The sequence below is a fragment of the Nycticebus coucang genome, chromosome 12 (genome assembly GCF_027406575.1).
Source record: "Nycticebus coucang isolate mNycCou1 chromosome 12, mNycCou1.pri, whole genome shotgun sequence".
In the NCBI taxonomy this organism is placed as follows: domain Eukaryota; kingdom Metazoa; phylum Chordata; class Mammalia; order Primates; family Lorisidae; genus Nycticebus; species Nycticebus coucang.
Window position 1 is genome coordinate 51,070,135 of NC_069791.1, and position 71,243 is coordinate 51,141,377.

The 71,243-nt window shown below is 42.8% G+C and overlaps 2 protein-coding genes across 8 annotated transcripts; one reads left to right on the top strand and one right to left on the bottom strand.

Annotated features, from left to right (window-relative positions):
- The first annotated feature begins 7,479 nt into the window (after positions 1–7,479).
- Positions 7,480–18,543, top strand: M6PR (mannose-6-phosphate receptor, cation dependent). Of its 5 annotated transcripts, none has more exons than XM_053554637.1 (9): positions 7,480–7,869; positions 8,292–8,542; positions 11,610–11,789; positions 13,128–13,294; positions 14,521–14,630; positions 14,898–15,028; positions 16,447–16,573; positions 16,953–17,071; positions 18,214–18,543. In XM_053554637.1, exons 2-9 carry the CDS (start codon positions 8,538–8,540, stop codon positions 18,248–18,250), a joined length of 876 nt encoding a protein of 291 aa, XP_053410612.1. In that variant the 5' UTR covers positions 7,480–7,869; positions 8,292–8,537; the 3' UTR covers positions 18,251–18,543. The 5 variants fall into 5 exon arrangements, with proteins under 5 accessions (XP_053410612.1, XP_053410613.1, XP_053410615.1 ...); XM_053554638.1 differs by having other exon boundaries at positions 11,628–11,789; XM_053554640.1 differs by lacking the exon at positions 8,292–8,542 and having other exon boundaries at positions 11,628–11,789.
- Positions 17,428–43,499, bottom strand: PHC1 (polyhomeotic homolog 1). 3 transcript variants are annotated; one of them, XM_053554635.1, is made up of 15 exons: positions 43,120–43,499; positions 40,000–40,157; positions 37,884–37,994; positions 36,107–36,187; positions 35,077–35,229; positions 34,342–34,497; positions 27,085–27,577; positions 24,810–25,609; positions 24,119–24,266; positions 23,654–23,859; positions 22,966–23,080; positions 21,690–21,798; positions 21,228–21,378; positions 20,552–20,783; positions 17,428–19,611 (listed from the first exon to the last, which is right to left on the bottom strand). In XM_053554635.1, the coding sequence occupies exons 2-15, from the start codon at positions 40,111–40,113 to the stop codon at positions 19,457–19,459; spliced, it is 3,024 nt and encodes a 1,007-aa protein (XP_053410610.1). In that variant the 5' UTR covers positions 40,114–40,157; positions 43,120–43,499; the 3' UTR covers positions 17,428–19,456. The 3 variants fall into 3 exon arrangements, with proteins under 3 accessions (XP_053410610.1, XP_053410609.1, XP_053410608.1); XM_053554634.1 differs by lacking the exon at positions 43,120–43,499 and adding an exon at positions 41,832–42,793; XM_053554633.1 differs by lacking the exon at positions 43,120–43,499 and adding an exon at positions 41,832–41,840 and having other exon boundaries at positions 34,342–34,473.
- Positions 43,500–71,243: the final 27,744 nt, after the last annotated feature.

Below are 71,243 nucleotides of genomic sequence, written 5' to 3' on the forward strand. Positions count from 1 at the left end.
TGCCTGGGCAACATAGTAAGACCTTGTCTGTACAAAAAGTAGAAAAATTAGCCAAGCATGGTGGCACATGCTACTTGGAGGGCTGAGGCAGGAGGATCACCTCAGCCCAGGAAATCACAATTATAGTGAGCTATGATGCAGCCACTGCACTCAAACCTGGGCACCAGAGCAAGACTGTGTCTTAAAAAATAAAATTACATTATGTTTAAATTTTAAAAATCTACACTAATATATGCAAGAACATAATATATATAGACAGAGAGACAGAGTCTCACTCTATCACCCTTGGTAGAGTGCCATGGTGTCATCATACCTCACAGCAACCTCAAACTCTTGGGCTCAAGCAATCTTCTTGCCTCAGCCTCCCCAATAGCTGGGACTACAGGCACCTGACACAACATCCAGCTCAGTTTTCTATTTTAGTAGAGATGGCGTCTCACTCTTATTCAGGCAAGTCTCGAACTCTCCTGAGTCAAGCAATCCAGTCATTTTGGCCTCCCAGAATTCTAGGATTACAGGCATGAGCTGCCAGGCCCACCCAGCCTAAGAACACAATTTCACCAATTTTACGTTGAATATATTGAGTGAAAGAAACCAAACATACAAAATCTGTATAGTATATGATCCAATTCATAGAAAGTTTTAGAACAGCAAAAGTAATCTATATTAAGATATTCAGAGCAAGGCTTGTAGCTCATGCCTATAATCCCGGCCTTCTCAGAGGCCAAAGCAGGTGTATTGCCCGAGCTCAGGAGTTTCAGACGGGACTGAGCAAGAGCGAGACCGGGTTTCTAAAAATTAGTCGGGTATAGTGGCGGGCACCTGTAGTACCAGCTATTCAGGAGACTGAGGCAAGAGGACTGACTGAGCCTAAGAGACTGAGGTTGCTGTGAGTTATGATGCCACGGCACTCTACTGAGGGCAACAAAAATGAGACTCTTTCTCAAAAAAAAAAAAAAAAAATTCAGAGCTTGGCTCAGTGGTTAGGGCATCAGCCACATATACCAGGACTGGTGGGTTTGAACCCGGCCAGGACCTGCTAACAACAACGACAACTACAACAAAAAAGTAGCTAGGCGTTGTTGCAGGAGCCTGTAGTCCCAGCTACTTGGGAGGCTGAGGCAAGAGAATCACTTAAGCCCAGAAGTTTGAGGTTGCTGTGAGCTGTGAGGCCACAGCACTCTACTGAGGGTGACATAGTAAGACTGTTTCAAAATATATATATATATATATTTTTTTTTTTTTCAGAACAATAGTTGCAACCAGGGCTAGGAAAAATTACTAGAAAAGAACATAAGAAATTTTTCTTGGGTGATGAAAATCATCTAAATCTTGACTACAAGGTGGTCACAACTGATTCCTTTGTCAAAATTAATTGAATTGTATCCTTAGAAACTGTACATTTCACGTCAGTAAGATTGGCCCAGATCATAAAGTCCCATCTGCAGATGCTGACATGGATGTGGAGAGAAGGGAACACTTCCACACTGCTGGTGGGGTTGCAAACTAATACAACCTTTATGGAAAGAAGTATGGAGAATTCTTTAAGAACTAAAAGTTGACCTTCCATTTGATCCTGCAATTCCATTACTAGGTATCTACCAAGAAGAACAAAAATCATTTTATCATAAAAACATTTGCAATAGAATGTTTATTGCAGCTCAATTTACAATTGCCAAGTCATGGAAGCAACCCAAATGCCCATCAACCCATGAATGGATTAACAAACTGTGGTAAGGCGGTGCCTGTGGCTCAGTCGGTAAGGCACCGGCCCCATATACTGAGGGTGGCGGGTTCAAACCCGGCCCCGACTGAACTGCAACCAAAAAATAGCTGGGCATTGTGGAGGGCGCCTGTAGTCCCAGCTACTCAGGAGGCTGAGACAAGAGAATCGCTTAAGCCCAGGAGTTGGAGGTTGCTGTGAGCTATGTGATGCCATGGCACTCTACCGAGAGCCATAAAGTGAGACTCTGTCTCTACCAAAAAAAAAAAAAAACTGTGGTATATGTATATCATGGAGTACTATTCAGCCATAAGAAAAGATGGCGACTTTACATCTTTTATGTTTACCTGGATGGAGTTGAAACACATTCTTCTTAGTAAAGTATCTCAAGAATGGAAAAAAACTCTAAAATACTCAATACTAATATGAAAATAATACATAAACAATTACATGCCCACAGGAATAATAAAACACAAACATAGTCTAGCAAGGGAGGGGAGAGGAGAGAGAGAGAAACAGGGAGGGTGGAGGGCAATTGGTGGTAGCAGTGAGGGTAACTGGCAGGATTTCACCTAAGGTGCACAACATGAGAGTATTCAGCACACCCCCTGGTTGTGTGAAGGGCTCTTCTACAACTTGAACTTTACCTTGGAAGTGAGAACAATGTAACCTAAAAATTTGTGCCCTCATATTAATTTGAAATTTAAAAAGATTAAAATAAAAGAAACTATATATTTCATGATTTATAAAATTTACCTCAATAAGAAAAAACAACTTTAAACAAATATTGAACTCTAATTAGTAGGCTTACTTTATACAATGGTTCGGTTTATCAATTATAAAACTACTTCCTGTGTTTTCTTATGTATGAACAAATGTATAAATATATTGAATGTATTTTCACTCTTGAAAATGTATATACTGGCTTGGCGCCTGTGGCTCAAGTGGCTAAGGCGCCAGCCACATACACCTGAGCTGGCGGGTTCAAATCCAGCCGGGGCCCGCCAAACAACAATGATGGCTGCAACCAAAAAAAACAAAGGTCGGTGTTGTGGCAGGCACCTGTAGTCCCAGCTACTTGGGAGGCTGAGGCAAGAGAATTGCTTGAGCCCAGGAGCTAGAGGTTGCTGTGAGCTGTGATGCCACAGCACTCTACCCAGGGTGACAGCTTGAGGCTCTTTCTCAAAAAAAAAAAAAAAAGAAAAGAAAATGTATATACCTTGTCTAGCTCTGTCTGCTGAGAGGGACTAAGGCAATGACACACAGTAGCAATCAAACATGGTCTTCCAATACCAATCTCTGCTAAAAGAAACCCTTGGAAAAATGACTGATTCTAGGGTAAAAAAAGTGCAAGATTTTTTTTAATTTCTATTTTCTGTAATTTTTATTGTATATAAGTGTAAAATATGATGCTTTGATACATATTATACACACACACACACAAAGTAAAGTGAGTACCACTGGGGCGGCGCCTGTGGCTCAGTGGGTAGGGTGCCAACCTCATATATAGAGGGTAGCAGATTCGAAACCAGCCCAGGCCAAATTGCAACAACAAAAAATAGCTGGGCGTTGTGGCAGGCACCTGTAGTCCCAGCTACTTTGGGAGGCTGAGGCAAGAGAATCCCCTAAGCCCAGGAGTTGGAGGTTGCTATGAGCTGTGATGCCACAGTGCTCTACCAAAGGTGATAGAGTGAGACTCAGTCCCTTAAAAAAAAAAAAAAATGAGTACCACAATCAAATTCAAGCATATTAACATATCCAATCGTCTCATGTAGTCATCATTCTTTTCTTTATTTATTTATTTATTTTTATTTTTTGGTGGTAAGAGTACCTAAAATCCATTCTCTTGGCAAATTACCAGTATATGATACAATATTATTTACTATAGTTTTCATGTTGTTCATACTAGACTTATTCATCCTACATAACCACAACTTTGTACACTTTAACCTGTATCTTCTCATTTCCCCTACTTTGCCCCTGGTACTCTTCCATTTCTATGTGGGTTTTTTTTAAGATTTCCTCATTCAACTGAGATCATGCAGTAATTATCCTTCTGTGTGGTTATTTCACTTAGAATAATGTTCTTTAGCTTCATCCATGTTGAAAATATAAGACAAACACAGAATACCTTATGTGTCAGAAAGTAAAGAATTCTTCACAAAAGTATGTGGACATGTCAAAAGGATAAAGAAACTACCATTAAAAAGATCCCAACTAGGGTGGCGCCTGTGGCTCAGTGAGTGGAGCGCCAGCTCCATATACCGAGGGTGGCGGGTTGGAACCCAGCCAAGGCCAAACTGCAACAAAAAAAATAGCCAGGCATTGTGGCAGGCAACTGTAGTCCCAACTACTCAGGAGGCTGAGGCAGGACAATCGCCTACGCCCAAGACCTGGAGGTTGCTGTGAGCTGTGACGCCACAGCACTATACTGAGGGCAACAAAGTGAGACTCTGTCTCTATAGAAAAAGGTCCCAACTGGTTGTTTGACAGTGGCCCACATTCTCCAGCAATTTCTCTGCCTCATCATTGGGGTGAGTTGTGTGTTCCTGTGGCCGGAACCACACCCTCTCCTTAGTCTGAATCTCTAACCTTGTGGTTGGGGAAAGGAGCATTTTCTTTAAGTTAAGCACTTCCTTATTAAATCCTCTTCAGCCCTAGAGGTAATAGCTGCTTTTTGTAGTTGCTGCTTCTATGTAAGAGAATCTTCTTTGACTCCTTTTAATATCTGATCATCTTTTACTAGAAAATAATTCTTTAAATTTTTCCTGTAAAAATCAATTGTTTGGTCTTCTGATTAGACACTGATACCAGAACATACCATTTTTCTTGTATTCCTGTCAAAAAAATAATGCACAACTAACTACTATGTAATTGTGAGACAATGTCAGAACAAACCCAAAACAAGATAGATTCTACATAATATGTGGTTTATACTCATCAGAATTTCCGAAGTCACAGAAGATAAATGACAACTAATGGCAATATGTAACTATGAGCCTCGCGCAGTGGGCAAAAAAAAAAATGTTCTGCTTTGGCTCCTTTGCTTGGAAAGTGGGAAGTAATTATGATATAAAGATTTATTAGGATATTGATGAAATTCTTAATGTGAACTATGGACTATATAATAATATTGTTATATAGTTTTAATAATTATACCGTGTTAATGTAAGAGAATTCCCTTTATTCCTAGGAAATACACACTTATGTATTTAGCGGTAATGGGAAATTTACTCTCAAATTGCTCAAAATAAACTAATGCTGCAGTGGGAATGAATCTAGGTAGAGTGTGCACAAGAGTTCTTTGTACTACTGCATCTTTTCTATAAATGTTACTAAAATTGCAAGTTACTAAAAGCAAAAAATACATTGAGTCCTTGAAATATATTAAACATGATCATTTGGAAAGACATCAATAAAAATTCAAAACTGAAATTTGGTTCAAAATAACAAATTGAATACATTCATAACAGGACTGAGAATCTGCCAAATAAATTTCAAAAGATCCCTAATCAGATCAGAAACTGTGAACAGGTAAGATGTGTTTGATAGTGAAACCACAGCAAGATCTGTTACCACAAAGCTCACACACAAGAAAGGTATACAGAGGTTATTGTGGGGGCATGTGCTTGTTAACGATAAGGCTTAAAAAAAAAGGCAAGCCAGAAATGAAAAAGGAACTGCTTTCAACTTTTGCCCTAGCAAGAATCTTGAGCTCAGTACTCAGGAGTTCTAACATAGAGAGCACTCAAAATGAGCACTGAGGCCTGAGAAATAGGAAAGTGACCCAGGTTGTTTCCAACTGATTGTAAAGAAACTAACCCCTGCTTCCACTTTCACAGAACACAGTTATTCAATCTATTTAATTGTCCATCCGGCCCATTCCTCACTTTCAACATGCATACTTCCTTCCCTCAAGCCCAATACTACTCTAGGCAATGAACAAAAGGCAAGATTTCTGAAATCAAACTTGTATTCACCAATAAATGAACATCAATTCTAGAATGGAAACTCACTGTAACTGGGATGGATTTTTATCCTTCTCAGCTGTATCCCCAAGACCTACAAAACTGGCGTATAGTAATTGCTTAATAAATATTTGTTAACTGAAAAAAGGGAGTCAGTGGAAATAAATTCAATGCCCAACATTAGTGGCACTGGTTAAGTAGCAAACCATAAACCTAAATATTATGCAACTACCAAATAGTTTATTTGTAAAGGTGATGATACAGAGAAATATTGGTATGTTAATTTTTTTTTTTTTTTAGACAGTCTCACTTTGTCCCCCTGGGTAGAGTGCAGAGGTGTCATAGCTCACAGCAATCTCAAATTCTTGGACTCAAAAGATCCTCTTGCCTCTGCCTCCCCAGTAGCTGGGAATATAGGCGCTGGCCACAATGCCCAGCTAGTTTTGTTCAGGCTGGTCTTGAATTCCTGAGCACAGGCAATCCACCAGCCTCAGCCTCCCAGAGGGCTAGGATCACAGGTGTGAGCCACCATGCTCAGCCTGGTATATTAAATGTTTGAAAAAGGGGGGGGGGTGGGATTTATGTTCATGAAGGAAATGCACAACCTCCTGCTGAGTTTATACATGACTTTCCCTCTGTGTTACCACAAATTACTTTTATCACAGGCAGAAAATCATCTTGTAACGAATTAATCTTTTTTCTGAAGGAAATATCCAATACCCAACCCAAACATAATTAGTACCTGGCCTGAATTGAACGTATCAATTAATGCACAAACTCAGAATGACATGCAGTCAGCATAGTGTGGTGCTTTGAGAGCATGGATTCTGGAGACTAAATTTGAATACCAGCTCTATAATTTAATAGCTGTGGATCCCCAAGTAAATTAATCTCTGCTTTAATTCACTCATCTGTAAAACTGGGACAAGATACTTCCTCACAAGGTTTGCATAAAAATAAAGTGAATTTATACTCGTCTAAAGCACTTTAAAAAGTGCCAAGCACCACGGAGATACCTAGTGATTAGTTTTTATTATTAGATTCAAAACACTCTACCTAGCTCTAACGAGGAATAAAAATTCAGTCCCCATCCGCGCAGAGGGACACACAGATAAAAGCAACATAGGAGAGTCAAAGCTGAATGAAAATAAACTAAAGCCAGGTACAAGTAATTAGCGGGCATTCAGAGGGAATGATTAAACTGAAGCGAGTTAATTCAGGAAGTTACAGGAGCAATAGTATTCGAACAGAGTTCCAAGAACGAGTAGGACTTTTGACAGTGGCTAATAAGACCTAAGGAAACCACAAACGACCTTACCAAAGACACAAAGATAAAAATTGTGTTGCTACTTCCCCGGTACATCAGAAATGCTGACAGGGTGGAGGTAGCAGATGTAGAAAGGAGATGGAGAAGAAACCTCTGGGGAACAGAGGTGGTTGCTGAGCACGTTTATCAAACAAAACGGCACCAGATGGGAAGGAATGATAAGACAATAGTAACGACAGCAAAAATTCACCCCGAGTAATACTGAACAAATGTAGTTAAGAAAGCCACAACGCACACGATTCCTTGGCTTCACCAGCACACGGTAGAACAGCGCCTCTCGCAGGCGGCGAACGATCTGCAGCAGGGCGGAAGACAGCCGCTTTCCGTAACTTCCGCTTCCGCCGCCCGCCCTCTTGCTCTCTCTTTAATCGGACCTACCAGAGAGCTGGCCTGGCGCGTGACCCCGCGTTGCCGGGACGCCCGAAAGGGAAAGCCCCGGAAGCTGAGCACCTGGGCCGCTTTAGTAGAAAGGCGACCAGAGAAGGCAAAACTAAACTGACAGTCTCAACATAGTGATTGGATTTGCGGGAACAAGGGCGCAGATAAAGTTCCTGAGATACTGGCCAATCGGCGTTCAAGACTGTCTGGGAGACCGGGAAGGGGACGAAAGGGTTCTCTGGTCACATGCCGAGTGGTCTAGTGGGAGGAGCAGTTGCCCAGCGGCCTCTCGGTGCTTCCTGTTTCCGGTTCCCGGAGTGGAGCACAGCGAGGCGCCGGGGGAGGGCTGGCCGCTGATTACGAGCTCTGGGACCGGGGTCTGCGGCTGGCCCATCGCTGGCCCGGTCTCCCAGCCCCAGACAGATACCCCCGGGGGGATTCTGAGCTTTGGCTACTCCGTTTGCCCCCGACACGTGAGTATGAGGGGCGTGTAGGAGGAGGCGGGTGGGCTGCTCTCACACCTCGGCGTCTGTGACAGGAGCTGAGGTTGCAGGATCTCGCTTAGCCAGAGATCGGGCCAAGGATCCCTAGGGCAGAATAGAGGCGGAGGCGTGAGGACGAGGAGGAGTGAAGAAGAATGGACTTCCAAGAGCAACGATTTGGAAGGCAGGAAAAGAAAGATCCCTGGGTATGGATTCCGTTTGAGGGTTAACTGGATTTACTTATAAAAGGAATTTTGGCCTGCATCAGATGGAGAAGATACGGCTATAAGCTGTTGGAAAGAACACCTCACCGAGTGAGATTTCTGGAACCCTGGAAGAAGTTTGATGGGGATGCGAGTGTGGTATGACAAAGAGTGGCTAATAGAGGAATTATCTTGTGTTCCTTGTCGTAGGGAGCTTCCGCTCTTGGGACATAGAGCTACTTCTCTGAGGCTACTTCTCTCTTGAGTTTTTTCAACGTCGGGCCTTTTAGCCAATTGGGGCTGCTCTTCGAAAAGTGTAGGCTGCTGGAGAAAAGGATAAGGGCTCCTACATCAGAAATGAGCCAGCGGGAAGAGAGGAGAGATTCCATTGAAAAATGGAAAATGACCATGACTAGTCTTGAGTCTTGATGGGGAAGTGAGTGCTACAGAGCCCCAATGGTGTAAGTTGCTTCCCAATTCCTGGCTTAGTCAACAGACTACCCAACCCTTGCATTTCATACTCTTCCTGATTGTTGCATCCCTGTGTTTATCTGAAGTTTTCCATTAGATAGATTTATGCCATGAATCGTACAAGTTGCCTCAATAACTTCACACACATGTGTAACACTTGTATAATCTAAGGCAGGTATCTTTAAACAGGTAACTATAAACATCAGTTTCCTCATCTTTAAGATAGAAAAAATTGGGCAGGGATGCATTGGCTTACACCTGCATTCCTAGCACTCTGGGAGACCAAGGTAGGAGGATCACTTGAGGCCAGAAGTTGGAGACCAGCCTCATCAAGAGCTGAGCAAGAGCAAAACCACATCTCTACCAAACAGAAAAATTAGCCAGTTGCAGTGACTTGCCTGTAGTCCTAGCTGCTCTGGAGTCTGAGGCAGGAGGATAACTTGAACTCAGGAGTTTGAGATTACAAACTCTAATTATGATGCCACTTGCACTCTAGCCTAGGCTACAAGAGTGAGACTGCCTCAATAAATACATAAAAGGGGAAAAATTATGCCTGACTGTTCTGAGTTGTGAAGATTCACAAAACATAATCTTGGTAAAAACATTCAGAGTGTGTGCCACTTTATCAAAGAAAAGCAGCTAAATTTATAGCCAAACCTAAAGCAGGAAAGACAGAAGAATACAATATAAATGTATTCTCGTCCTAACTTTTTGAATAAGCAAATGAAAGGTAGTGTGACCCAGCTAACTGAATGCAACGTGTTTAACCCTTAATCCCTTCCCATTTTGTGAGATTTTTTTGTTGTAATTTAGGAAAAGAATTTATCAGCTGTTAACAAATAAGCAACTAACTTTGAGAACAAAGAGTACAGCCACCTGTGTGAGCATCCCTCCAGAACACTGCTGGAAAAAAGATCTTGAGAGCACAGAATGCTAACTTTTAAGTTAGATCCTGAGAGAATGTAAGGAAAATGGCATGCTAAATCAATCTAACAAAAGAAGTGTCCTGTTTTTAGTGAATTAGCTGGGTCAACTTGTGTGTTGAGCAATGGGTTAACTTAGGGAAAGTGGGGATTTGAAGTCCAAATTCTTTATTTCACCTCCTATTCAGTGAACTGAGGAGTCACTTACTCTTTACTTCTTTGTCAAAAGAAAAAAGCACAGCTTTGGCGGCCCACTCTCATCCTCCAAAAAGTATAATAATAAGAGGAGATGTGTGTAGTGGTTAAGCGTAGACCGTGAGCTCTGGAGCCAGACTTTCTGGCTCACTCTACTAGTGAGTTGTGTCTCAGTTTTCTTATCTGTAGGGTTGTGTGGGTTAATTACTTAATATATGGTAAGTGCTTCAGATGGTACCTGGCGAAGGCAAGCACTCTATTAAGTATTTCCTGCTTTCGTAGTTTTGGTGCTTTTAAATATGTTATAGAGACCTTAGAACTTTTGGCTAACTATGATTACTCTGTGGTAACTTCTTTATATCATTATAGTGAGTTGATACTGGGGGTTCACAAAATCAAGTAGATAACTGTCCAAGCATTTGTTGCCCTAGTGGAATATGGGAAATAAAAGGTCAAATGTTAAATTTCTTTACGGAAGTAGCACAAGTACATTCAGGGTTAGGGTTGGAGCTTACATTTTCTCATCTTTGAACTCATTAATGCCTGTTAAATTTTGCCTATTCAAGTATTATGTTCTAAAAATGCAATGCAGTCAAGTGGATCAGCAAGAAAAAGAACTAGAGGACTTTAAAGAGTTTTCAAAACAGGGGCGGTGCCTGTGGCTCAAGGGGTAGGGTGCCGTCCCATATGCCGGAGGTGGCGGGTTCAAACCCAGCCCCGGCCAAAAAAAAAAAAAAAGGGTTTTCAAAACAAAGTCCAGACTTGTAGCATTTTATTATAAGTAAGAAAAGTTTCAAGGAGTTAAACCTTTGTAACAGAAAAATTAGTGATACTGTTACAGAATAAACAAGTAGCAATGACCCAAGGGATCATTAATGGACATTACTGGATACCAGAAGGAATTTTTTTGAAAAGGGAAATAAGTGTATCCTGAGTATGGAGATGGATTAGAAGCAAAGCCATGCATTTCCTTTCTTAGAGCAGTACAAGCAGCAAGTGATTTGGGTTTATTAAATAATAAAGTGACTTTGTGATTCCCAAGCGTTGTCACTGGTGTATGGAAAGACAACTGTACTTACTATCTAGAAACCCATGAGGTTTGTGACCTATAAAAGCTGAGGTGGGTTTTGGAAGACTTTTTCAAACCACTCATTTTGGCTTAGTCTTCTGTAACTTAAATATCTGAATGATTTTTCAAAAAAGATGAAACATTAAAATAGGTAAATAGGCAAATATTAGTTTAGGTGTTATGGCTAAGTGGTGTTTCTCTCTATTCAGCATTCTTGTGAATATGAACAAAGATGTTCCTAAATATTGATATGAAAAGTTACACTTCAAAGTATGTAAGTTTCTTTCTCTATTTTAAGTTTCTTACTTAATAACTTCTAACTAGTCCTTATCAGGTATCTTTTAAAATTCTAATTTGAATGTTTTCTTGGGACAGGCCGCTTGTTTAAGGTATATTTGTGAACTAGTATTAAACTTGGAATATTGCCATATCTCAACCTAACCTTTCACCAAACAATAAAAAAGACAAGGATGCCTCCACCAAGGCTATCATTAATTTTTTTTTTTTTTTTGGCCGGGGATGGGTTTGAACCCGCCACCTTCGGCATATGGGACCGGCGCCCTACTCCTTGAGCCACAGGCGCCGCCCAACTATCATTAATTTTTTTTGGTTCTTTCCCCTTTTCCCTCTTTTCACCCCTATAATTTGTTCTGAAGGACCTGCCTATAAATTATATAAAATAATTTATAAATTAGTTCCCTGCTACAGGTGCTTCTGTTACAGCGATACTAAAATGTAACATTTGTTGCATATGCCAAAGACTCTTGTATTTTCTGCCCAATCAAAATGCCATTCATTTACTACACATTCATATGCTTTATCTCTTTCCCTTCTCACCTGATCCTGCCTGCCCTCCCCAAAACCCAAAAGGATGTTCCCCTTCCACAGCTGCTGGAGGATTAGACTCCTAATGCTACTACTTCTGGCTGTGGCAGTGAAAGACTCCTGGCAGACAGAAGAAAAAACTTGTGACCTGGTAGGAGAAAAGGGTAAAGAGTCAGAAAAAGAGTTGGCTCTGGTGAAGAGGCTGCAACCACTGTTTAACAAAAGGTAAATGAAAAGAACCTAACAGGGCTTAAGAAAGTGGTATATTAAAGTGTCTGTTATTGCTTGAGGTTAGGAGTTTGGGACCAGACGGAGCAAGAGCCAGACCCCATCTCCACTAAAATAGAAAAATTAACCGAGTGTGGTAGTTAGTGGTGAATGTGATCCTTAAGAAACAAGGGAAGCTGGGCAAGATGGCTCACACCTGGGAAGCCAAGGCAGGTAGATTGCCTGAGCTCAGAGTTGGAGAACAGCCTGAGCAAGTGAGACCCTATCTCTACTAAAGAAAATAGAAAAAGAAATTGTAAGCGTTGTGGCAGGTACCTGTAGTCTCAGCTACTCAGGAGGCTGAGGCAAGAGGATCTGTTAAGCCCAAGAGTTTGATGTTGCTGTGAGCTATGATACAGCAGCACTCTAACCAGGGTGACAGAGCGAGACTCTGTCTAAAAAAAACACTTTAGGCTCTGCGCCTGTAGCTCAGCGGCTAGGGCCACCAGCCACATACACCAGAGCAGGTGGGTTCAAACCCAATCCAGGCCTGCCAAACAACAATGACAACAAAACCAAAAAAATATCCAGGCGTTGTGGTGGGTGCCTGTAGTCCCAGCTACTGGGAGGCTGAGGCAAAAGAATCACATAAGCCCAAGAGTTGGAAGTTGCTATGAGCTGTGATGCCACAGCACTCTACCAAAGGTGACATAGTGAGACTCTGTCTCAAAAAGAAAGAAATGAAACTAGGGAGTATCCCATGAACATAGTCCATTATCCACGGAGATATAGTAGCATCCCTATGACACTTCAGCATCCCTAGAATAAGCATTCTAAAAATATCTAGGCAGTGCCCATAGCTCAGTGGGTAGGGCGCCAGCCACATACACCAGGTCTGACGGGTTCAAACCCGCCCATGCCTACTAAAACAACAATGATAACTGCAACAACAAAAATAGCAGGGTGTTGTGGTGGTGGCTGTAGTCCCAGCTACTTGGGAGGCTGAGGCAATAGAATCGCTTAAGCCCAAGAGTCTGCGGTTGCTGTGAGCTGTGACATTACAGCACTCAACCAGGGTGACAGCTTGAGACTCTGTCTCAAAAAAAAGAAAAAAAATATCTAGAATATGTCTTGGTTGGTACATTTGAAGTCATTTATTGTCAACCATAAGGATGTCTGTCTAGATGATGAATATCTTGTAAATCAACAAATACTATATACTATTACATTTAACTACAATATTGTATAATCTGTAAATTGAGCATACTTCTTTTTTCTTAAAGAAAGGTCAAGGGGTACTGTTCTTTCTGAGGCTGTGAAAATGACTCTCTTCTTTCTTCCCACTTCTCTTTACAGCTTTGAAAGCACTGTGGGCCAGGGCTCTGACACATACCTGTATATATTCAAGGTATGCCGGGAAGCTGGCAACCACACTTCTGGAGCAGGCCTGGTACAGATCAACAAAAGTAATGGGAAGGAGACAGTGGTTGGGAGACTCAACGAGACTCACATCTTCAATGGAAGTAAGACTTCTCTTGTTGATAAATTGATCCCAAGTCCCTCTGACAATCCTGTATAGTTTGGCCTTTCCTCGGCTCTTAGAATGTCATGGGTGTTTTGGCTCCCCTGAGACTAAACCACAGGATGCCTAGTGCCACAGCTCCTCTGGAGCCACAGCTCAGGACATTTTGAGCTTAACATTCAGTGAAAAACTTACACAAAAGGAATCTAGCCAGACTTCTGTAGCCTAAAGTCCTTTTATTTGCCCAAGACTTAGTGAGTTCAACCCTAGGGTTAAAAATACCAACTATCGCCATTTCTCATCAAATTAATCAGCATTTCCTAGTTAAATTTTAAGAGATCAAGCTTTTTGGTAATACTCTACAAAAATTTTCCCACCTTGAAAAGACTACGTAAGCATCCTCCTATAGCAGATAAATAACTAAATTATTCAAGTATTTAATTCTCTTAATACTATTGATAATAATAAAAAAAAAAAAAACATAAAAGAGTTTGGAGATAGGGGTTGTATGACAGAGTTCTGGACCCACCTCATTCTATTTCCCAGGCCTGTGACTTTGAAAAATCATTTTACCTTTTTGACCTTGTATTTTCATATGCTCAATTGGAAGCAAAATCCTTACCTTATTAACTTCACATGCTTTTTGAAGCAAGTATTTTGCGAAAGAACTTTGAACTTTGGTAAATACCAAAGAAGAGAATTACATTTCAGTCTTAAAAATCAACTTTGAATTTATCTTTGCCTGCTTTTAAGTCTTAGACTTCCCCCTCCTGCCCAACAATTGGAACATCTTTTACTTTTAGCAGGCAGTCAAAAATGTATGAATTAGTGTTAAGGTATGGATCACAATTGTTTTTGTACCATCAGTTGCCTACTTTTTTTTTTTTTTTTTTTTTTTTCGTGGTTTTTGGCCAGGGCTGGGTTTGAACCTGCCACCTCCGGCATATGGGACCAGCGCCCTACTCCTTGAGCCACAGGCGCCGCCCCAGTTGCCTACTTTTAATGTGGAAAATTAAGATTATTCTTACATGGGTATCTCATTCTGAGTGGTCTTAAACAAGGGAACACAAAGCTTTGTAAAGAAGTAAGTTTGTCATTTCTGGTATGTAGAGCTCATACTGATGAGTTATAACCAACTTTATTGAATTCCTTAGTTTCCCTCTGCCATACTACCAAGGTCTACCTCTGCTTTTCCCCCATAGCTCCATCTTCCTTGTCCCTCTTCAGGTAATTGGATCATGCTGATCTATAAAGGGGGTGATGAATATGACAACCACTGTGGCAAGGAGCAGCGTCGTGCAGTGGTGATGATCTCCTGCAATCGACACACCCTAGCGGTGAGGCACCCTGGGGTATTTGAGCCCAGAGAGGAGATTGACCTGTGGTGGGAGAAACTATCCAGAGGGGATGATACATGAGAAAATTGGGATGGACGTGAGAAAATTAGGAGCTTAGTTTTTTCCTGTGTCAGACACCCATCCATCTTCATGGAAAATAGGCTACTGAACCAAGGAGTCAATTTTTTTTTTTTTTTTTTGTTAGACAAGAATCAAAAGAAAAATACTTGACTACGTAAGTGTTGTATTCTGTCTTCTCATCATCAGGACAATTTTAACCCTGTGTCTGAAGAGCGAGGCAAAGTCCAAGATTGTTTCTACCTTTTTGAGATGGATAGCAGCCTGGCCTGTTCTCCAGAGATTGCCCATCTCAGTGTGGGTTCTATCTTACTTGTCACGTAAGTACCCTTTTTTTTTTTTTTCCTTTATCACTACAGGCCTCCCTTTTTTTTTTGAGACAGAGTCTCACTTTGTCACCCTGGGTAGAGCACCATGGTGTCATAGCTCACAGCAACTTCAAACTCTCAGGCTTAGGCAATCCTCCTGTTTCAGCCTCCCAAGTAGCTGGGACTACAGGCACCCACCGTAACCCCCAGCTATTTTATAGAGACAGGGTCTGGCTCTTGCTCAGCTGGTCTGGAACTCCTGAGCTCAATCAGTGGTGATGATCTCCTGCAATCGACACACCCTAGCAGTGAGGCACCCTGGGATATATGAGCCCAGAGAGGCCTCTCAGAGTGCTAGGATTACAGGTGTGAGCCACCGCACCGGGCCCTCCTGTTTTAAGGTCAGTAACTATTTGATGGTACATTGTATGTGTGCATATGTATGCATATACTGTAATTAGAGAGGATGACTTTATGCAAAAATTCCGACTATAAAATATATCTTGACTTTTGTTGCAGTTTTTTTTGTTGGTTGGTTTTTGAGACAGTCTCACTATATCACCCTAGTAGAGTGCTGTGGCATCATAGCTCACAGCAACCTCAAACTCTTGGGCTTAAGCGATTTTATTGCCTCAGCCTCCCAAGTAGCTGGGACTACAGGCACCTGCTACAGTGCCTGTCTTATTTTTTTATTGCAGTTGTTGTTTAGCTGGCCTGGGCCGGTTTGAATCCACCAGCCTGGATGTATGTGGCTGGTGCACTACCCACTGAGCTACTTTGCAAAGTTGGCGCCACCAACTTTGCAAAGTTTTTGAAAAAATTAACGTTTAGTTTCCAATATTTACCTTTGGAGGTGGGATTTTTTTCCCCTATTGGAGGACTGGACAATTCTTAAACCATCCCATTAAATTAAAACTTTTAGAGAAATTGAATCATGTATCTATTGGTGATTATTCTTGGCTATAAGTCAAAGAACCGCACACTGTCATGTATTTTTTCTGAGCCTTTGCTTTTCTCATACTAACAGCGCTGTAATTTTTTAAGTCTCTCTGTTGCCCTGGGTAGCATGCCATGGTGTCATAGTTCACAGTAACCTCAAACTCCTGGGCTCAAGCAATCCTCTTGCCTCAGCCCCCCAAGTAGCTGGGACTACAGGCTCCTGCCACAATGTCTGGCTAGTTTTTAGAGATGCCCACGGGCTAGTTTTTTCTATTTTTAGTAGAATGGGGTCTGGCTCTTGATTCACCCTCCTTGGCCTCTGAGAATTCTAAGATTACAGTTGTGAGCCACCCACGCCTATAAATGGTTTTGTAAGAACATTACCCCCCACTTTTTTCATTTAACATTACTACCCTTTTTTTTCCATGGAACATAGCTTAAAAAACAACTAGTTTTCACAGTTAAGTATAGCTGTCTTTCTTCCTCTACAGGTTTGCATCCCTAGTAGCTGTCTATATCATTGGGGGATTCCTATACCAGAGACTGGTGGTGGGTGCCAAGGGAATGGAGCAGTTTCCCCACTTAGCCTTCTGGCAGGATCTTGGCAACTTGGTAGCAGTAAGTAACCGGGCAACTGGTTAAGTATGTAGCCTGCATACAAGGTGGGGTGACCAAATATCCTGGCTTGCTCCGACTTGGACACAGGACGTTGAGTACTAAAACCACACAAGTCCTAGCAAACCAAGGTAGTTGGTCGTTATGGTAGTAAGTGACATAGCTAGATCAGCACTGATGATTTCTTCTCCTGAATCTGATTTAGCTATTAAGGGACCTGCATGGGGAGAAGGTAAAGCCTAATTAGAACAAACTTTTTCTCCTATTTCATCCTGGAGAATTCCAATTCTTGCTGCACATTCCTAGATTATATATACTTTGCCTTACCCTAAAGTTAGATATTCCAGATTATCATTACCTTCTTTTGCTTTTTTCCCAACAGGATGGTTGTGACTTTGTATGCCGTTCTAAACCCCGAAGTGTGCCTGCAGCCTATCGTGGTGTGGGGGATGACCAGCTGGGGGAGGAGTCAGAAGAAAGAGATGACCATTTATTACCAATGTGATTGCACTTTAAATGTCCAGCCTTTTCTTCTGTCCCCCAAACCAAAGCATACTCAGCCAGATTTCTCAAACAGTCCGTACTCAGGCCTCTCATCTCACCCTTACTATTGCTCTTGCTTTCCAGTTTGCTTTTGACTTGTATCCTTTTCTCACTAGTAGAACTCCCTTCCCTTGGTTCCCTATTTTCTGTTTTTCTCTCCCTAGAGGTACAGTTATGAGACTCATATACTAGAGCCTATGAAAACAGAGGGTATTGCACTCTTGGTATCAGAAGGTACAAGTAAAATAGGTATAATGGGCAAAAGGGTGCAGCAGGCTTCCTGGCCCTTTGTTTTTTTAACACATTTTCACAAGTTTTTGAGACACTGGATTTCTTTAATTAAAACAAAAAGGCAAAGAAGTATTATTTATACAGGTTTGATTGCTTTCATGTTATTACTCTGCACCCTACAGTAGTCTCCATGAGAATCTGGTAAATTTCTTGCTGCTTGGAATTACTTTGCAGTGATTACTTGGTTATAATCCATGTACTCCCATTTGTTCTGAGCCTGAAGATATTTTAGACTTGCTTCTCCCACCTCTGGGATTAGGAAAGGAAAAGTGTGAAATATCCCAACTACAGGATTACTAGATACCATCACATCACTTGTTGGCATTGGAGTAACTTTATCGCTGGACTTGGGGCCCTGCATTGTAGGCTTGTGGTTAACATTCCACAGAGCCAAAATGCCTACTCCAGTTTATTAGAGAAGTTGAACTGACCTCCTTTGCTAACGGAGTTCCGGAAAAGAGAAGTCTATTTACTATGCAGTGATGGCATCTTCTTGATTTTTTTTTTTTTTTCTCTCATTTGTAGTAAAAGCTGGCAAAATTTTCTTATTCCCATTTCCTGCTACCAGCATTTCTAAACATGTTGCACTTTCTTCGCAGGCATGTGGTTTTAGTTTTTTGGGGTTTTTTTTAATCTTCTGGAAAGGGAATGGAAGCAGATGTGGGACATCTAGAGTTTTGCTGTTCTCTGCTTTGGGTGTGGAATGCTGCTGCACCTGTCCCTTCTGCTGGCTCAGGGAAGTATCTTCTTGCCCACATTTCTGTGGAGAAAGGTTTTTAATCCTCTGATGCTTCCATCTTTCTGTTTAGGCCATGTGCCCAGAAACCTGGGCTGATCTTTCTGTGATAGTGAACCCCTGGGCCACTGAAGAGTAACATGGCTCCACTGGACACAAAAGAGGGATGGAAAAAATAGACAGGGGGCCCTTTATAAGCCTTCAGAGAAGAAAATGAAATTATTTCATCTTTGGACTTTACTATTGGAATGATTTTTCTTCTTTCTAAACAGGGAAAATGTTATAAAAGCATCTTTTTTGTTATTTCTTGCATCTCTCCCCCAACACCCTGGTGTTTTAAAGTGAAAACAAAAGAACACCACTTTTTGTACAAAAACACTTAATGATTAAAAAAGAAACAAAATTTGTTGGTTTAGTCATTTGCATGAAAAAAAGAGGGTAGGTACTGGAATGGTGTAAGAGATGAGACCAATTTTCATCCTTTTAATGAGGAAGAAAAAATATTTAATATTTTTTGTATAAGGAATAGCGCCTAAGGCAGGTTCTTACACTCCTGACCTCAGCCCACACACTCCTGTTTTATAAAGCTATAGGACAGGGTAGAGTTAGAACTGAAAAGTAGGGTAGAAGACATTAAATTGGAAAGGAACAAGGGATGCAGAAAGAGTAACAATAGCCACACATGTGCCAAACACTTTTAGTCCCTGCAGCGAATCAGAAAGATGCCAACCATGTCTCTACACTGGCTGGGAATCCTGCTGTGGATGCAGGAGAAAATACCCAATACTAAGGGAATAAGTGACAACAAAGAAAAAGCTCTGAGCCACAGCTACGGTTGGACAATCCAGAGGGAAGAGGAGGTATCAGATTTTGCTACTTGTATCACACAAGCTAGAAAAACCCTACCTCTCCCACTGGGAAGGCAAACCTACATTCCACCCATTTCCTTGCCTTACCATACTATGTAATTCCTCCTTTTGAAGAACTTGGGCTAAGTTCCACTCCAGGATAAGGCTGAGCAGTCCTAGTTCTCTAGACTGCTGCTTTTATAGAGATTGGGTTAAGGTAGGTGGGAATGGTGAGAATTGTAAAGAACTTTAAAAATAAAACAGAACCCAGAGAAAAATGTCAAAGCTGCCACCATGTAGCACCAGCAACTAGTTCTTACTTTTCTCTTTCTGGTCTCAGTAATCCCCACTACAGAAGGTTACATGATTGAAACAGCTCTTTCTTCCCTGCAAAGTCTGCTGGTACCAGGTTATAACCTGGACAGTGGAGAGTGTCTGCCTTCAGCTGGTTTGTGCAAGAAAGCCACGTTAGGTCTCCTTGAGGACATTTATCTTAGCACAGATCTTGAGGGCAGGGCCCAGCTTGATGTTCATGGCACTCATAAGATGTTCTTCTTTAAGTAATAAAAGGGCCTGTCCATCAATCTCCTGGGAACGAAACTCCTCTGCAATCTCTTGGCAGCCTAGAAAGAAATGGTAAAAAACAGGTATGAGAAATTGCTTGGTAGCATCAGAGGATAAGACAGGGAACCCAAGCTGAAGACAAACTGAGGCATAAAATGGTTAATCTCAAAATACTTGTCCCAAATTCAGTAACGCAAAGGTGTAAGATGGCAAAATGAAGTTAGAATGACTGGCTTAAAAAAAAGCCAAGATAAAGAACAATTCAGTTGTTCAGCCATAGAAATAATTCAAAAAGTTTGGGGGAAGAGGCATTTACCAAAAATAAAGACATTTTTACACTGTCAAAAAAGACCAAATTTTTGTTTAAGGGCCTAGAATTTAGATAATACCAAGAAGGTAAGGGTGATTTGTTTTTGTTTTTTCTGGAGAAATCTCTTGTCAACATTAAAGGCAAGGCACGGTGGCTCCCGCCTGTAATCTCCAGGAGACTGAGGCTAGAGAACTGCTTGAAGCCAGGAGTTTAGGACCACCCTGAACAAAAGCAAAACCCCATCTCTACAAAAAATAGAAAACTTAGGCATGGTGCCAGGTGCCTGTAGTCCCAGTTACTCAGGAGACAGGCAGGAGCATCATTTGAGCCCAGAAGTTTTGAGGTTATGCTGAGCTATGATGAGGCCAGTGCATTCTACAACGTCTCCAAAAAAAAAAAAAAAATGTTTACAAACAGCCCTGCCTTGAAGGGAATGGGGTAACAAAGATCTTTACTTTTTAATCTCTGTTGAAAACTTTTATCCATGGTGGGTATCACAGTTAATTACACATAAAAATATATTTTATCCAAAGCTTACTGCTGAGAAAATAAGAAATGAAAATCAAACACTGAAAACTTGCTAACATGGTAGAAGACAGTATCAACCCTGAAAGAAATATAAAATTTCTTACTGGGTGACCTAAGGAAAATAATCTGGGTTCTTGGGTTCTGTTGGAGACCCTTAGTACCTTGAAGAGATGCGATAAACTCATACACCTCCTCTACACTCCAACGGCTGGGATTACTGGACAGGAACACAGGGTTGATGCCGTGCAATTCCGGTGTAGGTGGAGCCATATTGGGATTACCTAGGTCACGTTCTCCATGCCCAGCTCTTACTGATAAAGGCCCAGGAGATGTTGGAGAGAGTGCTTCATCATAACTGGAATTATCTGAACCCCGGCTAGAGTCCTCTTGACCCTACAAAGAAAACAGTAAACACAGTCATAAAGCTCCTTTCTCCCCCTGCCAAACACCCTGGGTTAGGCACAGAAAAAATTCATCACAAATGAAATGATCTGCATTTCCTTTGCAAATGCCCGAAGTCTACTCTTAAGTATCTTTCAAGTATAAACTGTTACCACTTCCTTTATTCTCCCCTTGTCCTAATAATTGATCTAGATTTTCACTACTCAAACAGTGTAAGGAATAACAAATACATGACCCAGTAGTAACGGTGAGAGAAAATAAAGGAGGTCAGGATCTCTTGCAATTTGTAGTAATCGACATAAAAACCAGTGTTTTGGGCCTCTGAAGAAGTAAAACACACCTCTATATAGGCTTTTACCTGAGCAAAGGTATATGCCCTGTAGGGGAAGAAACAAGTCCATTTTAAAGGCAGTTGGCTCTGCAACAGCAGCTCACCCGGTGGCGTTTGCCCTGAATCTTAGCACGGGCAATGTCAGAGGAGCTACGACGGGGTCCACGCCTGCGAACGCGAGCATAGTTGGCTTCTTGAAACTCTTTCATTTTTTTCCTCTTCAGCCGGAACTGATGGCTACAACTCACATTGTACCTACAGGACAAGCCACGTACAGGATGTCAAAGGTACTATAGAAGACCATGTAGATTTGATATTTTTATAGGTTTTTTTTTGTGTGGTTTTTGGCCAGGGCTGGGTTTGAACCCACCACCTCTGGCATATGGGACCGGCGCCCTACTCCTTGAGCCACAGCATAGATTTGATATTTTAAGAGCTGATTTGGAGAAGGGAATAAAAGCAAAGGAGAAGACAAAATACCAGCTGTGAGATTTTCCTGGGGGAAGGATGTATCATTAGATGGAGATTATCAGTGCTGAGGGCAAGAACAAGGATGCCTAGAGTACCTCTTAGCACAAGTCATGGAGCAGAACCTCTTGGAGCCACGAAACTGCTCTGCAGGAGCATACTTCCCACAGTACTCGCACTTGAGGAGATTTGCCTTCTTCTCTAACTCTGAAAAATAAAGCATCACTGGACAGTCACCATGGGTTTCTGCTATCTCCTCTGGCCATCATTACGTAGCTGGATTCTAATTATTCTCAGGGTCTGCTGCCTACACAACCTGAGAATCCCTTAAAAAGTCCAACATCCAAGGCCAGGCGTGGTGGCTCACGCCTGTAATCCTAGCACCCTGGGAGGCCAAGGCAGGTAGATTGCTCGAGCTCAGGAGTTCAAGACCAGCCTAAGCAAAAGCAAGACCTCATTGCTATTAAAAACAGAAAAACTAGTTGGCATTTGTGGTGGCCACCTGTAGTCCCAGCTACTCAGGAGGCTAAAGCAAGAGGATCGCTGGAGCCCAAGAGTTTGAAGTTGCTGTGACCTATGATGCCACAGCACTCTACCCACAATAGAGTAAGACTATGTCTCAAAAAAAAAAAAAGTTCAAAATCCAAAACCATGAAGACTCCTCCCTTAAGAACATTATGAAGTCTTTAAAGTCTTCCTGACCTTAAGCAAAACTATTTCCATTTAAGATCTCTTTCTCATTTTATCCTAATTCATACTCTCAGAGTTCAGATATTCCATATCTGAATAGGAGAGAGGAACTAATTACTAATATCTAGAAATATGTAAGATCTTCCTTCCACAAAGATTTCTAAAAGCAGGGGGGAAATGTAAATAAAAGTCCTTAATCTGAATTATAAAATTTAGAATAAAGAGAACTATAAATTAAGAATATAAATGTACTATTTTAGATCATCTTCTGAAAAATACATTCTTATAGTAAAGAATAATTCAACAGATTACTTTAGCTTGATAAAATTCTCTTAATCCTGCTGCTTGGTGGTGCACGCCTATTGTCCCAGCTATTGGGGAGGCTGAGGTAGGAGGATCCCTTGAGCCCAAGAGTTGGGGGCTGCAGTGAGTTTTGGATCGTGCCACTGCACTTATCTTTAAAAATAATTTTTTAAAAGAAAAGAGAAAAATTCCCCAAATCCTATATAACTTCTTTTGTGTGATTCTACATACTTTGATATATAATATGATTTCTGTGTATAGATGGACTCCATATTATTCCTAATCATACTTAAAATAAATAGGAATTACTCTTTTACACTGAGTCCTCAACATATCCCCGGAGCTTCCTTCCCCCAGAAGGGTCTCTAAATAAATACTCACCAGCAGATGGGCTGTCTGCCCCCAACGGGCCACCTGATTGATTTTCATTCAGCCCTGTTGGAAGGCCAGCCTGTAGTGGCTTCTCAGATTCCTTCAGTAACTGAGAACACCCCACCTGTCTCAGGAAAAGTTTATACTTAAGTTAGCCTAATTCCTTTCTGCCTCTCTACAGCTTTTCCCAACATTTCCCACCATCATGTCTTTGCCTTGTTCTCTGAGTTAATGGCCAAGTCTGGTTCAGAAAGAATCTCTTTCAATAAAGCAAGCAAGAGTCTCTAACTGGCTTTTTTAGGATATGCCACTGGAGAACAGGATGTTACCCGGGCTCCCCATCTCGTCCTTTTCCTTCCTTTGATGCGGAGAATGAATTAGGAATCAAGATATGTTCCAGTCCTGGTTCTGCAATCTGTGGTATCTAAGAAAGTCCCTTAACTTCCTTACCACAATTTTCTTCATTATAAAACAACCTAATTTATCTAACACTACAGTTTTAAAGCCTACTTTCTTTTTCTCTCTTCTTCCCAACATTTTCATTTTCTGGTCCACAAACTCTTTCCTTTTCTCTTCCTTTCTTTCTTTACAACTAAGGCCATTCCCTAATTAAACAGTTCTACACCTTTTGTTTTTAGTAGACTTTGAAAAAACCAAGTCCCCACTTGAAAGTCCCACCTTATGGCCCTGTCCTCACCGGGAAAGGTTCTGCTCCTTCCTGGATAACAAAGCCTTCAATGATGTGGGTGAGAATCTGGGGCTTCACAATGGCCTGTGGGGGTTTTGAGTCACCCATTTGTCTGGACACCATGGCTAATGTAGGAGCTGATGGGGCAGGGGTCAAGGCTACTAGTTCACTGCTTGGGGTATTAGTATTCACATTGGCCACTGGTTCAGCTTTGTCTGGAAAACAAACACAGATTAAGGAACAGATAATGGAATAACATAATTGATCCATCTATTATCTGAGCCAGCCTAATCTTCCACAATAATCCACACTCACCCCTGATCACTCACCCTGGAGTCCCTGTTTTTGGAGCTACTGTTTTGTCTACCAAGTTCAGGCCCATTTTCTACTGAACCAGATTTATCTTTTCACTCCCTCAGAACACTTCTTTATTCCCTATGCACTCCAACAGAATTTCAGAACTCAGTTACTCACCTCCAAGACTGCTCTTCTCATCCATGACCTTTGGGCTCTCTGCTACTGGAGATCCCTTGGCAGGAAGTATTGAACTCAATGTGGAGACCTCATCTCTGTCCTCCTCAGACTCAGCTTTACGTTTGACAGCCAATGTCTGGGGTTTACCCTATAGAGTAAAGAAGAGGAAAAAAAACAAGATTTGTGAGTCAAAGATAAAAAGGAGCTATAATACTCCCACACTTTAGAGAAAATTTTCTTAATTCCAGATTCCCCAGTTGGTATGTTCCCCATGGTACACTTAGATTCCTGGTCATTCCCAAGAAGCATAATTTCTATATCACAAAAGAAAATGCAGCATTACTTAATTCTGACCCAGTTCTTGAGATCCTGTATTCATTATGGACCAATGAAGAACTTCCATTTTTCCAAAGCTTTAAGGCTATCTTGATCTAACTTATTATGGCTAACTTGTTAAGATCTAACTCTTTATGTACCCAAAACTCAAGAATGATTTCAGTAACAAATTTAGGAGCAAGAAGTTAGGATATTACATACATTAATGTCTCTCTCTCTTACAAAAGGAGAAAATAAACACCAGTATTAATCTTCTAACCTCTTTATTCTCCTATTATATTCAGCTCTATTTCTACTAACCCCAAGTCCACTCTAATTAATGATAGTGCCCTCAAAACCATCAACCATCACTCACTGGCAAGTGCACAGACTGCATGTAGAAGGCAGCAGGGACCTGAGCTACAACAGGTGAGGAGGTGGTAGTTCCACTCTTTACTACATGTGCTGTCCCCTGCACAGGAGCAAGGGTCATCCCAGGGGCCAATGCAGGAGGGCACTCCTGCAGAGCACCAGGAGCCTGGGATGAAGATGGGGAAGAGGCCAAATGGGCCTGACCAGGCTGCACCGAACCTGGCATCCCCCGGGAAGTAGGGACAGCAGCTGACAGCTGTGCCAACCCCAAAGCCTGTGCCTGGGCTGCACCTGGTTGTCGGGTACCTACAACTTGCACAGGGATGTGAGGTGGTGGTTGCTGGGTAGATGACATCTTAGCAGCTCCTAATTGAGGAGGCTTGATAGGTGCTACAGGGGGTTTGGATTGAATAGGAATTGGTGGCTTGGGGGTTGGGTCAGGTGGAAGGGACAGGGGTGAAGATTGAAGCATGGGTTGAACCACCAGGGTTTGGGCTTGCTGCTGGGACTGGGAGGGTGGGACTTGCTGAGTAGGTGGGACTTGTGGTGGCTGAGGGGCAGTGAGGGTTGTGGCTTGCTGCTGCTGCTGCTGCTGCTGCTGCTGCTGCTGCTGCTGCTGCTGCTGCTGTTGCTGCTGGGCCAACTGGAGATGTGTAGCTGTGTGGAGGAGCTGAGACTGACGGTGCTGGAACTGCTGTTGGTGATGGATGGCAATCTGCTGCTGAATCACCACCTGTTTCTGCTGGAGGTGGATCTGTTGCTGTTGCTGTATCAATGAATGGGGCTGGATCTGTGTGTAGGTGGCTGTAAGAAAAGTCCCAGAATGGAACAAAGAAAAAAAAAGAGCAGAAAATAATAATCACTCTAAGTTAAAAGGAAAATCATCTGTCCAAGGCATACCTAGTTTTAGAATCATACAGTGAATGGAAATCTATCCTGTATGGAACTTGGACATCACCTTGTCCATATTCTTTCCATTGAATCAGACATTGCCAATTACCTCTAGTCTTAAAGAACTCAAAGACAGAGCTCCCTTGCTCAATCATTTAACATTCCTCAGTAATTTCTTGTTTTTATTACATCTTTGCCATACTTAAACAATACATCCTTTTACTCTGTACTCAGCAAAGAATGGTTGTCTCCCCACGCAGTTCTCTCAAAGTCTGAGTCCACATTTTATTCACATTCACATCCCTAGAACCTAGCACAGTGCCTGACACTTGAGAAGCATTTAATATTCACTGAAAGACCTACAGTTAACGATAACATCTTTTCATAAATGCTTCAGTCTTTAAAGTTTATGTCATATCCAACAAGGCTTAAGAGTCAGCAGCTGAAGGCTCTAGCCTTAGTTTCCTCTATTATAAACTAAGTTTGACCATCTCCACCCCACCATATTTTACCAGACAGTCCAAAGCACACACAATCTATGTGATATGAAAGCACTTTGGATACAGAAGTGCTTAATAATAGCTAGCAAGTATTATTAAGTTCTAGTACTTAGTACTAGTAGTAAGTAACTCGTAATTTTTGTGGGTAAGATTATCCAACTATGTCAATGACTACAGTGCTAGTAGTAACTAATTAACTAGTACTAGTTATAACTAATTGTAACTAAGTATTACTAATAACTAATTAACTCTTACTCTTTGTGAGTAAATTATCCAAATATATCAACAAGTAAGGTGCTACATAAACAAGGCAAAAGTCAGCATTCGCAAGTACGGTACACACATCTAACTATATCCTACCCATAGTGTGAAAACAAGTATAAACTATTTAGGGTTACTATTATTATTTATTCTTTTTGTATCCTTGTCATTGATAGATGATCACAAGTTGGCTACATTAAACCATGGCTCTGTTTGCTTACGTGCTCTAAGACACTTGTATTATATCTGTTCTACACTGGACCATTAAAGAGTGAGGAAAGAATCTATCCTTTATGCTAGGTTGTAGTTATGCAAGCTTTTCAAAGATGGAGGCAATTCAACCAGACTAGGTGAATGAATGGGTAGAGTGACAAACTGAAGAACTCAGGGCCTAAGAAAGTAGACAAGGCAGCTTGTAAGCTGATGGCTGCCTGATGGAAACAGATAAGATCCATATCTGTTACCTTTCCTCCTATCCCTGAACTAGTATGTTCAAAGCTGATATGACTTTCTTTTCTTCCACACTCTAGGGTCAAGAGAAACAGAAAAAAAGAAGGCAAAGAAATGTACTCTTAAAGATTTCAAATGAGTCCTGAGAGAATGCCATTACTAGGGGCAATACCTTACCTGAGCTAATAAGTGTCTGGCTAGGCGCAGGAGTGGCTGTCCGTGTCAGGTTCATGCCCACGTTCTGCTGACCAGTCCCATCTGCTTCTGCCTTCTTGGCTGCTGCACTATCTGCCTCTGTCTGGCTGCCCTGGCTCACAGTCACTGCTTGGGCTGCAGGCAGGGGCTGCACTACTCCTGTACCCTTCCTAGGACAGCTTCCACCACCCATTCCTGAGGAAGGCAATTGACCCAAACCCCCAGGGGCCTGGCCACCTCCACCTGAACCCAGGGACACTGGGATGCTAGTCCCACTGCCTCCACCAGCTTGACTAAGGTTGAGAGACTGGCCTGAGGCCCCAGAAGAGGCCTGTGCCACAGCTAGAGCCTGGTTAGAGGCCTGAGAGAGGCTAGAGACAGGAGAGGCTCCAGGAGGAATGGCCTTCTGAGTGGAGCCTTGCATTTGGGACCCTTGGGCTGAGGCCTGTTGGTTCCTCACTGCCAAGTTCTGCACCTGAAAGATACGAAAAAATAGACTGAGAAAAGGACAGGTGGTATTAAGAATGATTCTGTGGGCTCGGCACCTATAGCTCAAGTGGCTAAGACGCCAGCCACATACACCAGAGCTGACGGGTTCAAATCCAGCTGGGGCTTGCCAAACAACAATGACAACTACAACCAAAAATAGCCAGGTGTTGTGGTAGGAGCCTATAGTCCCAGCTACTCGGGAGGCTGAGGCAAGAAAATTGCCTAAGCCCAGGAGTTGGAGGTTGCTGTGAGCAGTGACGCCACAGCACTCTACCCAGGGCGACAGCTTAAGGCTCTGTCTCAAAAAAAAAGAATGATTCTATGGGGTGGCACCTGTGGCTGAGTGAGTAGAGCGCCCACCACATATACCAAGGGTAGCAGGTTCAAACCAAACTGCAACAAAAAAATAGCTGGGTATTGTGGTGGGCGCCGATAGTCCCAGCTACTCGGGAGGCTGAGGCAAGAGAATTGCCTAAGCCCAAGAGCTGGAGGTTGCTGTGAGCTGTGACGCCACGGCCCTCTAACGAGGGTGACACAGTGAGACTCTGTCTCTAAAAAAAAAGAAAAAGAAAAAAAGAATGATTGTGACTCAGCACCCATAGCTCAGTGGTTAAGGTGCTAGCCACATACACCAGGTTCAAACCCTGCCCAGGCCTGCTAAACAACAATGACAACTACAAACAATGATTCTATGACTGATTCCAAGATAGCTACAGTCTCTCCTTCCAGAGCCTACCTCAGCTCATACTACCACATTTAGAATAAAGGCCTTCCAGTCTCCCAGGGAGGAACTCAAAAATCATACTGATTTTTTAGTCACCTTCACTATCATGTCTATCATCAAGTTTGCAAGTCTCAAATCTAGTCATTCATTGCTTCAAAATTTGTCTCTTCAATCTCCCCTTTCTTCTCCATTCAATCATTCAACATCTCTCAAGCACCTACTAGGCTTCAGGTACTACATTGGATACTGGGAATGCAGCAATGAAAGAAATGGCCCCTGCTCTTAACAGATACTTTCTATTACAGAAGACAAGAAAATCACCCATTAAAATACAATAATACATACAGACATTGCAAAAGTGCTATGGGAATATAAAGGAAGTTCAACTCAGACTAGAGAAATCAAGGAAGACTTCCTATCACATGTGACACCAAGTAATAGTGAAGGTAGGGGTTTAAAGACATTGGTAACAGCATTTGAAAGGCCACAAAACCAAAAAAGAACATAACATTTTTAGAAAATATAAATATTTCATTAAAGTTTGGGGTGAGTGACAGGGAATGGAAAGAAATAAAGCTAGGAAAGTAGGTTGAGAATGACATGAAGGGCCTGGTACGTTAAAATAAGAAGAGTGTGAACTTTCATTTGGGAACAGCAAGTTTGTCTACCATATTCACTGTTCGATTCCCAGCACCAAGCAGTGTCCAGCACATAGTCAGTGCTCCAAAATATGAATCAGAAAAAAGAATGATAACTGCAGAATTGATTATAGGAAGCCACTTCAGAATATTAATCAGGGCCCAGTGCCTATATCTCAGCAGCCACATACACAGGAGCTGGCAGGTTCGAACTCGGCCTGGGCCTGCCAAACAACAGTGACAACTACAGCGAAAAAAAAAAAAGAATATTAATCAGAATAAATACAGTCCATTTCTGATGGAAGTACAAATCAGAACAACAACAACTCTGGAAAAGCAGGGCACAGTGGCTCACACCCATAATAACCAACAGTCTGAGAGGCTGAATTGGGTGGATGGCCTAGCTCAGGAGTTCAAGACCAGCCGGAGAAAAAATGAGACCCCCATCTCTACTAACTAACTGGGTGTTGTGGGGGATGCCTGTAGTCCCAGCTTCTTGGGAGGCTAAGGAAGAGAAATACCTGAGCCCAGGAGTTTGAGGTTGCTGTGAGCAATGACACCATGGCACTTGTACTGATGGCGACAGAGTAAGACTCTGTCTCAAAAAAATCATCTTGATAGTAATGCGGAAGAGATGAGAACAAAAGATAAGACTGAAGTCAAAAAGACCACTTAGAAAAACTAGTACAGGAACCTAGGTGAAAATAAAAATCTGAATTCAAGCAGCAACAGTAAAGAAGAGAAGGTGATAAAACCTTCTGAGAGATATTTACATCAGGTCTGGGTGCTGGGGCACATAGTATTATCTGGCAACTATATATATTCTCATCAGCTTCCTTTCCATAATGCCTTTTTCAAACTTTCCCACTCTCCCTATACCTTCTTTTTCTCCTCTCTCTTCACCTCTGCAAAGAAAATAAAAACCATTACATGAGCCTTACTTCATCAGTTCTACTACCAAATTTATTTTTACCCCTGCATACATTCCTATCACGTCCCCCTTCTCTGCTTCCTGTCTTTCTCTATGCTCTGGATCCCATCTCCTCCTGCCTTCACAGGAAGTTTACAGTATCAGCTGTCTCTTCAATCTCTCTTTCTCTATTAGCTCCCTCCTAGCACCAAATCTGATCCACACATTCCCCTCCCCAACTCTCCCCTCATCTTCTGTCGCTGTTAAACTCTTAATTGTTTACAGTCACTGCATTTATTCCCACTACACACTCATTCTTCAGACTCACATGACTTTGGGTTCACTGTCCCCAACTTCACTGCAACAGCTCTCAGTCCTGATTTTCCCACCTCCATCACTCTTTCCCAGTCCCCTTTGTCAGCTCATCACCCTCTATCCAAACATGAACTACACATTTCCAAGGGCTCAGGCTAACCCTCAGGGCCCCATATTAAACATTCTTTTCTTCAATCTATACCTTCTCCCTAAGCAATTTTAAACATTCCCTTGACTTCAGTTACCATCTATGTGCCTTCTACTCTCAAATGTTTGTCTCCAACCCAGACCTCTCCTCTAAACATGTATATTTAGAGAACTGCTCTCTCAGTACCTGTGACTGTCTCATAAGCACTTCTAAGTCTGCATGTCCAAAACTGAACTTCACTGTAAATTCACATCTCCGGTGTTCTTCATCTCATAAACGGCACCACCAGGCACTCCACTGCTGTATCAGATCTCATAGCTGGCATCTCCTTCAATTCCCCCATCCACTGAATCGGTTCACTTTCTTTAGTAATTCTTTCTTTTTTTGAGACAGAGTCTCACTTTGTCACCCTCGGTAGAGTGCTGTGGCATCACAGTTCACAGCAACCTCAAACACTTGGGCTTAAGTGATTCTCTTGCCTCAGCCTCCCAAGTAGCTGGGACTACAGGAGCCCGCCACAATGCCCGGCTACTTTTTTGTTGCAGTTGTCCTTGTTGTTTACCCAGCCCAGGCCAGGTTCAAACCTGCCAGCCTCAGTGTATGTGGTTTGCACCGTAACCACTGTGCTACGGGAGCCAAGCCCTTTGGTAATTCTTCTAAGTTGTTCTTACACCTATGCATTTCTGTCCGTCTCCATTGTCATCCACTTCCCCAATCCAAACACCATCTCTCCCCTAATTATAACACTGTTATTCCCCCTATAGGTACACTCACACAATTTTCATGTAGTCTCTACAGAAGAGTCAAATGGTCTTCTAAAAAACAAAAACAAAATGCTCAAATCTCTCCACATTGCATCCATGTTTAAAATCCTCTTATAGGACTGGGCACAGTGGCGTCAGCACTTACAGTGCTGTAATCCTAGCACTTTAGGAGGCTGAGGCAGGTGGATTGCTTGATCTCAGGAGCTTAAGACCAACCTGAGCAAGAGCAAGAGCAAGACCATGTATCTATTTAAAAAAAAAAAAAAAAACTAGCCAGTGTTATCACAGACACCCGTAGTCCCAACTACTTGGGAGGCTAAGGCAGAGAATTGCTGAAAACCAAGAGTTTGAGGTAAGCTGTGATGCTACAGCACTCTACCAAGGGTGACAGAATGAGACTCTGTCTTAGAAAAAGAAAAAAAAAAAATCCTCCTATAGCTTCCCACTGTTCTTCACATAAAGCCCCAAATCCTAAACACAGCCCCCCAAAACCCTGCAAGGTGAGGTTCCTCCCACCTGCCCTCTGTGCCAAACTCCAAGAACATTAGCCTTTTAATTCCTCAAACAAATCATACTCCTTCCCTCCTCAGAGCGTCTGGACATGTTTTCTAGCCTTCAACCCTCTCCTCCCACATCCTCATCTTGGCTAACTTCTATAAAACACAATTTAACTGTCACCACCTTGACTCCTACCCCTCATCCCAAAGCTAAATCATTCCCTTCCTGTATTCTCAAAGCACTCCGTACTTCCTAAGGAAGCAATCATTTCACCATTCAGTGATTATTTGTTTAATGTCGGGTATTTTAATGGTCTACGATTTCCATAAGTATAATGATTATGACTCTTGGACATACAAGGGTAAGGAATGTCTGACACATTAATAATAACAGTTAACGTTCTTAAGAACTCATTATGTCCAGGCAGTGTTCAAGCAGTTACACATATTAACTCATTTAATCCTCATGGCACACTTTGAGGTAGGTATATTATATACATAATGCCTGTTATAGATGAAAAGACTACAGCAGAAAGATGCTGGGTCATTTGCCCAAGTTCACACAGTAAGTAGTGGAGCTGGAATCTGACTCAAATTTAACCACTACCCTTTGTCCCTCACATCTTGATACTCAAATATCTGATAAATGACTGGATGGGTAAATGAAAGCATTAGATATGGAAATAGGATCAACCTCAGCCTTGGTTCCCATTTTACCATAGTAACAAAGGTCTTACCTTACTACTAGATGACCCTAAGAGTGTCTTAGAAGGCTCTCTAGCTTCTCTTCTCCAGGCATTTATTACTATATGATTGTTTCTCAGGTACTTTCCTTATCCTGTTAATCTGCTGTTCAAAAGCCAGCAATGATGCCTGCTACCTATAAAGTTAACTACAACCTCTTGGTTTTTAAGATCCTCACGAGAATGACCTCTTTTACCATCAGACTTATTGTCTCCACTTTATTCACTACTACCTCATCCCCATCCTCCACCACACACACTCATTTTTAAATATATAAGCTATGTTCTTACATTATATACGAGCTATGTTCTTACATTTGCTATTCTTCCTTCAGTTTTCTTCTCATTGTAAAGTAATACAACCAACTCTTCTCTGAACTCATGTGTCACTCAAAGATAGTACCATTCGGTTTGGCACTTTTGTTCTCTAAGCTCTTTAAAGACCAGATTCACGTTTCTTTTTTAATCCTCCAAACTTCCTCAGTATCAACAGGGAATTTGTTCCAGGGCTCCCAGACACCAAAATCTACAGATGCTCAAGTCTTTTTTTTTTAATTCGTATTTTTCTTTCTTTTTTTTTCTCTTAAAGAGAACATCTTAGGCTGGGCGTGGTGGCTCATGGCTATAATCCTAGCACTCTGGGAGGCCGAGGCGGGTGGATCACCTGAGCTCAGGAGTTCGAGATCAGCCTGAACAAGGGTGAGACCTCGTCTCTAAAAATAGGCGGGCACCTGTAGTTCCAGCTGCTAGGGAGGCTGAGGCAAGAGGATCACTTAAGCCCAGGAGTTTGAAGTTGCTGTGATGCCACGGCACTCTACCAAAGGCGACAAAGTGAGACTCTGTCTCCAAATAAAAAAAAAAAAAAAAAAATCTTGCTCTATCACCCAGATTAGAGTGCAATGGCATCACTGTAGCTCACTGCAACCTCAAAATCCTGGGCTTGAACAATCCTCCTGCCTCAGTCTCCCAAGTAGCTGGGATTACAAACAAGGGCCACCACACCTGGCTAAATTTTCTATTTTTTGTAGAGTCAGGGTCTCACTATGTTGTCCACACTGGTCTTGAATTCCTGGACTCCAGCAATCCTCTCACCTCAGCCTCCTGAGTAGCTACAGGAGGATGCACCAAACATGCCTGGCTTGTATTATTTTTTATTGAATTATTTTTTATTGGTTTCTGTTTTCAGATGTTTTCTATCTGTGGTTGTTTGAACCCAAAGAGGCAGCAACGACAGGATATGAGAGCCAAACTGTACGTATCTAAGCACATCAATAGAAGAGCTCAATATTTACTTGATAACTGATAAACTAAGAGGACGAAATAGTATTATAAGATCCTAGGGCAGCGTCTGTGGCTCAAAGGAATAGGGCGCCAGCCCCATATGCCGGAGGTGGTGGGTTCAAACCCAGCCCTGGCCAAAAACTGCAAAAAAAAAAAGATCCTATGTTACAGGCTAACCATAAGAAGCTAAAAATTCAGGCTCAAAAATATATATATTCTGTGAATAAGTCATGGGAAGTAATGATGAAGAAAACCTTCATTGGGAAAACTAGTGAACAGGACTGAAAGTTAACAACTAGTAACTCATAAGCAGAAGAAATCAAACATTCCTCCAGCAATTCAACAAGGTCAGCTTCACATATAATTAACAGAAGTATTCCTTCAACCACCCTTATCATCAGAAGATAGTACCAGGAGACAGAATTAAGTCCCCCTAAAGAAAACTAAGCCACATGGACTGCAAGGATGTCAAGAAACTTCCCCTGCGTTGAGACTAAGACTTCCCAGGTCCACAGGGCTATTTTTTCAGGCAAATCTATGTACCTTTCTCACTCAAATTAACTCAAAAATTGTAAGAAATTCAAATTCTATACCATGAAGGAAAAATAAAACACACAAAAAATAAGAATTCTGAAAAGTGGTAACAAGACAGAAAGATGGGCCCTGGTCCATGGTCACACCCTTTTACCTTCCCCAGAGCCCATTCACAGGTAAAGTGGTTGCCACTGACCTGATCCGCATCTGCATGAACTCCAGGAGACTGAGCAGATGGTACCTCCTGCTGGACTGCAGCCACTGCCCCATTGGGCATCAGAATGAGTTGGGAGGTTAGAGGCACATTCCGGCCCAGGGTTCGGTTTACCTGCAATAGGTTTCCCAGCTGTGGCTGGCAAGGAGAGGAGGAAGAGGAAGAGCAAAGAGGACAAAAGGAAACAACAAGACAGAAAAAATGGAAGGAAAGGACCACAAGACAAAATAAACAGAAGATATTAAACAGCCAAGCCCTTCCCCTTTCCACACCAACCCAGGAGCCTCTTATTCTCCACATGCAATGAATCATCCAGAAGAAAACCTAGAACGTGCAGAAGACTATAGACTGATAACAAAGAGTCAAACATCAAAGCTGAGAAAATGAGGATTTTAGAACAATTATTTATAGATAGTAAGTAAGTAGGCCGAGAGATGACACTTAGAACGTGTGTAATGGAGCCACAGATTTTAAGGTTAACAATATCTAACACTAATTTAGTCAAATGTTAAGGCAAAAACTTTCTAGCTTAGAATCTCAATGTTATCAGCAGGCTACCTGTGAATATTAAGCATCACTTCCAGGATAAGCAAGACATGGATAAGCAAATCACCCTACCTCAAAACATCTGGCTAACCATAGGTAAATAAAACAGCTTTCACTCGAGTCCTTGCCAGGGACAATTATGCCCCTAGGACAATGATGACTGTAGCTTACCCGTAGATACATCTGGGCCTGGGACTGGTTGAGGGGTGGGGAAGTGGTGTTCCCCAGTAGCACAGATTGGGTCAAGGTAGTGGCACTGGGAGAGCTTACACTCTGGGATCGGCTGATGAGCTGGGCGGCCGATGTAGACGTGGCCAGATTGATCTGTGTGGTACAAAAAGGAACCCAGACTAAGGATTTGGGAGAGATTAAAGGAAATGTATATGACTGACAAATTCAGAGTGACAGAATCAAGAACTTTCACAGATTCAGGGGGAAATGAATAATAATTTCCTATCCAAAACCATCATCCTAACTACTTAGCAAAGTAAAAAACAACAACAACAAAAAACCTTAACCGGGCGGCCCCTGTGGCTCAAGGAGTAGGGCGCCGGTCCCATATGCCGGAGGTGGTGGGTTCAAACCCAGCCCCGGCCAAATAAAAAAAAAAAAAAAAAAAACCTTAACCAGTGTTAACAGTTTAACAGTTGAGATGGCACAAGAATGAAATGGAAAAGATTTTCTCATCAAAAGGTCCAGAGATGGGCGGCGCCTGTGGCTCAGTCGGTAAGGCGCCAGCCCCATATACCGAGGGTGGCGGGTTCCAAACCAGGCCCGGCCAAACTGCAACCAAAAAATAGCCAGGCGTTGTGGCGGGTGCCTGTAGTCCCAGCTGCTCGGGAGGCTGAGGCAAGAGAATCGCCTAAGCCCAGGAGTTGGAGGTTGCTGTGAGCTGTGTGAGGCCACGGCACTCTACCGAGGGCCATAAAGTAAGACTCTGTCTCTACAAAAAAAAAAGGTCCAGAGATAAGTCCCTTTCTTTGTCACCCTCCTCTTTTTCCCCATGATTTCCTTCCTGCTTTCTTAGGATTGCTCATTAAAGATTCCTGTATAGATCCATGCTGGTTCCTTTCCCTTTTACTATATTCTCTACATAAGAGCAGTAAATATCCACTGACGGCTCAATAAACACTCTCACATCAGTGGCACAAAGTAGTCTGTCCTAGGTCAGAGAAGCCTCTTGGTGGGAGGTGGTACTCACAGAGGCCTGGGTACTGGCAGGCTGCTGCTGGCTAGTGCTGGTGTTTGGGGAGCTGGCCTGACGACTGGCAGCAATTGTAGCCTGTTAAAAAGGAAGGAAAACAAGAAAAAGCAGAGACAATGAAGGAAAAAGCTCTCAGTCTTCTAGTAATAAATCACAGACAAAAATTGTACAGAAATTTCAGGTTAAGAACAGAGATTCTGGGCGGCGCCTGTGGCTCAGTCAGTAAGGCGCCGGCCCCATATGCCGAGGGTGGCGGGTTCAAACCCAGCCCCGGCCAAACTGCAACCAAAAAAAAAAAAAATAGCCGGGCATTGTGGCGGGCGCCTGTAGTCCCAGCTACTCGGGAGGCTGAGGCAGGAGAATCGCCTAAGCCTAGGAGTTGGAGGTTGCTGTGAGCTGTGTGAGGCCACGGCACTCTACCCGAGGGCCATAAAGTGAGACTCTGTCTCTACAAAAAAAAAAAAAAAAAGAACAGAGATTCTACTCTGAGATAAGGAAAAGTATATTCACTATCCCAAATAACCCTCCAGTTAGGCAACCTATCCCCGTTCCAACTTTCTTTTAGGTAGAAGAAGAACCTTTGGTCAGGTAACATGATGAGTCAAGGATAAATCTATCCAATACAAATATAAGAGGAGCCATATATTCTCTACTATGCAAATTTTTTAAATGTAAAAAGAAATAGGAAAACTTAACTTTCATAATTTAACTAAATATATATAAAATGTTTCATTTTAACAGGTAATTTTTTTTTTTTTTTTGAGACAGTCTCACTATGTCGCCCCCGGTAGAGTGCCATGGCACCACAGCTCACAGCAATCGCAACTCTTGGGCTTAAGAGATTCTCTTGTCTCAGCCTCCAGAGTAGCTGAGACTACAGGCGTCCGCCATAACGCCCAGCTATTTTTTGGTTACAGTTGTCATTGTTGTTTAGCAGACCTGGGCCAGGCTTGAACCCGCCAGCTTCAGTGTACTTGGCTGGCACCATACACAAGCTGTAGGCACCAACCCAAGTAATTTATATTAAAAAAAAAAAATCACTGAGATTTTATATTCTTTCTTTTATACTAAATCTTCAAACTGTAAAATCTTATAGCACACGGCCACGGCCAGGTGTGGTGGTTCACACCTATAATCCTAGCCCTCTAGGAGGCCCAGACAGGTAGACTGCCTGAGCTCAGGAGTTTGAGATCAGCCGAAGCAAGAGTGAGAACCTCTCTCTCTAAAAAAAAAATATATATGTATATATAGAGAGAGAGAGAGAAAGAGAGTACGCGCCGGGCATTGTGGCAGGCACCTATAATCCCAGCTACTTGGGAGATTGAGGCAGGAGAATCACCCGAGCCCAAGAGTTTGAAGTTGCTGTGAGCGATGATGCCATAGCACTCTACCAAGGGCAACAAAGTGAGACTCTGTCTCAAAAATAAATAAATAAAATAAAATCATAAAGCACATCTCAAATTCAACTAGCCACAGTTCAAGTACTCAGTAGCTACATATAGCTAATGGCTATATGTAGACAGCACAGATCTAATGGCTATATGGCTATATTAGACAGCACAGATCTAGAGCATGGCCATTCTGCCTCTAATTCTCTGAGTTCTTACTGCAACCCCAGAAACTAAGATCCATCTACTCTTCTATAGGACAGGAGGCAAAGAAGACTATATCCCCACTTTGGCTTAGTACAGAATGCAGTATACCCCAAGTGTCCCCTACCCACCTTTAGTGCCTGTCCCCACCCTCTCGGGCCAGCTGGCTGCTAACCTCTCACCTGCTGGACGGCAGCCAGGCTATGCAACTGGGCATTACTGAGCTGCTGCTGGAGCATGAACTGGTGGAAATACTGAGCTGCATTGGGCTGTCGCTGCAGTGCCTGCAGAGCCTAAGAGGAGAAAGAATAAAACATTCTAGAATTAATCACCCTTAAATCCTATTCTGTGCAAATCACTCTATGTGTGGGAACGGGAGCCACTAGAAAGACAGAAACCAAGGTAGATGGGAGATTGGGCTAAATTACAGATCAATATTGGATTAGTCCATTTTTATGTTAGAATAAAGTTTATATAATCCTTTAAAGACTGACGAAGCAATTACAGTCATGAGCTACATAATGACTTTTTACTCAACAACAAACCACATATTCCAGTGGTTGGAGCAATAGGCTATACCACATAGCCCATGTATGTAGTAGGCTATACCATCTAGATGAATGTTAAATGCACTCTACAATACTCACACGACAAAATCACCTGATAGATTTCTCGGAATTGAAATCCGTTAAGCAATGCATAAATATAATTGTATGGCCTAGTCACTTATACAGAGAAAAGTAATGTAATCCAATTCACATGAACCCTTATTTCTTTTTCTTTTTTTTATTTTATTTTATTTATTTTTTTTTTTTGTAGAGATGGAGTCTCACTTTATGGCCCTCGGTAGAGTGCTGTGGCCTCACACAGCTCACAGCAACCTCCAACTCCTGGGCTTAAGCGATTCTCTTGCCTCAGCCTCCCGAGTAGCTGGGACTACAGGCGCCCGCCACAACGCCCGGCTATTTTTTGGTTGCAGTTCAGCCAGGGCCGGGTTTGAACCCGCCACCCTCGGTATATGGGGCCGGCGCCTTACCAACTGAGCCACAGGCGCCACCCTTTTTTTTTTTTTTTTTTAAGACAAAGTCTTACTTTGTCACCTTCAGTAAAGTGCCATGGCATCATAGCTCATAGCAACCTCAAACTCTTGGGCACAAGGGATTCTCTTGCCTCAGCCTCCCAAGTAGCTGGGACTACAGGCGCCTACCATAACGCCTGGCTATTTTTAGAGACGGTCTCGCTCTTGTTGGGTTGGTCTCAAACCTGTGAGCTCAGGCAATCCACCCACCTCGGACTCCCAGAGTGCTAGGATTACAGGCATGAGCCACCACACCTGGCCTTATGAACTCTTATTTCTTTCTTTTTTTTTTTTTTTTTGAACTCTGATTTCTTAAAGTGATACCTGGAAATACATGACAGCAAAGACTAGACAGGTTGAAAATAAATGGGATATTGATAAATGTAAGTAAACAAAAGACTATGTATTCCAAGTAGACTATAAAGGTAATAGAGCCCGTAGGGGTTAAAATTAATGGAAACATAGAGTAAACAGTGGCTTCTAAGACATATCCAGATAATATCCAGAAAAATTTTCAACTAATTGGCATTTTCAAATTTCTACAGTATAATGCTAGCAGATGTTTATAAAAATGACACTGGAAGTTCAGTTTTAGTGTAACTGGACTTTGCTACTTGTTTTTTGTTTGTTTTTTTTTTGAGACAGAGTCTTACTTTGTCACCCTCTGTAGAGTGCCATGTGTCACAGTTCACTGCAACCTCCAGCTCTTGGGCCTAGGTGAGTCTCTTGCCTCAGCCTTCCAAGTAGTTGGGACTACAGGTGTCCACCACAAAGCCCGGCTATTTTTTTGTTGCAGTTTGGCCGGGGCTGGGTTCAAACCCACCACCCTTGGTATATGGGGCTGGCGCCCTACTCACTGAGCCACAGGCACCGCCCAACTTTGCTGTTTGTTGAAAAATAAATCTCTAAAGAGGTCCATGATATTTCCATTACTTAAGGAGATTTACAAGAATGCCCAAAGATTAAGAACCTAACAGTTCATGAAGAAAAATGGTTAGTTAGAATTTCGCTAGATGGAGCGAATGTTACTTAAAAAAAAAAAAAAATCCTCAAATAAAAAACTTTCATTCTCTTTGCTTGCCCAAACTTTCATAAGAGTCTTAGAACTGGAAGGGAACTCTCCCCAATTTGCTAGAAAGGAACCAGGACAATTATCTTCCAGCATCTTTGCCTACCCCAAGCCAATATTCACAGGTCATGGCCCCTCCGAGTTGCCTCACCTGCACTGCTTGTCGTTCATACAGTGACATTTGAGCTATCTGGGGCCGAGAGCTGCCCCCTGAGCTGGAACTCCCATTGGTGGAGTTGGAGTTCTGCTCACTCTCAGTCTCCATGATAGTGGTCCAGGGTCCCCAAGGCTGGTACTCTGACTCAAGACCTAGATGGAAACAGTAAAGAATTAAAATTCATATCTTGATTCTAAACTGTTACTTCATATTATCATTCAAGACCACAATAAGTCAAGTGATCTAAAAATCTTCTTCCATAAGCCTAATGTCTCTAATCTTAGAACTCCCAAATCTGCAATACACTTTCACAACCATATCATCCCTACACTATCGTTTAAAGTTATGCATTGTCTCAAAAGAAACAAATGGCCAGAATATAAGATGGCACCTTACAAACCCTAAGGTCACCTTACATTCTCACAGCATTTCTTAATGATTTAAAATCTTCCCTTAAAATCTGTGGTTATCTCTTTTGTCTCCATCTGCATCACTGCCATCTTTACAATGGTCATTTCCTGGGGTGCCACTAGTTGCATCTTTTCTCTGGGCTGAGCATTTCATCTGTACTATCTCTTACAGTGATACGCAGTAAATACTATTATCCCATTTTACGACTATATAAATGAGGTTTTCTGAGGCTAAAGAAGTTTCCCTAATAAATATTCTTTACACTACCACGTTTCCTTTTCAAACTAAAAAAAAATCTATGATTAAAGCAACGTCACTCAGTACCAGTACTCATTATCCTCATGTTATGAAAGACCACCTAAGATACAGCTTATGTTAAGTGTGTCACGGAAGGTCATAAAACAAGGAGGCATAAGAGCTAGCCTACAGCCCATATAGCCGGCTACTAGTAATAATACCTCAGGCATGTCATTTTCCCTCCTTACCTCTCAATTTCCCCATATGCAAAGAAGGCCACCCACTGAACAGAATATATCACTTTAACAAACAACTGACAGGTATGAAACATGTTAAATATACAACAAAGAAAATCTTCAAGAAAGTAAGATTCAACTTTTTCGTCTACTTAAGTGTTGGAAATTACCCTCTGGAGACTACACTAAAATGCAAAAAGATATACGTGAAAAACACTGCTTAGAACCAAGCAAGGAGATAGGAGATGACAAGCAAGAAGAACTTTTCTTTCAAAGCAGCATTAAATGGCAATAAGGTCTTTTATTCATTCTTTTTTTTTTTTTTTTTTGTAGAGACAGAGTCTCACTTTATGGCCCTGGGCCTCACACAGCTCACAGCAACCTCCAACTCCTGGGCTTAAGCGATTCTCTTGCCTCAGCCTCCCGAGTAGCTGGGACTACAGGCGCCCGCCACAACGCCTGGCTATCTTTTATTCATTCTTATCTTTATTTTCTCTTTTGTTAAACATACATACTGTATTATCTACTTTTGAGGCACTGGGCCACAATACCAGGTCACCAAAACATTATTTGATTTAGCAACGTAAACATCAAACCAGAACTTCTGCTAAAGACTGTCACCAGTTTTATCAGGGTGAGTGGATTCATCTTGGGGATTGCATCCAAAACAAACAAGAAGCAAAGTAAAATACACGTAAAATCAAACTGTTTGGCCTTGGCAATAACGTTGAAGAGCTTTCTCATTATTTCATCCCCAGTATCATCTGATCGCATCATTACCCTCCCCCCAAGCTCTTTGATTTCATTTAGGAATAGCAAAAGTCACTATAAACATGGATATAACCCAAAAAATACACAAGAAAAATCACATCAGGTTCAACTCTAGTCTACCTTCTCCCCATATCTTTTGCCAAAATATCAAAGCACTAAACAGATACAGACCCATGAATCCTCATTATCAGCATGTGAAGAAAAAAAGTGGGTAAGGATTAGAGGCAGCACGGCACAGTTGTATAGAATACCGGACTTAGTTCAGTGGACTCAGAGACATGACACCCCTTTACTAGCTATAGAAAGAACAATAATTCCTACTTTCATATGTGAAAATGCTTACAAACAATATAACCCCTTGTCTTCCCAAAAATGGAAGTCTTATTAACATTTTTTTCACCTTGTAAAATAGAAATACAGATGCAAGGAGGCCAACTTAAAGTGTTTCAGTAAAATCAGGGGAAATTGTTATCAAAACCAGGATTCCTAGACCCCGGGCACATAAATCTATTCATTTGTCATCAATGTTGTGACTGCCAGACTAAATACTGATTAAATAATAGACGACAAATAGTTTGGGTGGCACAATGAATTGAAAATTTCAGAATTAAACAGGAAGAGAGTAAGTAGCAGATCCACTGAAGTCCCCAGAGCAGGTAAGCCAAGCCACGGTTATCCTGAAAGGTAGCATTTGAGTGGGTATGGGTTGGGATAGGTTGGGCTGGCGCACTGACCAACAGAAGGGAGCTAAGAATATTCAGATGGACCTGGTACTGGGCCTACTGGGTCAAGCGTTGGAGGAAGTCAGTATCCTTAAAGCATAAATAAAACTCTGTCTTGTGGAGAGGGCATGGGTGGGGGTGGAGAGGTGGGGAGAAGGGAGCGGTTCAGGGAAAACTGTTCCAAGGAAATGGAAGTAACCTGGAGAATAGGGACAGTAGACGCCCAGGGTTCCTTGTTCTGTGTAAAACCTTGATGAAAATGTTCTAAAGAGAAATCAAATACACCGAAGGAAGAGGGTAGACACAGTGGTGTACCAAGAGTGTACTGACCCAAGTAAGAAGGGAAATGTGCATACCGAGAACGGGGAGACAGGCAAAAGTCAAGGAACTGGACGGTGAGGAACCCAGCGGACCATGAAAAGCAGGGAGATAACTAGACAGCATGCTAGGATGGAAGGATCAAAGTCAGAGAAGGAAAAATGAATGAGAAAATGAGCAGTCAGAGGCAACTAGCTAGAGTGACGGACAGACAGCGCTAAGCACGGAGGTATGAATAGCAGTAAGACTTGGACAGGCAGAGCCGAACGACCGCAGCGCTCAGGGCTAGAGGTAGGCAGGGAAAGCAACTGGGGGAGGTACCTGGGGCGTTACACAGACGGAGGTGGCTGAAGAAACCTCCCCGCGCAGCCAAGCCCCCAGAGATCCTGCCCCTCCCCAGTCCTCGGTCGCCCGGTTACCTTCACGCCTGGCTCTGCACCCAAGTCCTCCTCGGGGGCGTTCACCTCATGTGCCTGGGTCCCCAGTCGCCAGGCTGGGCAGGGGGCTCACTCGGCCTCCGCGGCGGGCTCCCCGCGCCTCCTCCCCTTCCTGGAGGGGCGGGGGCGCCGAGAGCGGGGTGGGAGGTGCCCGGCGCGGCTGCGGCTCCCCGCCCCTCTCGCCGCTCCGGGTGCGGACCCGGCAGTGGCTCGGCCAGGCCTCGGGGGCTCGCTCCAGGCCTGACACTTCCTGCCTGGCCGAGGGGGTGGGGGCTTCAGGCCGGGGGCTGCGGGCCGGGCTGGAGAAGGGGGCTGGTGGGGAGGTGCTTCCGGGGCAGCCGGACCCCTCCCCCGTTCCTCCCCCTCCCCTCGGCGCCCTCCTCCCCCTCCCGCGCGGCCCTCGTTTCCTGCCGGCGCCCGTTGCCATGGCGACGCTGCTCCCGGGCCTCAGCGCTCCAGGCCCCGGGGTTTTTTTCCTCTCTCGCTCTCTCTTTCTCCGCTTTTTTTACCCTCTTCTCGCTCTCCGAGTTCTGCTTGCCAGTGAACGAAACTAAGAAAGTGCTGGCCTCTAGTGGGGAATTCACCTTTCGGAGAGGAGTTGGGGAGAAGGGAGGGAAGTGACGTGAAAAGGGGGAAAAGAAGGTATTTTCTGGAGCCTCTGGGAACGAAGAGTAGAAAGAAAGGATCAAAGGGACCAACAGGCAGAGAGGGAGAAGAGCAGAGAAACGACAGACTGGGAAAGGAGAGAAAAGGAAGGAAAAACTTGAAGATAGAAAGGAGACAGATGTTGATTAAATCCTCTCCTCAACTCCAAGGAGGAAAAGAATGCTGCAGAAACAGTGAACCCTTTAGGAGTTGACATTGATTTTTGCAAGCAGCAATCTCAATATAACTTCCTTTAATACGTCTGTAATTTCAGGGATTTTTGTGTTCTGGCGTGTTCTTAAATTTAAATATGCGTGTAATGAGTTAGAATGACAAAAACACGGAAAAAAGGACTGGAGTATAAAAAGGTGCAGAACAATGGGGCTGCTTCAGGAACACCAAACATTTGATGGTGGAGGCGTCATTGTATTTAGGATATCAATTTATCAGTTTTTAAATATTCTCTCAGTTTTTGATGATTGAACAAATATTTATAGAGCTCCTACTGTGTGCCAGCCTCTATAACTTGGACTGCATCAGTGCACAAAACAAAGATAACTGTCCTCATTAACCTTTCTGGAAGGGGTGGGGAGTTGCCTTGTGGATTAACGAGGAATAATGCTTTTTCTGTTGCTGTCATACTCTTTTCCTAAACTCTGTTGTAGCCAGTAGTTTTCTCTGTCAATCCCCTTCATTCTCTCCTTTGAAAGCCCTATGCATGATTTGGTTTCAGAGGAAAAAAAATAGAAGTGTTCTGTTTGTTTATAAATTAGATCCATTTAGATTTACATTGAGAGAGGAGTGTTTGGGTCCCCACTCTTAATTTGCTGTAGCCAGATTTAAATTAGAGAAAAAATTCTGCCAGATTTTAAGGCTTCTAGAAACCAGTCAGACAAGTATGTGGAGGAATAAACCAGAGGGCAGCCAAAGGACTGGAAAAGCAAAGTGTGAGGAGGTGAAAGGGTATGTTGCCAGGCCTTGGATAACAGGCATTGGCGGAGGATGAATTAAAAAATTCTGGCAGGGTGAACTAGTGGTAACAACTAGGTAAAGCATTAGTTGCTTAATTCAAATCTAGATTATTGGCATGTCAGGAAGTATAAAGCTTTCTTGTAGAGGCTTAGAAATGGATATTAAGCTGAATTAGATATTGCACTAATTTTCTTAGCATCAATGAAAAGCATGTATAGATACTTTTCAGATTATACAACATTCAGACCAAGAAATATTATGCATGGATTCCAAGGGAGAATTATCACTAAGTATCTAAAGAAAGCCTATAGTTTTAGAGCTTTCTTGCAGAGGCTTAGAAATGGATATTGAGTTGAGTTTCCTAGCACCAATGAAAAGCATGTATAGAATTATCACTAAGTGTCTAAAGAAAGCCTATAATCTAAAAATAAGGAACCCAAATACCAGAGGGTATGAGCTCATTTTTTTCCAAAAAACCTATGGAAATTGTATACTCAGAGGGTACGTGACCATTTCACATTTCACCCCTGTTAGAAGTGGAACAAAATCACTGTTAACTGCGTACAGTTACATTACTCCTCTAAGGAACTTTTTGTCTTGGTGGGTCACTCACTCGTACATCTACTAGATTATGTTAAAGGATAAGATTAATGAATAATTTTGAGTGCCTAATATAAATTTAACCTGAGAATAATATATCACAAAGCATGCTATATTGATTATAGGCTAGTAGATTAATTTTCATATGTAAAGGAATGTACTTGTATTTCACAGTACTCCTTTCAAATTCATGTTTCTTCATGACACACTTGTGTCCCTGGATCAACAGACTAGTATTTCAGGCTCATAGGTCTAAGCAATTTGCACCCAAAAAATTAGCATAAAAGAGAAATGTATCAATAGCAAAGTTATAGGAAAACCTTCATATGCAACAAAATCATTTTCATAGACTAAATCACCTGAAGAATAGGCCCTGGAGACTTGTAGCTTTCAGCCGTTTTTTCAGCAAACAGCAAAACAATTTGTATTCTCCGACTTTTTTTTTTAATTTTTGCTAAACTTTCTCATTTTCATGTAATGATTGTGCTGGAGAGTAAGTCCTTTCTTTTTCAAACCAAATAGTTTTTCTGAATGGGCTAGATAATATCTTTACTCTGCATAACACTGAGGGTCATTAGCCTAAACAAGTGAAAAGGAAATGCATTTAACCTGGCAAGTAGAAGCCCTCCTGCAAACTTAACCTGAATAAGGAAAGATCAGTAGTATTTAAAAGGAAATCGACTATTTGGCAGTAACTAAACCAAATACAAGAGAAGGTAAGCTAATACAATTTTTCACACTGACTGAACACTGAATAAGCATTCTTCAAGATTCACCTCTAAACCCAGAGTTGTGCAATAAATTATGAAGCAAGAAATGGCCCTTACCCCAGGGGCGTTAGCATCATTGGAATGTGTCTATCTGCAAGTTTCAGGTAATCAAGTAAGTATGTGTGGCCATGTTTTTATGCAAATATGGATAAGATGAAGTAAAGAAAAGAGGAAAACCTTTATTCTAACTACCACCAATTGTGGTTGTGACCCAATGTACATGTTCCACCCTGATCTTACTACAATTCTTTATGCCTCTTTAAGGTCTAGTTGGGTGAAAATGAAATGGGGATTAAAAGTACTTATAGACAACTGGTGGCGCCTGTGGCTCAGTGAGTAGGGCGCCGGCCCCATATACCAAGGGTGGCAGGTTCAAACCCAGCCCCGGCTGAACTGCAACAAAAAAAATGGCCGGGGGCGGCGCCTGTGGCTCAGCAGGTAGGGCGCCGGCCCCATATGCCGAGGGTGGTGGGTTCAAACTCAGCCCTGGCCAAAACTGCAACAAAAAAATAGCCAGGCGTTGTGGCGCACGCCTGTAGTCCCAGCTGCTTGGGAGGCTGAGGCAAGAGAATCGCCTAAGCCCAGGAGTTGGAGGTTGCTGTGAGCTGTGTGATGCCACGGCACTCTACCAAGGGTGATAAAGTGAGACTCTGTCTCTACAAAAAAAAAAAAAAAAAATGGCCGGGCTTTGTGGCAGGCACCTGTAGTCCCAGCTGCTCGGGAGGCTGAGGCAGGAGAATCGCGAAAGTCCAAGAGCTGGAAGTTGCTGTGAGTCCTGTGACATCATGGCATTCTACGAGGGCGGTAAAGTGAGACTCTGTCTCTACAAAAAAAAAAAAAGAGTACTTATAGACACCTAGATATTTGAAGCAAAAAAGAACTTTAAAACTATCCAAGCCCCTCCATTTTCATTGTTGAAAACTACAGGCTGGAAGATAAATATAGAAGAAAGGCATTTCATAATCCCTGACAAATGAAAGGTGTCTGATAAAAGTTGACTGAATTAATTTCCTAGTTTCTTGCCCCATTCTCAAAGAAAAAGAGCATGGAATTAAGAGATAGAAGGATACCTCTTATCCCTTACCACTAATACCCATCATAGTTCCCTTCTTTAAAGCAGAAGCTTAAAATTAACGTATTGATTCGCTCTGCCCAATATTCCATCCATAACTGCCCTCAAAAGGTATTGATACAGTTCTGCATGCTTACATAGAATAAGACTGACAATAACGGGCCGTGGTTGTGGCTCACGCCTATAATCTTAGCACCCGGGGAGGCCAAGGAGGGTGGATGGCTGGAGCTCAGGAGTTCAAGTCCAACCTGAGAAAAAGTGAGACCCCTTCTCTACTAAACACAGAAACAAACAAACAAAAAACTAGCCAGGCGTGCTGGCAGGCACCTTTATAGTCCCAACTACTCAGAAAGCTGAGGCAAGAGGATCTCTTGAACACAGGAGTTTGAGCTTGCTGTGAATGACGTGGTGCTCTACGCAGGGTGACAGAGTGAGATTCTAAAAAAAAGACTGACAATAACATAGACTTCATCAGTTTAGACAACTACTTTTGGAATGCAGGTAAGTCAAGCGCCTTCCCAGAGCTTTGATTTTCATTCAATAACAAGAAGATAACACGTGGTAGTTGTTGGAAGTAAATTAGATGTTTATAAAGTATTTCATACCTTGGGTGGCGCCTGTGGCTCAGTGAGTAGGGCCCCGGCCCCATGTATCGAGGGTGGCGGGTTCAAACCCAGCCCCGGCTGAACTGCAACCAAAAAATAGCTGGGCATTGTGGCGGGTGCCTGTAGTCCCAGCTGCTGGGGAGGCTGAGGCAAGAGACTCGCGGAAGCCCAAGAGCTGGAGGTTGCTATGAGTCCTGTGACATCATGGCACTCTACCGAGGGCGGTAAAGAGAGACTGTCTCCACAAAAAAAAAAAAAAAAAGTATTTCATACCATTCCTGACACATAGCACAAGCTATTATTCCCTTCTTTAGTAACCAAATATGCTTTTGTCGTTACCAACGTATTACTATAATTTATTCAGCTTACACTGCAACTTTATTTACTCACAATTTAATTATTGAGTTTATGCATTAATTAGTTTAGTTAATGAATTCACTATTATTTTATATGAAAAAGAGTTCCCTTTCTTGTGTACTATATTTACCTCTTTCAGGTTTCAAGTGTGTTTTCTGGTTTACCATTTTAGGATTTAGGGAGCAAATCCAAGTCGAGAGCCAGCACTAGATTTATACCCTCTGGGGTTATATGCCCTAGGCCAAGGACAGCCAAGCACCTGGGAGAAAGTCTGAAGGGAAAACCGATTCAAAATACACTTAGAGCCTCTGCTCATGGCTTCACATAAATTATTGCATTCAACTCTCTCAATAACCTTTTCTGCTATATATTTGTAATCCTTAATTTACAGATAAGGAAATTAAAGCTCAGAAACGTTAGATAAATTGCTCAAGATTCATAAGTGTGATGTAAGTAATGGAGTCTGAGAGGTTCTGGGCCCAAGGATGAAATCATTCCGAGATGTGAGACAAAAGGAAGCCGGAGATCCAATTCATGCAATTAAAGTAGCTTTTATTCCACCTGGAGTACAGGTGGGGTAAGATTCCTGACTAGGGAGAAGTCCACACGTGGGCTACGGCAGACAGGGATTTAAAGGGTTAGGGCAGCCAGGATTGGTGGCATTCCTATTTTCCTGGGAGGGACATGAGTCTGACCCTTCCTGGGCTGGGTAAGCTTATTTAGAACCAGAATGTAAATTCAGGTCTGTCTAACTTCAAATCTCATAACTGCATCACATCCTTCACAGTGTGAAAATAGAGAAGTGCAAAAGATCTGTTTAAAATGCTTCACACACACAAACGTTTGCACAAAAGAAGCTTGGCATTTCCATTGTAAATACCTGCAACGGAACCCTACTCTGCCTTTGTTAACTAGAAAAATTGCTCTAATTATCAGTCCACAAAGATACTGAGGAGATGTCTCACCAAAAAATTAAGAGAGATATATACATTATTTCCCTAAATTCTCTATTTTCTCTCTTGTCTAATTGTAAACTGGTAAGCAGAATAATGTCTCCCCACCGGTGAATATGTCGTGCTATGGCAAAGGGAAATTAAAGTTGCATGTGTAATTAGGGTTACATGGGTTATACTATGCCATTTTATTACGTATAGAAGGGACGCGTCCTCAGATCTGGGTGTCTGTTGGGGAAAGATGGGACTGAAATCAATACCTTGTAGATACCAAGGGACTGCAATATGCCTTTGTACACAAAAAATATTGAATTGTGGGGACATGACAAGACAAAGATGCTTGGTCTATGGGCAGTAAATTGTGGGACAGCAACTAGGAAGTGGGGGAGGACTAATGGAAGTTAAATGTTATTTTAGTTAAGTTTGTAGAAGTCCATTCCAGTGTCAGTTCCCATAACAATGCTTTTCTCTTACTGATTCAGCAAAGGTATATTTCTCATTGGAAATTTTATGAGCTGCTTTTAAGTAGGAAGGGAAAGTGAGAGAGCCTTTCCTGGATCTGCTATTTCTCAAGTGCCTTCAGCTCAAAATAATATCCCAAAGCAGCATATTTGAGAGGGCATGTCCTGAACCCCTTTATTTGCCAATTGCCAACTGCATTACTCCTTTGTTTGCTAGTAACAGGAGGATTCGTTGTATTGAGAGAGGATAACCAGAAAAAGTAAGGTCTGAGAGAACAGAGGTCTTCTCAAGGAGACTCCAGAGATACACCTGCGAGGTCCTCCCTGTGATGACTCAGCTCTTAGTGTTGGGGGAAAGGGAGGCGCAATGGAGAAAACAAACACCCAAAACCGTATTTAAGAGAAAAGGCTTTATTCAGCCTGCAGAGCTACAGCAAATCTAAAAATCTCAAAATGGCCATGCTCCCCCACTGGCTTGGACTTTCCCTTTTTATCTCCAGTCAAAAAATTCCAACCCACAGTTACCGTTCTCATTGATCAGTTTGAATCAAGCTGGAGAAGCTGCTCAGCTTTCTCAGAACTACAGGATTGCACAGAAGTGGAAATTCCAGGTCTCAGGAAGTTAAGTCTACAAATTCCCTAAGAGCTGAGTCACCATGGAGGGGACCCCAACGGTGTATTCTTGGGGTCTCCTTGAGAAGACCTCTGCTCTCCTAGACTTTACCCTTCCCAGGTATCCTCTCTCATTAGGAATTTGTAGACTTAACTTGCTGGAACCTGGAAACTTCCACTTCTGTAAAAGCCTCTGGTTCTGTAAAAGCTGGAGCCCACTTGTCCAGCTTGATTCAAACTGGCCAATGAGTGGCCAGGCACGAGGGTTCATGTTTGTAATCCCAGCACTTAGGAGGCTGAGGCAGGTGCCTGAGCTCACAGATTTGAGACTAGCCTGAGCCAGAGCTAGACCTCATCTTTAAAAATAGCCCAGCATTGTGGCAGGCGCCTATAGTCCCAGCTACTTGGGAGGCTGAGGTAAGACAATCGTTTGAGCCCAAGAGTTTGAGGGTGCTGTGAGCTGTGACGCTATGGCACTCTACCAAGGGCAAGAAAGTGAGACTCTGTCTCAAAAAAAAAAAAAACCTGGCGCCTGTGGCTCAAAGGGCGCCAGCTCCATATGCCGGGGGTGGCAGGTTCAAACCCAGCCCCAACCAAAAACTGAAAAAAATGAAATAAAAATAAATAATAATTCTAAAAGAAACTGACCAGTGAGACAGGTACCCAAGGGCTGAAACTTTTTGACTGGGAATAAAAAGGAGAAGACTGAGCCAGTCAGGGAGCACTGCTATTTTGAATTCTTCTGTGCCATTGCTCTGCCAGCTGAAATAAAGCCCTTCCTCTTTTGTTCACAATGTTTGGGTGCTCATTCTCTCCATTGGGCCTCATCTTCCCAGTATCACAACAGTATCACTTGCAACAGTATCACAAGCTTGGACTAATCAATGAGTAAATAAGCCCTAAGAACCCCTTTTCAGTGGCAGATTTTTAGTTCTGTAAAAATGATATCAAAGTAGGGTGCACCTGTGGCTCAACGGAGTAGGGCGCCGGCCCCATATGCTGGAGGTGGCAGGTTCAAACCCAGCCCCAGCCAAAAACTAAAAAAAAAAAAAAGATATCGAAGTATAATTTTCAAAAAAGTAGAATCAGGCGGCGCCTGTGGCTCAGTCGGTAGGGCGCCAGCCCCATATGCCGAGGGTGGCGGGTTCAAGCCCGGCCCCAGCCAAACTGCAACCAAAAAATAGCCGGGCGTTGTGGTGGGCGCCTGTGGTCCCAGCTACTTGGGAGACTGAGGCAGGAGAATCGCTTAAGCCCAGGAGTTGGAGGTTGCTGTGAGCTGTGTGAGGCCACGGCACTCTACCAAGGGCCATAAAGTGAGACTCTGTCTCTACAAAAAAAAAAAAAAAGTAGAATCATAACTCTCGTGCAAATACAGAATTAATAACATGTCAAAGATTGTATATGATTTAATTAATGAAAGAATCAGATATCAAAATTAGTTCAAAGTGCATTTGAGAAGCTCTGAGTGTGTTTATAGGCAATTTAATAAAGGAATATTGGGGGCGGTGCCTGTGGCTCAAGGAGTAGGGTGCTGGTCCCATATGCCGGAGGTGGTGGGTTCAAACCCAGCCCCAGCCAAAAAAAAAAAAATAAAAAAAAAACACAAATAAAGGAATATTGGACTAAGAATGCTAGGATGGATATAAAATTGATTAATGTCCTATGAGACTATGAACCATAACCTTCAGGATTATCTTTTGACCACCAGACAGAACTATTTGTGCTTACAAATTCATCTCTGCCTCTTCTGAGTTGTAAAGTAACTGAGCCAATAGGAAATCAAAGGCACAAGCTCAGCGCAGAACTAAAAGAATACCCAGTAATTTCTTCCTTCCATTTCCAACTTTCAGATAATTTTTTTTTACCACTATAAATCTGACTAAAAAATTGTTAGAGTGGTCCATCAGAGAGAATAGATCTTCCCATCAGAGTCCTCTGCCTAAGTTCTCTTTCTTGACTATGCTTGAAGCACATGTAAGATCCAATGGTGTCAATTTGACTGTCTCACCTGGAAGATAACACTGAAAGCCCCATAGTCCATGAAATTGAAGCCATGCATGTGTACAAATAGCACAAGCATATGTTTGTTTATTTGTTTATTACTTTTTTTCTGAGACAAGATCTTACTCTGTTGCCCTGGGTAGAGTGCTCTGACATCATCATAGCTCACAGCAACCTCAAACCCTTGGGCTCAAGAGATCCTCTTGCCTCAGCTCCCAGAGGAGCTAGGACTTCCTACGCATCAGCGGCAACACCTTCCACAAACATCTCACATGACTTCCCAGTCTTAGAAAACGGCAATCCTAGTTGCCTTGACAAAGTGCTTTGGAGTCATCCTTGCCCCTTTTCTCTAGATCATGTGCTATATATAACTCCTGCATTCATTCATTCAATATTCAACAAAAATGTATTGAAGGGCGGCATCTGTAGCTCAGTCGGCAGGATGTCAGCCACATGCACCTAGGGCAGCGGGTTCAAACCTGGCCTGGGCCTGCTAAGCAACAATGAAGTTGCAACCCAAAAATAGCCAGGTGTTGTCCTGGGCGCCTGTAGTCCCAGCTGCTCGGGAGGCTGAGGCAAGAGAATCGCGTAAGCCCAAGAGTTAGAGGTTGCTGTGAGCCGTGTGACGCCACGAGGGCGGTACAGTGAGACTCTGTCTCTACAAAAAAAAAAAGACCATCATTGGGCAGTGCCTGTGGCTCAGTGGGTAGGGCACCAGACCCATATACCGAGGGTGGTGGGTTCAAACGCAGCCCTGGCCAAACTGCAATAACAATGACAACAAAATAGGGTGGCGCCTGTGGCTTAGTGGGTAGGGCGCCGGGTCCATATACCAAGGGTGGTGGGTTCAAACCTGGCTCCGCCAAACTGCAAGGAAAAAATAGCCGGGTGTTGTGGTGGCGCCTGTGGTCCCAGATATTGGGGAGGCTGAGACAAGGGAATCGCCTAAGCCCAGGAGTTGGAGGTTGCTGTGAGCAATGTGACGCCACGGCACTCTACCGAGGGTGATAAAGTAAAACTCTGTCTCTACAAGAAAAAAAAAGCTTGGCGTTGTGGCGGGCGCCTGTGGTCCCAGCTACTCCGGAGGCTGAGGCAGGGGAATCACCTGAGCCCAGGAGTTGGAGGTTGCTGTGAGCTGTGATGCCGCGGCACTGTGCCTAGGGCGATAAAGTGAGACTGTCTCAAAAAAAAAAAGAAAAGAGCGGTGCCTGTGGCTCAAGGAGTAGGGCGCCGGTCCCATATGCCGGAGGTGGTGGGTTCAAACCCAGCCCTGGCCAAAAACCACAAAAAAAAAAAAAAAAAAAGAAAGAAAATCATCATGGATAGCCATCAGACAACAATAGATAAAATTTTTACCCTCAGGCTGCTTGCATTGTAGTGGGAAAGAAAGCAATAAACTAATAAAATCTAAAAGTATGATGGAAAAAATTCCTAATGAAAAAGTACTGGAAGAGGGCCAGTCACAGTGCTCACACCTGTAATCATAGCACTCTAGGAAGCGGAGGCAGGAGTTGGGGACCAGCCTGAGCAAGAGCCAGACCCCTTCTCTACTAAAAATAGAAAAATTAGCCAGGGGCTGGGCGCTTATAGCTCAGTGGTTAGGACACGGGCCACATGCACCAGGGCTGGTAGGTTCAAACCTGGCCCAGGCCTACTAAACAAAAAAAAAAAAATCGCCAGGCATTGTGGCAGGTGCCTGTAGTCCTAGCTCCTTGGGAGGCTGAGGCAAGAGGATCTCTTGAGCCCAAGAGTTTGAGGTTGCTATAAACTATGACACCATGGTACTCTACCCAGAGCACCAGAGTAAGACCCTGTCTCCAAAAAAAATGTTATAAAGAGATAAATAATTGGGCGACGCCTGTGGCTCACAGGAGTAGGGCGCTGGCCCCATATGCCAGAGGTGGCGGGTTCAAGCCCAGCCCTGGCCAAAAACTGCAAAAAAAAAAAAAAGATGAATAATAAACAGACATATACTCTCGGTATTTGTACACATGCATGGCTTCAGTTTCATGGCATATGAGGCTTCCAGTGTGTTATATTCTAAGTGAGACACTCGAATTGACACCATCAGATGTTACATGTGCTCGTGATGACTTGGTGAGGCAGCAGTTATCAATAATAATTCAATCTATCAGTGCAATATTAGGCATTCAATATTATTTAGAAGTCAAGTAAGAATTCTTTTTTTTTCTTTCTTTTTTTATTGTTAAATCATAGCTGTGTACATTAGTGCAATCAAGGGATACAATGTGCTGGTTTCATATACAATCTGAAATATTCTCATCAAACTGTTCAACGTAGCCTTCATGGCATTTTCTTAGTTATGGTATGTAGACATTTGTATTCTGCCTTTAGTAAGTTTCGCCTGTACCCATTCTAAGATGCAAAGTAGGTGTGGCCCCACCCATAACCCTCCCTCCACCCTAACCTCCCCCCTCCCTTCCCCTTCCTTGGCCCTTTCCTCATAGTCTTGTGCTATAGTTGGGTTATAGCCTTCATGTGAAAGCTATAATTTAGCTTCATAGTAGGGCTGAGTTCATTGGATACTTTTTCTTCCATTCCTGAGATACCTTGCTAAGAACAATATGTTCCAGCGCCATCCATGTAAAAGAATTCTTATTTGATTATTAAGAGTACTTCCACACTTGGCAGTGTCTCACTTTTCACCTGCCATGCTTTACAATCGCCTCCTCCCTCCCACCTCCCCCTGCATCAGCAGTAAAGGGCCCAAACCTTGCTTACTATTTTCCTGTCAATTAATTTTTGTAACGAAAGTAAATATACTCCCTTATCTATTGTTTTTTTTAAGGTTTTTTTTTTTTTTTTTTTGTAGTGACAGAGTCTCACTTTACCGCCCTTGGTAGAGTGCCATGACGTCACAGGACTCACAGCAACCTCCAGCTCTTGGGCTTCCGCCTCAAGAGCTGCCTCAGCCTCCCGAGCAGCTGGGACTACAGGCGCCCGCCACAACGCCCGGCTATTTTTTGGTTGCAGTTCAGCCAGGGCTGGGTTTGAACCCGCCACCCTCAGCATATGGGGCCGGCGCCCTACTCACTGAGCCACAGGCACCACCCGCCACCCTGTTTTTTTTAAGTTTTATTTATTTTTTTAATTTTTTTTTTTTTTTAGAGACAGAGTCTCACTTTGTTCCCCTTGGTAGAGTGTTGTGATGTCATAGCTCACAGCAACCTCCACCTCTTGGGTTTAGGTGATTCTCTTGACTCAGCCTCCCGAGTAGCTGGGACTACAGGCGCCCGCTAGAACACCTGGCTATTTTTTTGTTGCAGAGGGCCTGGTTTGAACCCGCCACCCTCGGTATATGAGGCTGGCACCCTATTCACTGAGCCAGAGGCGCCACCCCATTGTTATTTTTTTAATCCCAACGTGGTTTCTCCAGCATCTCAAAAGAAAATAGAACCCCCAGAAAGAAAAATTACAGGTGAAAAAAGATTGTTCAATGAAAAGTTAATCGATTACTACTTTTTTGTCAATGCAAGTAGTAAAGCACTCTATGATTAATTCGTAGGGAATGTGCACAAGTTTTCAAAGACTATAATTGGTAAAGGCCTTATATGCAAAAATATGCTGCCAAATTCAATGTGTATGAAGTATAGTGTTGGAAGGGCCTGTGGCTCAATGAAGTAGGGCGCTGGCCCCATATGCCAGAGGTGGCGGGTTCAAGCCCAGCCCTGGCCAAAAACTGCAAAAAAATAAAAATAAAAAAATTAAAAAATAGTGGAAATAAAAAGTTTATGTTCTCAACAAAAAAATTTTTTTTGAGACAGAATCTCACTCTGTCATCGAATATAGAGTGTTGTGGTATCATAACTCACAGCAAGCTCAAACTACTGGGCTCCAGCAATCCTCTTGCCTCAGCATCCCAAGAAGCTGGGCTCAAATGATCCTCCTCCTGCATCAGTTTTTCAGTAGCTGAGACATAAGGCATGTACCACCACAGCCAGACTAATTTTTCCATTTTTAGTAGAAACAGGATTTCACTTTTGCTCAGTTGGTCTCAAACTCCCAACCTCAAGCAATCCTCCAGCCTTGTTATCACAAAGTTCTAGAATTAATTGTGTGAACCACTGTACCCAGCCAAAATTAATTTTTTAATCTTAAAGTAAAATATACATCAAAAGTAAAAATTATATATGTCCTAAATATACATGTATTTTTAGGTTGATATCTAAAGTTTGCTAATACAGATTTAAATAGTTACAAAGCATATAATTTTTGGCAGATTATAAAATTTGACTTTTTTTTTTTTTGTAGAGATGGAGTCTCACTTTATCACCCTCAGTAGAGTGCTGTGGTGTCACAGCTCACAGCAACCTCCAACTGCTGGGCTTAGGTGATTCTCTTGCCTCAGCCTTCTGAGTAACTGGGACTACAGGTGCCTGCCATAACACCCGGCTATTTTTTGTTGCAGTTCGGCCAGGGCCAGTTTTGGACCCACCACCCTTGGTATATGGGACCAGTGCCCTACCCACTGAGCTACAGGCACTGCCCAAAATTTGACATTTTAAATTAAACATTCTTTTAAATATATCTCATGGAATACATTTAAAAGACATAGGCCTAATAGAAAAATATATGAAAATATTTTTATTTTATTTGTTTGTTTGTTTGTTTTTGTTTTTTTTTGTTGTTGTTGTGGTTTTTGGCTGGGGCTGGGTTTGAACCCGCCACCTCCGGCATATGGGACTGGCACCCTACTCCTTGAGCCACAGGCACCGCCTGAAAATATTTTTATTTTAATAAATTATTTTTTTGAGACAGAGTCTCAAGCTTTCTCCCTGGAGAGAGTGCCATGGTGTCATAGCTCACAGCAACCTCCAACTCTTGATTTCAAGTGAGCCTCTTGCCTCAGTTTTTCCATATTTTAAAGTAGAGATGGGGGCTCGTTTTTGCTCAGACTGGTCTTGAATTCTTGAGCTCAAGCAATCCACCCACCTTGACCTCCCCAAATGCTAGGATTATAGGTGAGAGCCATCATGCCCAACTGATAAAAATGTTTTTAACAGGGCGGCGCCTGTGGCTCAGTGAGTAGGGCGCTGGCCCCATATGCCAAGGGTGGTGGGTTCAGGCCCAGCCCCGGCCAAACTGCAACAAAAAAAGAAAAAGAAAAAAAAATGTTTTTAACATTAAAATTCTGTCTCATTTTCCCTCCTCGATCTAATATTTACATTCTGTTTCCCTCACAGATTTTAGTATAATATATTTTATGTTTGTATTGATCAACTTCTCCTTTAGAGCATCTGGAGGGAGCTGGCCCTGCCAACAATTTGGTTTCAGCCCAGTGACACCCATTTCTGACCTCCAGAACTATAAACTAAACTAAAAATCTGTACATAAAAAAATCTTTAAAAAAAACAATCACTTTCCATCATAAAGGTCTAAGTGTCTTGACAGTACGTTTTAGATTAAGTTATCATTACAATGATTAATGGTTCATAATAGATAAAAAGAGCAATAATGCAAATTTTGATGAATTACTTGTATTTATGTATTTATTTGAGACAGAGTCTCACTTTGTCCCCCTCAGCAGAGAGTGTGGCGTCATAGCTCGCAGCAACCTCAAACTCTTCACCTCAACGGATCATCTTGCCTCAGCCTCCCAAGTAGTTGGGACTACAGGCACCCACCACAACACCAGGCTATTTTTAGAGATGGAGGTCTTTCTCTTGCTCAAGGTGGTTTTGAACCTGTGAGCTCAGGTAATCCACCTACCTCGGCCTCCCAGTGTGCTGGGATTACAGGCGTGAGCCACCCCGCCCAGCCCTGGGCAAGTTTTTCTATTATTTTTAGTAGAGAACAACAGGGTCTCAGTCTTGCTCAGGCTGGGACTAGTCCTGAGCTTAAGCACTACACCCACCTTAGCCTCCGAGAGCACTAGGATTACAGGTGTGAGCCACTGGGGCTGCCTTGTTTTTTCTTTTCTTTTTATATTTAGTTCATGCACATACACATATATATGTATAAGCAAGGTTGAATAGTTAGTATTTCTTGCTAGAATGGGATGGGAAAGGATTCGCATCCGTTATATTCTCTCTCTCTCTCTTTTTTTTTTTTTTGAGACAGAGTCTCACTCTATTGCCCAGGCTAGAGTGCTATAGCATCAGCCTACTTCGCAACTTCAAACTCCTGTGTTCAAGTGATCCTTCTACCTCAACATCCCAAATAGCTGGGACTTCAGGCACCTGCCACAACACCCATCTAATTTTTTTTTATTTTTTAAGAGACAGGGTGTTGCTCCTGCTCAGGATGGTCTCAAACTCCTGAGCTCAAGGGTTCCTCCCACTTCTGTTTCCCAGACTGCTAGGATTACAGGTGTGAGCCATTGGGACAGGCCCCATTATTTGTTTGATTTAAGTAGCTCCACATAAATAAGTAGACAGAAGTAATAGAAAATATCTTGTTACAGTAATGTCACTGATTTTTTTTAACTCCTTTCATGTTATAGGCCAAAAGTTACATAATGGTCTACCAATAAAAATTATTTGTAATGATATATCATTATAATCATTTTCTTTCTCATATTGACAACACTATTTTTATTTGGGGGACTTTTTTTTTTTTGAAGAGGGCAGTGTCTACACCCTGGGAGTAATGTACTCATAGTAAGATTTGGAGGTGTGTGAGAGGAAATCTGGAAGATCCGATTGTGAAAGAGGAGGTGAAAAGGAAGGAACAACCTTACTGCTTCACTTTCTTTTTTTTTTTTGGCCGGGGCTGGGCTTGAACCTGCCACCTCCGGCATATGGGACCGCCGCCCTACACGTTGAGCCACAGGCGCCACCCACTGCTTCACTTTCTTTATCCATAGGCAGTTTTGGAAAAGTACATTTGGAAATTGAGTTTATGAATTATTTTCTCTAAAATTATTGATGGTATTATGGTAGGCTGAATAATGGTCCCCAAACTGTCTACATCCTAATTCCCAGAACTTGGTTTTTTTTTTTTTTTTTTTTTTTGTAGAGACAAGAGTCTCACTGTACCGCCCTCGGGTAGAGTGCCATGACATCACACGGCTCACAGCAACCTCTAACTCTTGGGCTTACGCGATTCTCTTGCCTCAGCCTCCGGAGCAGCTGGGACTACAGGCACCCGCCACAACGCCCAGCTATTTTGTTGTTGCAGTTTGGCCGGGGCTGGATTCGAATCCACTACCCTCGGCATATGGGGCCGGCACCCTACTCACTGAACCACAGGTGCCGCCCTCCCAGAACTTGTTAATGTGACTTTAGGTGGCAGAAGAAATTTTGCAGAAGTGATTAAATTAAGCATTTTTAGAATGGAGAGATTATCTGGGATTATCCGAGTGGGGTCAGTGTAATCACAGAGTCCTTATTAGCAGGACGCAAGATATCAGAAGGACAGATGGGATGTGATGAAGGAGATAGAGAGGAAATTTTGTAGATGGTATGTGGTTGCCTTTGAAGAGTGAAGCAGAGGAATGCAGCTCTCCAAACTAGAAAAGACAGGGGCAGGATTCTTCCCTAAATCTCCAGAGGAGTGTGGCCCTGCTTGCCCCTGGGCTACAGCCCAGTGAAACCCATTTTTAGACTTCTGACCTCAAGAACTTTAAGATAATAAATTTGTGTTGTTTGAAGCTACTAAATTTGCATTCACATGTGACAGCAGCAATGGGAGAGGAATACACCTATGTATGTTTTGGGAAATCCTTTTGTACTTTCAAGGATAGATGTATCTGTTAATATGGACCGTATGGAACCCACTCTTCTATTTGTAGAGTAACCATTTTTCTGGCTTAAAAAAAAAGAAGCTTGACTCGGCACCTGTGGCTCAAGAGGCTAAGGTGCCAGCCACATACACCAGCCCAGGCCCACCAAACAACAATGACGGCTGCAACCAAAAAATAGCCACTCATTGTGGAAGGCGCCTGTAGTCCCAGATACTTGGGAGGCTGAGGCAGGAGAATCACTTGAGCCCAGGAGTTGGAGGTTGCTGTGAGCTGTGATGCCACAGCACTCTACCCAGGGTAGAGCTTTAGGCTCTGTCTCAAAAAAAAAAAAAAAAAGATGTCTTATTCTTTACTTCAAAATCGTCTCTATCTCCCACTGAAGAAAAAGTACTGGTTCCCCATCATCTAACAGAAACAACGTGCTATCCTGGAGTGCTCAGCAGCATTGCTAACAAAGTAGATTAAGCAAGTACCAAGGTAACTTCTGAGCTCAGGAAAAGCGCATTTTTTGCTTTGAAGTGTCAGGCACGGACCTGCTCTGAGTGCTTTAGCTGTCCTAAAGTGCCCTTTAGCTAAGTGTAACACTAAAATGCCTGCCTAGTGAAAAATTATAATATTAACACAACATGAGTTGAAGGACTGTGTGTGTGATTTGTTTTACTGTGAATGAGCAATGATACAGTGTAAAAGCTCTGCTTCACTCTTGGAAAGGGATGAAGGGAACACTGCTTGCTGGTGGGCACATGCTGATTTTATAAGAAAGCTCCTGTGGAAGAAATTCCTGTGCCACCCAGAAGCAAGTGCCCTTGTAAATAGGGCACTTGCTTCTGTAAACTCCCCCAGTAAACTCACCAGATTTTCTGGGAGATTACAGCCTGTTCAGTTTTTGTAGCCCTCAGTTGACCTGTGCTGCTTATCTTGAATATTATAAAGAATTCTGTACTATGGGTCTCAGTTTCCTCACTTTTCTGTTGAAGAGACCAGACTACATGATTTCTTTTTTTGCAGTTTTTTTTGGCCAGGGCTGGGTATGAACCTACCACCTCCGGCATATGGGCCCGGCACCTTTCTCCTTTAAGCCAGAGGCGCCACCCCAGACTACATGATTTTGCCAATTCTAAAAATTTATAACTCTATTTTCTGTCAATAATGTGCTGTTCTTGAACTTTATCCAGGATGCAGAAAATGGTCTTCATCTCCTGGGAACTACACTAAGTACAAGGATGTCTCTCCCTTGAACCAATAACATGAAGAGCTTCCATGGATGAGAGAATTCAATCATAGGATTTTGACATATTCAGGAAAGTGACTTTCTAACTCAGAAATTCTATTGTACCAGAGACCACAAGGTGTATAGAATAAATAACTGGACATAGAAACCAGGAAAATGGAGAAAAAAATAACCTCAGTTCCAGAGAACACATAAGCTATTTTCTCTAACTAGAATATTCCTTCCAAACTTCCTCCCTCTAGCTGTATCATTCCTATTTATTCTTTATCTCAAAACTCAGTCATCACTCTGAGAACTCTTACTTCAGCCCCAAGAATAGTTAGCTTCTAACTGTCCTTTGTTATATTCATACCACTGAGAATTATGTGTTCAGTGCTTCTCTTCTTCATTAAACTCTAATCCCAGTAAGAGCAGAGTGTGGTTATCACATTCATCCTACACTGAGCATGGTACCAGTCGCTCAGTAAATGCCCAACAGATAGGTATTAATGAAGGCCCCTCCAGGTGCCTCCAGATTTCAGTGCTTATGATATGGTTATTTCTGTCCTCTGCCACTTAGCTCTGTAACCCTGCTTTGTGACAGAAAAGAGGAAACCAGAAATAAGAGAAAACATGCTCCACAGGTTTTGTCAAAACCATAATCTGTTAGAGAAATTGCTGAGAGAGAGGGCGGCGCCTGTGGCTCAGTCGGTAAGGCGCCGGCCCCATATGCCGAGGGTGGCGGGTTCAGGCCCGGCCCCGGCCAAACTGCAACCAAAAAATAGCCGGGCGTTGGGGCGGGCGCCTGTAGTCCCGGCTGCTCGGGAGGCTGAGGCAAGAGAATCGCTTAAGCCCAGGAGTTGGAGGTTGCTGTGAGCTGTGTGAGGCCACGGCACTCTACCGAGGGCCATAAAGTGAGACTCTGTCTCTACAAAAAAAAAAAAGAAATTGCTGAGAGAGAAAATACTAATGGAAAACTTCAAATAGTATTTCCATTCAACACAAAAGATTAAAATATGCATACCCTTTAAAAGTATATCACATATAACCACAGAGCAAATGCTATTGGATAGCCATTACTTAAGGAATATCTCGTATTCAGTTTCTTGATTTTGTAACAACTGTTAAAAGGTAAAAGATCACATTTCTTTCTTTTTTTTTTTTGGCCGGGGCTGGGTTTGAACCCACCACCTCCGGTATGTGGGGCCAAGGCCCTACTCCTTGAGCCACAGGAGCTGCCCCCGCATTTCTTTCTTAAATTTATGTCTATATAATCGAATAAACAGACTTTTTTCCTTGAGGCAGAGTCTCACTCTGCTGCCCTGAGGTCGAGTGCCATGGCATCATCATAGAAACCTTAATGTCATGGGTTCAAGTGATCCAACTAGCTGGGACTATAGGCACCACCACAAGCCTGGCTAATTTTTCTATTTTTTTTTTATTTTAATTTTTTATTGTTTGTAGAGACAGATTCTCACTTTATCACCCTTGGTGGAGTGCTGTGGCATCACACAGCTCACAGCAACCTCCAGCTCCTGGGCTTAGGCGATTCTCTTGCCTCAGCCTCCCGAGTAGCTGGGACTACAGGCGCCTGCCACAATACCCGGCTATTTTTTGTTGCAGTTTTGCCTGGGGCCAGGTTTGAACCCGCCACCCTGGGTGTATGGGGCCAGCACTCTACTCACTGAGCCACAGGCACCACCCAATTTTTCTATTTTGTATGGGGCCAGCACTCTACTCACTGAGCCACAGGCACCACCCAATTTTTCTATTTTAATAGAAATGGGTCTCACTCTTGCTCAGGCTGGTCTTGAACTCCTGAGCTCAAGAGATCTGCCTGCCTTGTCCTCCCAGAGTGCTAGGATTACAGGCATAAACCACTATGTCTGCCAGCACAGAATATTCCTGAAAAAATATATCAGAAACGGAAAACCATCTATACCCACACAGTTTACATCAACTTGACTTTACTATACCACTGTTTTCTTTCTTCCTTTTTTTGGCGACAGTCTCACTTTGTCGCCCTTAGTAGAGTGCAGTGGCATCATAGCTCACAGCAACCTCCAATTCTTGAGCTCAAGCCATTCTCTTGCCGCAGCCTCCCAAGTAGCTGGGACTACAGGTGCCAGCAACTAAAAATAGTGCAGCTATTTTTACAGATGGGGTCTGGTTCTAGCTCAGGCTGGTCCCGAACCTGGGAGCTCATCCACCCACTTCTGTCTCCCAAGTACTAGTGGCATTACCACCGTGCCCGGCCTATACACTGTTTTCATCAATGTGACTCTTGCCCCCCAAATAAAACTTGCAAATAATTTTATTATTGATTTCAGGAGCATCCAGACAGCCCATTTTATAATGCTTAGCTTTCCAGGACAGTCACCAAATGATTTTTTTATTCTCTAAGACTTTTTGAAGCCCCACTTTGTTGGATCTGCAATTCTAAATCATGATCCTTACCTAAACTTAATCAAAGCCTTGTACCTTCTAAAACCTCATAACTATCTTCACTTTACCCTCCCCTCCTAGATGCTGCTAAGGCTTGGTCAGATAGTGTGCTGCCTTACTAAGGTCTGAATAAATTCACCCTCATCTTATCAAAGAGATTTGGGGTGCTATTTTCAGGAAGCTAATTTTTTTTTTCTTTTTTTTAAAGACAAAGTTTCACTTTGCTGCTCTTGGTAGAGTGCTGTGGCATCACAGCTCACAGAAACCTCCAGCTCTTGGGCTTAGGTGATTCTCTTGCCTCAGCCTCCCGAGTAGTTAGGACTACAGGCACCCGCCACAACACCCGGCTATTTTTCTTTTGCAGTTTGGCCGGGCCTGGTTTGAACCCACCACCCTTGGTATATGGGGCTGGTGCCCTACTCACAGGTGCTGCCCAGGAAGCTAAACATTTGACAAAACTAAAAGTGTTGGTTAGATCTGAGAAGGGAGCTGAGATAAGAGATGTAGAAGGTGTTTTTTGGGGCCCTTGACTTTTTACATGGTCATGACTTTCTTCTAAAATAAATACTAAAACAAAACAAAACAAAATTTAAAAAATATATTACTTCTAAACTCCATACTTTTATTTACTTCCTTTTATTTTTATTCTTTGCAGAAATGGGATGTTACCCAGGCTGGACTGGAAAATCTATCCTTCGCCTCTTAAGTAGCTGGGGCTACTCACATATGCCCCAGAGCCGGGGTAAACAAATATGTTTTTAAGTGCAGAAGACACCACTATGTAATAGCCTCTGTGACCGGGAGGTGTCGCTCTCTTGCCTCGGTACAAGCAGCCTCTACCCTCCCTGGGGCTGAGGAAAGAGCTGCTGAGATGAGACGTGTCCTTAGGGACACAGAGGGGGGTGAAATGAGATGGAAATTTTAACTCTTGGCAAGAAGGTAATCTGTCCTCACAATAATAGCTAATATTTATTGAATACATAGTAAATGCCAAATAAGACTTTTTTTTTTTTTTTTTTTTGAGAAAAAAAGCTACTGCCACCCTCAATAGAGTACTGCAACGTCTCACAGCAACCTCAAACCCTTGGGCTTAAGCGATTCTCTTGCGCCTCAGCCTCCCAAGTAGCTGGGACTACAAGGCGCTCACCACAACAACGCCCGGCTATTTTTTGTTCTTTTGTAGCTGGCCTGGGCCACCTTTGGTTTACGTGGCTGGCGCCATAACCACTGTGCTACCGCACACCAAACCGCCAAGATTTTTAAAGCAGGGCGGCGCCTGTGGCTCAGTCGGTAAGGCGCCGGCCCCATATACCGAGGGTGGCGGGTTCCAAACCCGGCCCCGGCCAAACTGCAACCAAAAAATAGCCGGGCGTTGTGGCGGGCGCTAGTCCCAGCTACTCGGGAGGCTGAGGCAAGAGAATCGCTTAAGCCCGGGAGTTAGAGGTTGCTGTGAGCTGTGTGAGGCCACGGCACTCTACCGAGGGCCATAGAGTGAGACTCTGTCTCTACAAAAAAAAAAAAAAAAAAAGATTTTTAAAGCAGCTTTCTTACGGTAAAGTTGGTGTACAGTTGGCTGCACGTATTCAGTGTTCCGTTTGATGAATTCTGAGATACATGTATGCAACCACAGAACTTTCATTGCAGTCGAGAAAATGAATGTTTCTATCGTGCTAAAAGTTTTCTGATGCTAATTTGTAATTCCTCCCTTCTTCCCTCTAAGTTTTTTTTTTTCTTCCAAGTTTTTAAGTAAAGCTGGCCCTTGAACAGCGGTCGGAACTGCGCAGGGTCCACTTACACGCGACTTTCTTCTCCAACCAAACCCTGGACGTGAAACCGAACGCCTGCGAATATGGAGGGCCGATTTTCCAAAAAGTGGGCTCTGCAGGGCTGACTGTGGGACGTAAGCATACGCAGATTTGGGTAAACGCAGGGATACTGACTGGAACCAGTCCCTCACACATACCGAGGGGCAACTGCATTGTACTTGATAATCTTGTTTTATCTTCAGCATTCTTTGAGGTATCACTCCCATTTGACCAAGGAAGAAACTGAGGCATACATAGAGTAACTTGCCCGCAGTCGTTAGGAGACATGTTGTAGAGCTATTCTTTGAACACAGGCAGATTGACACTAGATATACAGTAAATTCTAATTTTCAAACTAGAGTACATGTATCTCTGAGGATACACAAAGACTTTTCAAAATGTACAAGAGCTTAAATTTCCAGACCTTTGACTTCCACATACAGTCTTCATTTCGAGTCTTTGTTGAGAATGGACTGAATCCAAGCTTTATGATTATGCCTCTTTCCTCTCCCCTACGTCACTACCCAAAAGTACTATAACTCTCATTCATTCTCTGGTATGTTGTTCTGGGGCAAACACACAGGCACTACACACACAAGCAAAAAACCTCTTACCCACCAAAGATAATTTGAAATATTGTTATTTTGTGTAGGTAAAGTACTTTAAAGCAAAATTCTTTCTCAAGTCTAGATTTACGGTTCTTTCAAGCAAATTAAAAGGTAGCCTAATCAACTTGAGTGCTGACAGATCAATTTTCAAGGAAAGATTATTGTATGGTTTTGGTATGTAACTTGAAGTAGTTCAGAAAATTCAGTGCTGCTTTTCCGCACTGCAGCCGAAGGAGGAAGGTTTAGGAACAGCTGATCCTCCACGTCGGTAGGTGGGCTCTTGGAGGGAGATGTGTATTTCTGGACATACATCGGTCAACAGCTTGGAGACTGGAAAAACATGCTATCAATTCAAAAACAAATTATAAAATGGTGCGACAAATCCTATGAGTTTTAGAGGTGTGTGAAGGTCATTGTGACAGAGGTTTTTAAAAAACTTACAGAAAATGGGCGGCACCTGTGGCTCAGTGGGTAGGGTGCCGGCCCCATATACTGAGGGTGGCGGGTTCAAACCCAGCCCTGGCCAAACTGCAACAGAAAATAGCTGGGGGGTGGCGCCTGTGGCTCAGTCGGTAGGGTGCCCGCCCCATATGCCGAGGGTGGCGGGTTCAAACCCGCCCCGGCCAAACTGCAACCAAAAAATAGCCGGGCGTTGTGGCGGGCGCCTGTAGTCCCAGCTACTCGGGAGGCTGAGGCAAGAGAATCGCTTAAGCCCAGGAGTTGGAGGTTGCTGTGAGCTGTGTGAGGCCACGGCACTCTACCGAGGGCCATAAAGTGAGACTCTGTCTCTACAAAAAAAAAAAAAAAAAAAAAGAAAATAGCTGGGGGTTGGGGCAGGCGCCTGTAGTCCCAGCTACTTGTGAGGCTGAGGCAAGAGAATTGCCTAAGCCCAAGAGCTGGAGGCTGCTGTGAGCTGTGATGCCACGGCACTCTACCGAGGGAGACAAAGTAAGACTCTGTGTCTAAAAAAAATTAAAAATTAAAAAATAAACTTACAGAAAATGGCAGTGAAAAAGTAGGACCACAAGTGCATGTATTGAGCATATAGGGAGCTGCAGGTCCATGTCCTTTAGCTGTGGTTTTTTTTGAAAATACTCCTTCATTATCTCAAGTGTGCCTTGAAATATTTTGGAAGAAGGAATGAACATTGTTCAAGAATACAGATGGGGCAGCGCCTGTGGCTCAGTGAGTAGGGCACCAGCTCCATATACCGAGGGTGACGGGTTTGAACCCAGCCCCAGCCAAACTGCAACAAAAAAAATAGCCGAGCATTGTGGCACATGCCTGCAGTCCCAGCTACTTGAGAGGCTGAGGCAAGAGAATCGCCTAAGCCCAAGAGCTGGAGATTGCTGTGAGCTGTGATGCCACATCACTCTACCAAGGGCAACAAATTGAGATTCTGTCTCTAAAAAAAAAAAAAAGAATACAGATGAACACCCTAGAAGTGAGAAGAATGTAACCTAAATATTGTACTCTCATGTTAATTTGAATAAAGTTTTTAAAAATACAGATGGGCTCCGCGTCTGTGGCTCAAGCGTCTAAGGCGCCAGCCACATACACCTGAGCTGGCAGGTTCGAATCCAGCCTAGGCCTGCCAAACAATGACAGCTGCAACCAAAAAATAGCCGGGTGTTGTGGTGGGCGCCTGTAGTCCCAGCTACTTGGGAGGCAGAAGCAGAAGAATTGCTTGAACCCAGGAGTTGGAGGTTGCTGTGAGCTGTGATGCCACAGCACTCTACCCAGGGTGACAGCTTGAGGCTCTGTCTCAAAAAAAAAAAAAAAAAATACAGGTGAACAGAAGCAAATGATGAAAATGAATATTTTACTTGATGTTACTAACAACAGAATAAACTATGTAGAAAAGAAAATTCATTAGCATTGCTAAGGCTTCCATTCCTATTTATTTATATGAATGAGATTTCTGAAAGAAGGCATCAATAGAAATTAAAAATAGTAAAACTTGGCTCAGAACCCATAGCACATGGTTAAGGTGCCGGCCACATACACGGAGGCCGGTGGGTTCGAACCCTGCTTGGACCAGCTAAGCAATAATGACAACTGCAACAGAAAAGTAGCCAGACGTTGTGGGGGGTGCCTGTAGTCCCAGCTACTTGGGAGGCTGAGGCAAGCGAATTGCTTAAGCCCAAGAGTTGGGGGTTGCTGTGAGCTGGGACGCCACAGTACTCTACTGGGGACAACATAATGAGACTCTGTCTCAAAAAGATAAAAATAAAAATAGTAAAACAATCTTGATTCCTGTCTCATTCTGGAAATAAGTAATCATTATCTATGTATATATGCACTCATTGAAAAAATATCCCAACCAGAATCATCTCACTAGAAGATGTGTTCCTAATTTTCTTTTACTTTTTTTGTCCAATATTTATTTATCAAACTATATGTTTTTAAATTTTATTTAAATTAAAATTAGAATTAAAAATTTATTTAAAAATATGTAAGAGATACATACAATTGCATATAACCTCATGGCATATTTTCCTATTTGCAAAACCCAAATTCCTTTTATGATTATCTTAAATTTTCTGCCTTAAAACTCAGTTTTGAATCAGGTCAAAAAAAATTATTTTACACAGTCCTATGTAGCTCAGTGGAACTGAGAATGTGCCTTCAGTATTGTCAAGGAGAGGAAATTCACAGAATTGAGGAAACTTTCTTTTTTTTTTTTTGAGACAGAGCCTCAAGCTGTCGCCTGGGTAGAGTACTGTGGCATCACAGCTCACAGCAACCTCCAACTCTTGGGCTTAAGCAATTCGCTTGCCTCCCCCTCCCAAGTAGCTGGGACTACAGGCGCCCACCACAACGCCTGGCTATTTTTTTTTTTTTGGTTGTAACCATCATTGTTGTTTGGCGGGCACGGGCTGGATTCGAACCAGCCAGTTCAGGTGTATGTGGCTGGCACCTTAGCCACTTGAGCCACAGGCGCTGAGCCAGAAACTTTCAAAATACCAAGGAAGGGGCCCAGAGTAGGGCAGGAACACAAGAAGCCATAGCTTCAATAGGTTTCAGTTCCTTTTCCTATTTGCTCATTTCCCTTCTGCCTCAACCAATTTCCCTTCTATCACTTCTTTCTTTTGTTCTATAAACTTTTTTTAAATTTCAAATTAATATGAGGGTACAAATTTTTAGGTTACATTGTTCTCACTTCCAAGGTAAAGTTCAAGTTGTAGAAGAGCCCTTCTCCCAGGGGGTGTGCTGCCATATATCATCATTTGATCTTTATCTCTCTCTCTGTTTTGTTTTTAGAGACAGAATCTCACTTTGTCTACCTGGATAGAGTGTGATGGCATCCTAGCTCACAGCAACTTCAAGCTCTTGGGCTCAAGTGAGTCTCTTGCCTCAGCCTCCCCAGTAGCTGGGACTACAGGCGCAGCCATAACGCCCGGCTATTTTTAAAGATGGGGTCTCGCTCTTGCTCAGGCTTGTCTCGAACTACTGAGCTCAAGCACTCCACCTGCCTCGTCCTCTCAGAGTTCTATCACTTCTTTCTTAATGAGGAAACGTTTGTAAAGGACAACTATCTAAACAGACACCTTGAAAACAATTTCACGTTTAAATGCAAAGAGAACAGAGGAGATAAAGGCCAGAGAGATTTGGTTAGTGTCTAATGGTCACTTCCTATAATTTATATCAGTCGCTGTAGGACATGTTTTGACACCTCTTATGTAAGAGACACAATGGGTCTCAGTGGTTGTCTTTTTGCCTTTGACCTTGGTTAATATGTGCTACACGTTTTATTAATTAAATATTATCAAGCATATGCTGTGTAGTGAAGACCACATGATATGTGGTAGAGAGGTGTCAGTGATAAATCCAGTATGGTTCCTGCCCTCAACGGCTGATCATCTGGTGGGAAGTGATACCGGAGTTTTAGGTTCTTGGTTTCTGTGATTTGAAGAATGAATTGAAGGACTACAGATTAGTGGTAAGATAGGATTTATTTTCAGAAACAAATACAAAAACTTATAAAAACTAAAGGTCCTGGTAGGGGGAACAAGCTCTCTTGCTCCCTTTCGAGGTCTGTCTTCGGGCTCTCTGCTCAGGGGATTATAGTTGCAGGGGGTTGTTTTGTGGAAACTTAATGTTGACTTTTAGGGCGTGGGTTTTCCGTTAGTCCCATTACTTACCACAGATGTCTTCTTTCCGTCTGCTGTCCCCTTACGGCCAGAACTTCGTCTTAGCTCCTGGCTGGATCAGAGTTTCAGGTTCTTGGTCTCCACGATTGGAAGAATGAATCGAAGGACCACAAATCAGTGGTAAGATAGGATTTATTCACAGAAACAAATACAAAAACTTACAAAAACCAAAGGTCCTGCTGGAGAGAACCCAGGAGGGGAACAAGCTCTCCTGCTCCCTCTTCGAGGTCTGTCCTCCCGCTCTCTGCTCAGGGATTTATATAGTCTCAGGGGGTTGTTTTCCAGAACTTAATGTTGCCTTTTAGGGCGTGGGTCTTCCTTAGTTACAGCCGGTGCTCCAATCAGCAGGAAGGTGGCGGAACTCTCAGGCCCTGGAAACTCACCTGAGGAGACAGCAAAGCACCATCCATGAAATTGACCAGCTACAAGTGCTAGGGGAGGAGATGGCAAGGCACCAGCGTCTCCCTGGCAGGTGTCCAGTGCTTCCAGCAAGCTGGTTCCTTCTGCCACCACAGCAACACCACCACCAGGGCTAAGGCGGCAGGTCGTGGCACCACCTGTCCCGCATCAGAAGCATTATGAAGACAAACACAAAGTAGAAGAGACTTGAGCATGCAAGCAGTTCAGTTGAATTTCCTAAGGGAGTTAGAAGTCTGAGGGAATACTTCTAGCTTTGAAGATCAAGGATGGTCTCAAGGAGAAGATGGCACCTGAACTGGGTCTTTCCCTAAATGGAATTTTAAAATGGAGTGGAGGAATTTGGGGGCAACCTCCACTGTTGGTCAGTCTAGATGTTCTCAGTTGTGTTTACTCACACATTTATTTATTAATAAACAAATATTATAAAACATCTATTTTGAATCTGACAATGTGGTAAGAGCTGGAAATAAAATGATGACCTGGTCAAATCTCTGTTTTCAAGATGTTTACAATCTGGTGTGTGTTGGTTTTCTATTGCTGCCATAAAAAGTTATCACAAACTTTGCAGCTTAAAATAATCTCCACTTATTTTCTCATAATTCTGAGGTCAGAAGTCCGTGCTGGGCTTGGCTGGTTCCACTGCTCCAGATCTCACAAATCCAGATTTCTCACATCTGAAATCAAGGTGTTGACCAGCCTGGGCCCTTCTTC

Excerpts from the sequence above, each read along its gene's own strand:
- M6PR (XM_053554637.1), top strand. Across the intron at positions 11,790-13,127 it reads CAACCACTGTTTAACAAAAG|CTTTGAAAGCACTGTGGGCC; the intron begins GTAAATGAAAAG and ends TTCTCTTTACAG. Across the intron at positions 16,574-16,952 it reads ATCTTGGCAACTTGGTAGCA|GATGGTTGTGACTTTGTATG; the intron begins GTAAGTAACCGG and ends TTTTCCCAACAG.
- PHC1 (XM_053554634.1), bottom strand. Across the intron at positions 35,230-36,106 it reads CTGCCAGTACCCAGGCCTCT|ATCAATCTGGCCACGTCTAC; the intron begins GTGAGTACCACC and ends TGTACCACACAG. Across the intron at positions 19,612-20,551 it reads GTTTATCGCATCTCTTCAAG|GCTGCCAAGAGATTGCAGAG; the intron begins GTACTAAGGGTC and ends ATTTCTTTCTAG.